This window comes from Myxocyprinus asiaticus, chromosome 7, assembly GCF_019703515.2.
Source record: "Myxocyprinus asiaticus isolate MX2 ecotype Aquarium Trade chromosome 7, UBuf_Myxa_2, whole genome shotgun sequence".
In the NCBI taxonomy this organism is placed as follows: Eukaryota; Metazoa; Chordata; class Actinopteri; order Cypriniformes; family Catostomidae; genus Myxocyprinus; species Myxocyprinus asiaticus.
In genome coordinates this window covers 54,460,949-54,533,037 of record NC_059350.1, presented here as the reverse complement: position 1 = coordinate 54,533,037, position 72,089 = coordinate 54,460,949, and the positions used below count along the sequence as shown (strand labels likewise).

General features: G+C 37.5%; 1 protein-coding gene across 1 annotated transcript; it reads left to right on the top strand.

Annotated features, from left to right (window-relative positions):
* Positions 1–45,951: 45,951 nt before the first annotated feature.
* On the top strand, positions 45,952–67,387 carry LOC127443367 (sodium- and chloride-dependent GABA transporter 2-like). Its single transcript, XM_051701891.1, has 16 exons — positions 45,952–45,996; positions 46,092–46,303; positions 46,665–46,799; positions 50,146–50,286; positions 51,594–51,672; positions 51,768–51,900; positions 53,169–53,303; positions 56,151–56,254; positions 57,405–57,529; positions 58,669–58,781; positions 58,862–58,999; positions 60,366–60,468; positions 60,566–60,666; positions 60,746–60,916; positions 63,443–63,506; positions 67,297–67,387. Coding segments are annotated over exons 1-16 (1,791 nt in total). The 5' UTR covers positions 45,952–45,994; the 3' UTR covers positions 67,332–67,387.
* Positions 67,388–72,089: the final 4,702 nt, after the last annotated feature.

Sequence of the window (72,089 nt, the reverse complement as noted above, 5' to 3'; positions counted from 1 at the left end):
CACCAAACAAGTTCCCAAAACTACCCTGCCTGTCCTTATTTGGCCAAACAGTTAGTCCTGCCCCAAACCCATGCCAGAATTTGACATGTCGGACCGCTCAAATGGAATGTTTTTAATGCGTCAAAGAGTCACAGTCATGGCTTACTTATAGTTAACTTTTAACAATAAACTGGGATATGGGAAAGTATTTAAACATTCCCACTTCACTTTTAATAAATGTGGAAATATAACCGACTGTAAGAAAACAAAAGATGATAAGAGGCCTTCAAGGAGTTGTTCTGGTCTAAAGACCCCATAAAATTGACACAGCAGTTTTGAATAAGGGAGCAAACAAAGACTACATTTACACAACGTTCCCAAGAAAGTGATTTATCAGAGAAACTTCTGCAGCTTATAAAGATCAAACGGTGTTTAGGAGTGTTGGTGTGTTGGTGTTGGCATTGAACCTCAGAGGGTGTGAAGCCTTCAATCATCACAAGAGCAGATTGAGCACATCTGTCCAGAGAAAGAGTTTTGGCACGGGACGACACTCATCCGCTTCACTTCCAGCTAAGGGTCTCTGGGATGGGCAGCTCTTCCTGGGAAGGGTTTGGCAATTGTTCTCCGCTCTAGTCCACCCAGGCGTTTTCCTACAGATTGGCCCTGATGCCAATCTCTGACGTTCTACATTATGAAGAACAGGAAGATGCTGAACTTTAAACTAGTTAATCATTTCCTCTGAAAGTAATATGAATCACTTTATTGAAGTTCCTACGCTGCAAAAATGGCCATTAGAAAATAAGAAATAATGCAGACCAGCTAAAATCAGCTATGAACTTTGGATGGACTATGTAAACACATGTACGTCTCTGAGTACAGTATGTGTTAAAGCGTATACCTTTCAGAAGCTGTCCATACGTCAATATTGTACGTGCCTTATCGACATTTATCCAAACTTACAATATATGTGCTAGAAGTAGCTACACTTCACATACGAATAACTGAAAATACTAAAAAGATCATGTCAATTTTGCTTTTTAGGTATCTTGTTATAAAGATGTTTCGATATTTGTACTGGAGATGTTTTCTGGTTCCGATCTCCATAAGAAGCAAATGTAAAAACTAGAGGTAAACCGATAGTGGATTTCGCCGATATCGATAACTATGGTGGTGTAAAAGGCAGATAACTGATTAATTGGCCAGTTCGTTTTTAAAATCGATTTCATTGAATGTTAAAAAAATGTTCCTAGACTTTCCTAACTGTGATTGGCACAGACCTAGTGGCTGCAAGAGTCCAAATTAATAAAATACCAGATGCGACTTGAACAAGCAAAATTCCAATAATATCCAGAAAAACAGTTTAATGTCTGTGCTTCCAGCTCACACAATCACATAAGGGAAACAAAACATGCACTCCTACAATCATCTATTCTACAATGTATTAGAATCATCAGCGATCACTTATCAATTGTAATATGTGCCCTTTTTAAAACATTTTGCATTATAAAGTGTGATAGTCCATAAACAGTGATGGTGACAGAGTCTTGGCTCCGTTACAATTCTCTAAATGTAAACATTCACCATATTAAGCTTTTTGTAGCTTATGTGTTCACCAGATGAAGGGTTATGGACACTAAAGTTATATAGTTCAAAAAAAGCAATTATACAAACTACCTAAATGAGCGATCTAAAAGGAGAACAGCCACCATTTGATGAACTGGGGGACACCTCTGCGTTCCACGTTGAGCTGTAGCAGTGTGAGAGTTTATATTCTAGCATCTGAATTTTTGACCAGAATGTGGACATTTTTTGGCAGGTTTTCAATAACATTAAATAGGGATGCACCGATGTATTAGCTGCCAATATTTATCGGCAAATTATTGACTAAATTAAAACCATCTGCACACCGGTTATAAGCATGAAAATGCCAATATGAAAAACCAATGGTTTATTTATAATTAATTAGTAACACACTTACTGCAAAATGCAGGGCCAGTATTCACACAGATTTTTATCTTACCTCTAGGAGTTCTCCAAAGAGTTCCTAGCTAGGAGTTTTTGCTTAAAGAGCACCTATTATGGTTTTTCAAATATCACCTTTCATGTAGTGTGTTATATAGCTGTTTGTGAATGTAAAAAAGTCTGCAAAGTTTCAAAAATCAAAGTGCACGACAAATGGAGTTATTGACTCCCAAAAGAACCGATTCTGAACACCTGAAACGAGTCGTTAGTAATTCCAGACTTACTTCCTGTACTAACCTACGTAATTTGGTAACAAAAACCCGCCTCTGGTCTTCATTGGCTGCTCGCGAACAGCTTTATCCCACCCTCAAACACTACACTCAGCGGTAGACCAATCACAACAGACTGGGACATCTGACCAATCAGAGCAGAGTATGCTCTCTGGAAGGAGGAGTTTAGAATGAATCCTTTAGAACGGATCATTGAACGAGTCGTTTTTGACACTGGGGAGAAAAGGTAATGCTGCAATTTAAATTATGAGCAAATTAAAGTGTTTTTTGACCTTGGATGCATGTAAATCTATTGTATCAGACCTTTAAAACAAAATTAGGCACGTTTAAAAACCATAATAGCTGCTCTTTAAAACCGATTCACAAAAGTGCTAAGAGGAAGTTTTAGTGAGGAAATCTTGAGATAAGAGTAAAGCGGAGTTGGCCTCGTTGCAATGGATGATGTCACGTTTTATTAGCATGCTCTTTTAAATCTCACACAGTGATCGGAAGACAGGGAACCGCTATTTGTCAGCTAAGACAGACAACGATATGTATGAATGTATAACAGACAAATATATATATATATATATATACACACACACACACACACACACACACACACACGATAGATCGATATTTTTTTCGGTTGATGAACATTTCTTCATCCTGTGTTTATGTAATGAAACATGTGTGCATCCTGTCAACAGCATCAAAACACCGGGTAGCCCCATGATTGCCGTGATTCCCTGTGAATTCACCCTTTTTTCTTTGCAGCGAGTGCACATCCACATGAAAAATATGCTTTGAATTGTCGGACATATGTGCGGTCTGGAGAAGGCATATATAATTTGATAGATTATTCTGCCGACACATGACAGAAATTCCCAATTCATCTGCGCTACACGGTTATATTTTGATGTGGTCAGGGAGCGCAGAGTTGTCAAAAACTTTATCTCTGGTGTAATTGGGTTGTTTCAGTTTTTGGGAGAGGTAACTGCATCTCTAACAAAGCTTTCAATAATGAAAACACCCTTGAGATTCAGGCGATACCTTCTTTTAAAGGTCAACGTCATCATTATAATATTATTATATTATTAAATTACAGACTCAGTTGTGATTCTGGCAATGCCTTTTTAAACGGTCGAAGTCACAATATTCTAATACAATGTTTTTAATGTGAATTGATGAAAGCAGCCATGCTTCGGATCGTTTGTAAGTAACTCTTAGGGATTTAGAAGTCCTCAAGAGGACTTCTAAGCTGTCGTGGGTTTAGGAGCTACTTTTAGCGAATTACTCTTAGATTAAACTGTGCTAAAATTAGGAGATGCTCCAAAATTTCCGCATTAGGAGCTACTTTTAGCCTTAAGATTTTTGGTGAATACGGGCCCTGAAATAATAATAGACACAATATGTAGAAGGTTTGGCACGCCTAAGAACATGTAGTAATACATTTTTATTCTGTCTCATTCTCACATTAATGCGTGTCTTCCTCCAGTCCCGGGAAGGAAGGAAGAAGAGGGGACCGGATGAACAATCCACGTCAGACATTTAATAAACACTTTTCAGTGTATAACAAGACAAAAACATGAACTGCTTTTCAGCCAGCTACGTTTAAACAAAGACACACACACACACAGGCTTCATGTACCCCTCTCTCTCTCGCTCTCTCTCTCTCGCTCTCGAACTGCAGCTCCACCTTATCCCTCATTCTCCCCCAGCCGTCCCTCATCGCTCGGGTTGCATTGTGCACATACTAGACTTTTCTTTGACCGCCGTGTATGAGAGAGGACAATTAACTTTAATATGAGTACACCCTCTGCAGTCTGTTCAATTCACCTTTCATATGAGACCCAAACACTTCAGGTCCGAGTAACCGCTTGGCATCACACTCAAATTCCTCTTCATTCGCAAGAAAACATCAGTAATGTTGTGAGGCAGTCTGACAACACCTCTCAATCATTAAAACACTCCCTCATTATTAATGCATTTACAGTTGTTCCCGATGATTACTTTCCCATGGGAATGTGTTGTTTTTGAGCGTGTGTGAGGATGGATGAGAATTCACAGCATGAGCTCCTCACAGAATGTTTATAAAGTGTTCAGTCACATGATCTGTCAGCTGACGCTCTTATTGGCTACATGTGGAGAGTTGGGCTGCAGATCCAGACTGTTCGTGTGAGGATTTTCCCGTATTTAAACAGCCATGTAATCAGGAGATCTTGCACTGGAAAAAAAACTATTTAAATGTGGTGTACTGTTTCATGACACAACAATGTAAAATCAACTATGAGAAAATCCAATTGTTTCTGAATATTGTACTCACAAAATATAGTTGAGTGATCACATCTGCTCTATGTGCTATTCCAGCATTATCTCAGTAGTATTGGTATGTATTTAAGCATAAAATGTGCACAAGTTCTGAGAACTCTGTGGGAAAACGATTCACAACAAAAAAGCATTCACGCTGACAGTCTCTGCGCAATTTCACACGTAGTTGCATGCTGAAATGTGAAGTAATGCATTACAAGTCTGTGTTGCATTCTCAGCATTGCCACAAGACATTAACAAGTGGACATTCAAAATTAAATTCATGCAAAATTACTTGAATTCACCTCTATTTTGATGAACATGTTTTACATTTTAAAATTGCTGTGTCAGGGTCTCTCCCATTCATTTCCTATGGTCGGTCAGTTTGGACTGCGAACAGCAATTTTATTTATTTTTTTTTTACAACCACTTAAAGGGATAGTTCACCCAAAAATGTAAATTCTCTCAGAATTTACTCACCCTCATGCCATCCCAGATGTGTATGACTTTCTTTCTTCAACTGAACACATTTGAAGAAAAATAGAAAAATATCTCAGCTCAACAGGTCCTTATACTGGATGAGGAGATACAAGGTTTCGCACAGCCATATTTATTTGAACACGAGTACTCGGACCAGGAGCACAGGGAGATGGAGGAGGCTGGAGCTCAGAAGATGTGGTGGTGCACATGTAGGCAATGCCAGGCAATGCCAACAGAGGTAGAGAGTGTCTGCTGCAACGAATGGAACGTTGCTATGTCATCGCCCTCTCGTGTACGCGCATATTGCTGATTTATTGTTAAAAAGTACTTAAATATTGATCATTTTCAAACCAAAAGCGATCGTATCATTTTAGAAGACATTCATTTAACCACTGGAGTTGTATGGATGACGTTATCAAAAATTGTGTTACCATCCGCATCCATTACAAGGACCTACTGAGCTGAGATATTTTTCTATTTTTCTTCAAATGTGTTCTGTTGAAGAAAGGAAGTCACACACATCTGGGATGGCATGAGGATGAGTAAATGATGAGAGAATTTTCATTTTTGGGTGAACTATCCCTTTAAGGCTCTAAAGCGAAATTCCGTGGCCGAAAATGACATGGATGGATGTTGAGCATGAGTGAAATCAGCAAAAAACTAACTGCCAAGCAGCCTCTTTTTAATGCTGCACTTCTTACTCTGGCAGGGTGAAGTTGAAAAGAAACTTGCCGCTAAAATTATATCTTTGTCCATTGTGAATATTCAGTGTAGCTGTTTACAAAGCACCGCCGACTTAGAGATCACTGACAAACTAAGCAACTTCCTATTGGTCAACAAAAGTTCGCCACAAAGTTCAGCAAACCTGAACTCCACACGAAATACATGAGGGGAAATTCATTGCACGAAATTCACGATTGCGTGGATTCCCATTGAGATGACTGTATTTCGCCAGTGTAATTTTAGTATGTTCAAAATGCAAGTCTAGGAAATGTTACAAGTCTTTTACCGCTCAGATTTTTATAAAAAATACAAATAAAATCTGAAAAATCGGTCAAAAATGACCGGACAGCCCAGGAAGGTAAAAAAAGTTGGCATAAGTAGTTTGCAATACATTTTTGTTATTTCTTAATCTGCAGTGAAACAAGTTTGTTTTAAACTATTATAAAAATTTGAAAAACCTTTGTGCACTAAATAAGTCAGATGTTATAAACATAATAAAAATGGTCAATAAATAAAACCCTTTAGACCCTCATGACTGTGTGTGAAGTTTTTAAAAATATAATGTATTTAGACATTTTAATCAAAAACACATCTTGTCAAATTGATGAACCTTGAGAAAATTTCTTGATATTAATTTCTCAAATTATAGTTGTAAAAATTTTTTTTAACTTAATATTTTGGAAGTTTTTAAAAAAATAAATTATTCATGTGTACACTCATACACCACACACACACACATACATATATATATATATATATATATATATATATATATATATATATATATATATATATATATATATATATATATATAAAATATTTATAGCATTTTAATACGTGTGTGTGTGTATATATATATATATATATATATATATATATAAAAAATATACAAAAGATGTAGTAAAATGCTACAAATATTTTCCAAAAATTTATAAAACCAACATGAACAAATATAAAAAAAAAAAATGTCTCCTTTTCTCCCCAATTTGGAATACCAAATTCCCTCTAAGTCCTCGTGGTGGCGTAGTGACTTGCCTCAATCCGGGTGGCGGAGGACGAATCTCAGTTGCCTCCGCGTCTGAGACCGTCAATCTGTGCATCTTATCATGTGGCTTGTTGAGCCTGTTACCACGGAGACGTAGCGCGTGTGGAGGCTTCACGCTATTCTCCGCAGCATCCACGCACAACTCACCACACGCCCCAACGAGAGCGAGAACCACATTATAGCGACCACGAGGAGGTTACCCCATGTGACTCTACCCTCCCTAGCAACCGGGCCAATTTGGTTGCTTTGGAGACCTGACTGGAGTCACTCAGCACACCCTGGATTCGAACTCGCGACTCCAGGTGTGATAGTCAGTGTCAATACTCACTGAGATACCCAGACCCCCAAATATTACATTTCTGCAAACTTAATACACTTTCTAAAATAGATCTTTTTGTTAAAGATTGCAAATTTTTAGCATCTCAGACAACACGAAGCATGATTCATCAGTGCATTTTATTCCAAAGAAAAACATGTCTGTCTTCGCAATCTTTCAAGGCTACGTCCACATTTTCGCATTTTCCTAAAAGTTGCTCATCCACACTGAAATGTATGAAAACACTTAAATTCTCTTACTACTGTGCATGCGAAAAATCTCCGTTCCAAGTCAGGTCTGAAACGCAATTGTCCTGGGGTTTCATCGCCAGACAGCAATTCCGAGTTAACTTGCCGTTGCCTATGAAGGAATGCAGTATGAAGGTTGTACAAAGTAACATTTATCTTTGACAACTGCATTATATACCGCAGTAATTCTGACCAAAAATGACAGTACTAGATGAATGTGGAATGTAAGGTTATACTTTGACCCTTCTCATACATACATGTACACACAAACGCTCTTAACAAACACCTACCCTATGGTCACCAGTAATGAATCTCTTTGTCTTGATGTATAACGCCTATTATTCCAGACAAGAGCTGGATTCAGCCCAGTGTAAGCAAACAACACGCCAATGAACACAGGAGTGGTGTAAGAGAGGAAGACGCGTGTGTGTTTATGAAGAACACTTGAAGGCCAGAACAGTAGGTCGTGAGTGTGTGTGGCCGTTTCTCAGATCCAAGGGTGAATTTTTAAATCCTAACGTGTGAGGTTTGTCATGGGAATGTGGTGGACGGCCTGCACCAGCCGCTCTTCACCAGGAAAACTCCCTTTCTCTTTTTTCTACTATGTTCTTACGATCTTCAGTCATATGTAGTCTGTAATCGCTGTAATTCTAGTGTGAAGTGCATTCATTTTCACTTCAAGGAATAGTTTACCTAAAACTGAAAATTCTGTCATCATTTACATTTTTCAAAACCCTCATGACTCATCTGTAAAGTCAGACAGTTCTCACTTCTCGTAGTTGATCAGACATCTACGAGATCAAAAGGCAGATATCGTGGGATTCACGTTCATGCGCTGTTGCTGATAAAGTGGATATAATTTAAATTATGTTGCATTAAAATGAAAATAAATATGACGAAAAAGACACTCAATGTACCTGTTATTTAATTTCTCCAATAAGACGTGTCTTTCCATCCATTTATAGTTTAAAGACACGTATTTGAGATTTTTCTGAAATATGATAAAAATCACATATCCCATTCAAAGATCGCACTGTCATAGTGTTGGGAATATTCACAGATAATATATATACATAAAAACATATTACAGATAAAAAAAAATAAAAACATTTTAGAGGATAACGAAACATCACGGTTGTTTAAGCCAATGAGCATTAAACTGTGTCACCAGCAAATTTCCCATCGTGCTTGCAGTTCACATCTCAGAAAAAGCAACTGCGCTGCCTCTCGCTCTCGCGGGATATTTTTATCACAGCAAGTTGGACAGATTTCTAATTGGCATGCACCTGCCGGTGATCACCGGTGATCGGTTTTGCGCAGAACTTGCTCATCTCAAATGAGGGTCATTTCGCCTATTAAGAGTAGAGACAGGAAACAGTATGGAAGAAACTGGGACAAAAAGCAGAATCGAATTCGGGTCGTCCGCACAACAAAAAGCACATGCACGTCATCATTACACCCCACACCACTGCAGCGACACAAGGGATGCAGTTTGTATTCAAATTCTGTGTAAATAGTGCTGTGTGGCAGGTCACTCTGTACAAGTAATTCATACGATACCTTTGTTTGAGAAACAGACCCACAGCTAGATGGTTGCTAGGGAGTTTAGAGTAGTTTCAGGGTGTGTTCACACTTGGCAGGTTTGGTTCGATTAAAACAAACTCTGGTGCGATTGCTCTGTTAGTGCGGTTCATTTGAACAAGTGTGAACGCTGCCATCCGAACCTTGGTGCGTACCAAACAAGCGGACCAAAACCGCCTGAACAGTGGGTCTCGGTATGCTTCCAAATGAACTTGGTTGATATATGAACGCAGCATGGACCAAAGACGTCTAAACGGACCAATAACAGGAAGTAATTTGCCTTTAATACTGACCTCAAGCATACCTGGTTCTTCTCATCATAGGAGCTACGTTGCCCATTACAGTTCGGTACAGGCGTCGGAACCGTCGTCAGCGGTCCTTGCAGCATATCTTCATTTGTGTGCGCACGGAGGAATTCCTGGCGCTGTTTTGACTCCTTTACACATTTTATTAGCCCTTCATTTGTTCTCAGCTGGTAAAAATACCACCATATACATATATAAATCCAGCGAGCGCATTTCGCCCAGCAGCCAGCATTGTTTTGGATGTTCGGCAAGTTCCGTCGCAAAATATACGTCATAAAAGCTGTCTGACTTTTTCCTGATGCCTTTTGTTTTGTATCTTTAGGTTCAGTGTTAAAAATGCCAGTGTGAATGCTAAGCGAACCAGGACTAAATGTATCATTTTCTTTTTTTTTTTTTTTTGGTCTGGACCAAGAGAACCGAACTAAAAGTGTGAACACACCCTTAATGTTGGTATGGTTGGTTGGGTGTTCTGAGGTGTTTTTTTTTCTTCTCATTTGCATGTTGTTAAGCAGTTGCATGGGCGTACCAAGTTGTTCTTTTGTGTGTTGATATGGTTGTTAGAGTTTTCTGTTTTTTATTTTATTTTTTATTTGCATGTTACGAGGTTGTTGCTATGTGGTTGCTAGGGCTTTCCAAGTTGCTTTTAGCATGTTGCTAGGTGGTTGCCAGGGCATTGCTATGCAGTTGCTATATTTTTGTTCTGACAAGGAATGCTTGTAACAGACACAAATGGTCTAATATCTTGTCAGATTAGTAGCATGTGTTTTGGGAGTTTAGAATGGCACCATTAGAGCTGCTGTGGGTTCAGTCACACTTCATCTAGAGCAGCATTTCACACGGATTTTATTACACACACAGACATTTACAAGCTTTTTTCCCCCTCTTCAGAATGCTGAATTGCATTCCTGATGACTGAGCACGCTCACTGAGGATGTCTGAGAATCCTTCTCAAGTCATTTTGACTATATCATCATGCATATAAAATTACCAGTCAGCAAGCAGCTATCAGCCACAATACACAAAGACGTGAGTACAGCACTTCCTCTAGAAGAATAAAAATGATCAGAAAACAAGTAATTCATTTAAAGATTTGGCTCAAACACTAAATAAGCCCAATGCTCTGAAAGTTTTTGGGGGAATGCAACTCTGCAGTCTTATCTTTGTTTAAAAAGCACTTAATGGGAGGCCTGGGTAGCTCAGCGAGTATTGACGCTGACTATCACCCCTGGAGTCACGAGTTCAAATCCAGGACGTGCTGAGTGACTCCAGCCAGGTCTCCTAAGCAACCAAATTGGCCCGGATGCTAGGGAGGGTAGAGTCACATGGGATAACCTCCTTGTGGTCGCGCTTAGTGGTTCTCACTCTCAATGGGGCGCGTGTTGAGTTGCGCGTGGATTGTGGAGAGTAGCATGAGCCTCCACATGCTGTGAGTCTCCGCGGTGTCATGCACAAGGAGTCACTTGATAAGATGTGCGGACTGATGTCTCAGAAGCAGAGGCAACTAAGACTTGTCCTCCACCACCCGGATTGAGGTGAGTAACCGCGCCACCAAGAGGACCTACTAAGTAGTGGGAATTGGGCATTCCAAATTGGGAGAAAAGGGGATAATATATAAATAAATAAATAAAGCACTTAATGCATGAATAACATGATTTGCAATCAGGCTCATGAATATAAACTACTAAACTACTAGCTTTCTACTGCATCTACATCATTAAATGTGTTTAAAGTGTGTTAAGATACTTCTTCGTATCCCAGTCTATCAGAGTCAACTACTGTATAAGTAAGCCCTCAGTTGGTTAACTCTCGTTATTTAGCTATAATTGCTGTAATTCATGAAAGATTTTATTTGCTTGCTAGGTTGCATGCCTAGATGGCTTTAGAAAGGCCTTTCATGGATATCCAAAGAAGTGTCCAAATAACACTTGAGAAGCCAGTGCAATGAACAGAGACAAAGAGCAGACGCTCATGAGTGACAGTGATATCATGTATTAATCTAGGAAGGCAATTATATGTTTCGTCAGTAAATAACAAAATGTGTTCTCAAGACCTTGAGGGTGCAGAATAAAGAGTGCTCAGTGGAACCAGACACTCGAGGAACAAAACAAGGAACCACCCATACAACACAACCTGACCCAACTAACCCTGCAGTCATTTATTGGCAACAACCTGTAATTTCTTTGGGCTTATATGTACCTTGGGTTCCACCTCATTCTTTGTAGTGGATTTTTTAGAAGTCTTCTTAGGTAAGCAATAAACTTCCCCACGAGACAAACAAACAGAAATACATGGGAGTTTTACAGCATTGCAACAAGATAAAATCTTAGATGTTTTAAATCAAAAAATGGTGTTTGAAAGTGTTCGATAAGATCTGAATTTTGGTCCGAATGGAATTGATCTTCGCTTTCAAAAGGAGACAAAGCAAACAATCAAGGTCAAACCTTGAATTTTGACAAAGTTGACCAACTACAAAACACATATGAAATTATATGTGAGCTAACAGACAGCATTGCTCATCCGAAAGGTCTTATTTTTGGATGGGTTTACTTGCACCTGTGCAATTTAATTGTCTTCATTTGATTGTTGAAAATCGGAGAGTGTTGGACGAGATCTCTGGATTCTGGAATGGTAAAATCTGGGGCAGAGAATCACAAACCACCCTAGTGAATGTGGAATGTTTGGAAAATCGTACAACGCATCCCATATCCTTCATGGAGGGTTTCCATTCATTGTGGCATTAATATGCTCTGACAGATAATAAAATTATTTGGATAAATTTGAAATAAGTCAATCCTATAATTCAGTTTCTACAGCCAGGAATTTTTCCATCCCTTCTCCAAATGATAAAGTGTCATTTGGAGAAGGGATGGAAAATTCCTGGCTGTGCAAATTCCAAAACATTATCATCTCAATATTTGGGACACTGAGCTTGTTTTCTTGTTATGGATCAAGACATCTTGACAAAATAAATAAATAAATAAATAAATAAATAATCAGCGAGAACAGTCTGTCCTGTAAAGAGTTGGATAGAGATCTAGTACGAAAAATAAAAAAAAAATCTTTTCATGCTGTTACGTTGGATATCGATACAGATTTCCAGATTTGATTCCGATTCACAAGCTTTCGATTTGATTTCTGTTCATTTGGGTATATTTAGTTTATGATGTTCATTTTGCTTACATATGAAAGCAATTTGACGATTCTCAAACTAGTTAACATTTTGTAGTGGAATTGAAATTGGTATTGAGTAAACATTATTTAAAGCTTAATCATATTCAAATAGTCATGTGTCATATGTTGTTGAAAAGCTCTCAAAGAGTAGAATACAACCAGCCAATTTGTTTTACTCACAGACAAAAATATAGTGAGTAATAGCTAAGTATATGTCTTTAACAATTATGTTTCATGTGAACAGGTGTTGCTTATATGCCGCGTTTACTCTTATAACTTCATGAAAAATAAAGAGAAAATACAATATCACATAGCATTACTTAGATGAGGTGATTATCTTTCAAAGGAGCCCACATACAAGATAATCAGATGCAGAGATCATTAAATAATCCACACAAAGCACAATGTGCACATCTGGCATCTTGCTATCTGGCTGAAAACATGTTAGCTTTCCTGGATCAGAAATGCTGTAGCATCATTTTGGTAGAGAGACATTGGGAACAAAACAAAAGCAGTTTTTCAGAGCCAACTTATTTACATGCAGAGATATAGTATAATGTCAAATAAGAAAAAAAGTACATTTTTGGCTTAATTTTTTTGTGATTTTTCAGCAGTTTCTTAGGCTGAGAGTCTCAGAATGTCTCGATCTATATTATTAAAAAGTTCTTTACAATGATACCAAACACTTGACCCTCCTCGTTTATTTTTTTGTTGAGTTATACACCTTTAATTTTGGGTACGCCACTGATACAGGAAATCTTTAAAAACGCCTTCAGAGCTTAAAGGGTTAATACCTCACCAAGACGCCATTTTCACAGAATTTTGTGGCATAATTTTGATTACCACAAATTTCGACTCGTCCCTCCTTTTCTTTAAAAACGAAACAAAAATGGAGGTGTTTGTTTATCTTTACATTTTTGTCCAGTTTGTTTCCATACATCATGGATGTTGATTTGAGTGCTGGGACAGGAGAAGGGAAACCCAACCTTTTTGTTACTCCTCCCCAACACAATGGGGCCATTTTTTGGAGGTTTAAAAGGCAGAAATGTGAAGCTTATAATTTTATAAAACCACTTGCATTAATATTTGTTAAAACCTGTGTATTATTTGAGCTGTAAAGTTGTTTACATTGTTTTTTTGTGGGATTGCAGGGTTTACGCCGTTACACCGTCAATGTAGTTGTAAAATTGTCTAAATCTTTCCACAGATGCAGTAAGTGATTTTATCACACTATAATCATGTTAACACACATGGTTTACGTCTTGTGTCTATACTTTCGTAATGTTTACAGATTATTGACCCCATTGACTTCCACTGTAAGTGTCTCACTGGAACACACATTTGTGCTTTTTTAAAGAAAAGGAGGAACGAGATGAAATACATTTTTGTGGTAATCAGCATTATGACACAAATGCTGTCGATTGAGCTGAACTTGTATTGAACCCGGAATATTCTTTTAAATTTGAAAATCTATTTTTTTCCCCAGCCATAACTTTTGCGGAGTTGGAGAAGTGTAGGATGTGTTTTAGGTGTTTTTCAGAGCCCTTACATTTGGTGTGTTCTCTGTCTAGACAAACCTGGTTGTTTGTAAACAGACACAGAATTTGCAACAAACTGGTTTGTGTTAAACCAAACCTTCCGAGCGACTCGTGGAGTCAGTGGGACGGCGATTTACTGCCCGTGATCCCCCTCCACAACTTCATCATCTGGAGCAGAATTCCACCACAGTCTGCACTTTATCATCCCAGACAAAGTCAGACATTTTCCTGGAGCGGGCGCGCTTTACTGTGGTTGGCTGTGTGACGAAAAGATCCCATGCTACCATATTTATGAAATGTGTAACAGAGGCGCAACGTCTTCAGTCTGAACTCAGTAAACCGTCGCTGTTTAATGTATAAGAATAATTACATTCATGAGCAAAACCATTGCCGTGTAAAATGCAACTCATGACATTTATATGAAAGTGGTTAGTATACAGTCGCCTTTCAACCATGAAACACAGACACTTAAATGACGGTATGTTACGGTGAAGGAGACTTGGAGTCTTTCTGTGGAAAGTTGGTAGCGTTGCTTCATACTCATGTTTGTAGTGTTTTCCTGTTTGCTTCTTTTTTTGCTGCATTCCTGTCAACTTACTACCTGGAAAAATTGCAAAAGAGTATGACTTGACAATTAAAGGGAATGGTTCACCTACAAATGTAATCATTTACTCACCCCCATGTTGTTCCAAACCCGTATGAGTTTCTTTTTGAAGCTACTCATACTCATTAAAGTAGTTAAACTACAGTCAGTCTGTTCTTTTAAAAACAGTAGATAGCTACACTACAAGTTACTAACAAAAAGTAGCTAATTACATTGTAGCCGTTTAAAGTAAATACTTTCAGATTAATCTAACAATTGGATGATGCAATAAGTTCTGAATTCAGTAATATCACCTGATAGTTATAATTAGGGTAAAATTCCCTTACGAAAATTAACAGTGGCTTTATTACAGTCACCATAGCTTAACCATGGTATTTATAGTAAAACCATGGTTAATTTTCAGAAGGGTTAAACAAATAGGATGACACTATTAATTTTGGGACCCACTTTATATTAAGTGGCCTTAACTACTATGTACTTAACTATGTGATACAATGTACTTATGTAAGCACATGCTGTTGCATTGTAATTACATTTAAAGTACTTGCATTTATTACATTTGTAGTTACACTGTTAACTTTACCCTAAACCCTAACCCTGCCCTTACTCCTAAACCTGCCCGTACCTCAATAGCAGCAAATGTGGGAATTTTTCAGAACAACATGCAGTTACACAGTAAATACATAAACTTATGTATTTAATGTTAGTACATACTAGTTAAGGCCACCTAATATAAAGTGTGACCAACTTTTGTTATATTTTGTTGTCATTGTACAATACAGCTAAATATAAAAGGAATTGTTCATTTACATGCACTGTCCAAAAGAACCGATTCATTTAAATAATTTGGTTTTCCCACAAGAGAGAAAGTAACGTTGAGACCAAATGAGTTCTTGCGCAACAAATGGAACAGAACGTGTTATTTTTAAACTTGACATGACATCTTAAAAGCGTGTCACTTCTGCTTAAGACACTGAATGATCAAAGATGTCCGTCTAGCGCATGTTGACGTAGAAAAACTATTAAAAAACAGTGCAAACTGATGCAAAAACATGTTTAGTGTGAACAGCCCCTTAAACGTGATCATTAGAGAGTTGGGCGATATCACTCCTTTATGGTCGGATGTTGGAAATAAAGTAGAAATATCCCACATCCAGTGTGTTCAGCATATCATGGGCATCTAAACTAGTAGTGCTAGCTGTAATACAGATGTTGTGGAAAAGCTGCTGATGGTGGAATGTATTTTCCATGCCTGTCCAAGGGAAGGGTGTGGGTACAATTACTCCACAAATTACTTGTTATTGCCCTGAAAACTGTAATTACATCTGACAGAGTTTGGCTCAAACGCTTGAACACCGCATGCCAATTTTGTTAGCAATGTTTTTTTTTTCTTCTTTTAATGTAGAGGATAGTGGGTAATCTTGGCATGTGCTGACATTCTTCTGGTGTCTTTGATTGGGATCTTTTGTTAGTAATTCTCACTTTTTACTTAAATTTAATATTTTCTCACTTCCATCTTTTACCTGAAAGAAATGTGTCAGGTGTTGTTTTTGAGTAAGACTTCATGTTTCACTTCTCACTAAGGTTGTCCTTTTAAAAGGCCTCCACAGGTGTTTGAATGAAGAATTCACACTGAGAAAATCAAGGAATCAAGAGGAAACTTGCTTGTGAACAGTGTGAACAACAAGCAACCACTGCACGCACTTCTTAGCACATACTTTTGAGGGAACATTACAGTGACAGTAACTAGAAGTGGTGTTATGTGTTGCAGTGTTATTTTCTGGGTGGTAGCTAGGGCATTACTACAGTACACAGATGATAGGATGTTCTTGATGGTTGCTGGTTGCTAGGGCATTGATGTGGTTGCTAGGGTGTTCTGGGTAGTTGCTAGGGCATGGCTAGGGGTTTGCTAGGATGCTTTACAAGTTGGTGCTTAGGAATTGATATACAGTTGCTAGGGTGTTCTTGGTGGTTGCTAATGTAACCGGTCCTGCTCGACCCGCTCCGAGCGGGATTCGAACTGGCATCTCTGGCCTGGGAGGCAGGCATGCTAATGAGGAGGCTAAAGGCTACAGCCTCTAGCATCAGTTGCTAGTGCACTGCTTGAGGCCAGTGGAGTTAGGTTTACATACTGCTCAGCTACCTGCCAGCTGGCTACTGTTAGACTAATGCATTGACAAAAGGTTCTGCTTGGTTGATAGGGGATTGATATACGGTTGCTAGAGTGTTCTAGGTAGTTGCTAGGGTGTTACTAGGGAGGGTTTTGTGGTTGTGAGGGTGTTCTGGGTGGTTGCTAAAGTGTTTTGGGTGATGGTGCGGGTGTTTTATGGTTGCTAGGGTGTTTTGTGTGGTTTCTAGGGCATTGCTAAGGGTGTTTTGTGTGGTTGCTAAACTGTTGTGTGTGATTGTGAGGGCATTTTTACGTAGTTGTTAGGGTTTATTGGGTGGTTGCTAGGGTGTTCTTGGTGATTGTGAGGGTGTTGTTATGTGGTTTCTTGGATGTTCTGAGTAGTTGCTAGGGCATTGATATAGGGTTGCTAGGATGTTCTGGATGGTTGCTAGGGCATTGATATAGGGTTGCTAGGATGTTCGGGATGGTTGCTAGGGCAATGTAATATGGTTACTAGGGTATTTGGGGTTGTTGCTTGGGCATTCCAAGGATAATGTTCTGGGAGGTTGTTAAGATGTTCAGAATGGCTGCTAGGGCATTGCTATATGTTTGCTAGGGGATTGCTAGCATGTTCTGTGTGGTTACAGGGGCATTGATATGTGGTTGCTAGGGTGTTCTGGGTGGTTTCCAGGGTGTTATAGGTGGTTGATAGGGCATTGATAGACGGCTGCTGGAGCATTCTGGGTAATTGCTAGGGCATTTATATTCAGTTGCTAGGATGTTATGCATGGTTGCTAGGGCATTGATATATGGTTACTAGGGTGTTCTGTGTGGTTGCTAGGATTTTCCTGGTGGATGCTATGGCATTGCTATACAGTTGCTAGAGTGTTGTGGGTGGTTGCTAGGGTATTGATATATGGTTGCTGGTGTGTTCTGGGTAGTTGCTAGGATGTACTGGGTGGTTGCTAGGGCATTTATATATGGTTATTAGGGTGTTCTGTGTGGTTGCTAGGGCATAAATATAGTTGCTAAGTAGGTGCTAGGTGGTTGTTAGAATGTTCTGAGTGTGTGCTAGAGCATTGATATATGGTTGCTAGGGTATTTTGGGTTGTTGCTTGGGCATTACAAGGATGATGCTAGGGAGTTCTGGATTGTGCCTAGGGCATTAATATATGGTTGAATTAAATGTTCTGGATGGTTGCTGGTTGCAAGTGCATTTATATATGGTTGCTCGAGTGTTCTGGGTGGTTGCTAGGGCATTGATATATGGTTACTAGGGTGTTCTGTGTGGTTGCTAGGATTTTCCTGGTGGATGCTATGGCATTGCTATACAGTTGCTAGAGTGTTGTGGGTGGTTGCTAGGGTATTGATATATGGTTGCTGGTGTGTTCTGGGTAGTTGCTAGGATGTACTGGGTGGTTGCTAGGGCATTTATATATGGTTATTAGGGTGTTCTGTGTGGTTGCTAGGGCATAAATATAGTTGCTAAGTAGGTGCTAGGTGGTTGTTAGAATGTTCTGAGTGTGTGCTAGAGCATTGATATATGGTTGCTAGGGTATTTTGGGTTGTTGCTTGGGCATTACAAGGATGATGCTAGGGAGTTCTGGATTGTGCCTAGGGCATTAATATATGGTTGAATTAAATGTTCTGGATGGTTGCTGGTTGCAAGTGCATTTATATATGGTTGCTCGAGTGTTCTGGGTGGTTGCTAGGGCATTAATATATGTGACTTCAAAATTTTGTCCAACCTACGGGACATCCCAGCTAATACTGGAGAGTTGACAACCCTATTAAAGAACCCTAACCATTAGTATGAGCAACAGTTGTAGTGGATATAAGTTTACCACTCATCCTGCTGTAAACTCTGATACAGTAACACCATCTAACTAATATGGCCATGTAAATTTCACTGTCTTTGACAAAGTTTTGTGCTATTCACATGCTAGTTTAATGGCTAGAGTTTCTGCTGGGATGTTAGTAGTGTTTCATTCCATGATTAATAGTGCAGACTGACCGTGTTGAAAGAGCCCTGTGTGTAATTGCTGCAGATCGTAGAGAATACACACGGGGGTGTCCTCCACAGGCTACAGGGCTTTCCTGGAAAATCTGCTCAAGTGAGACAGATAGAAGACTAATTGGCCTTTACCCCCTTCAGTTTCACTGCGCCTGCCTGCAGAGTCTTGCAGGAGAGCCTGAATAACTCAAGCATGGGAAACTGTCTGGACGGACTTTAGTTGTGTCTGTGTGTACATCTGAAGCCAGAAAAGGAATACAGTTATTACGTGAATTCTGTAGAGCTGAAGTGCACAATGATTACAAGGATTCCATTTACTGAGTTTAAAAGATGAAAAGAAATTAAGTCATTGTTTGTAGGTAAATAATAGTTTGCTCATGAACGTTCCTACATTGACTACTACTTACTGTACATTCACGTATATATAGGGTGTATTGGGTGGTTGCTAGGGTGTTTTGTGTGGTTTTTAGGATGTTCTTAGTGCTTGTGTGGGTTTTGTTATGTCATTGCTAGGGTGGTTTTTGTGGTTGCTATAGTGTTTCTTTTTAGATTCTAAGGGCATTATGTGGTTGCTAGGGTATTCTGGGTGGTTGCTATGGCATTCCTATGGTTGTTGCGTGGTTGCTAGGGCATTGCTAGGGTGGTGTGTGTTTGTTAAAGTTTTATGGGTGATTTTGAGGGCATTGTTATGTGGTTGCTAGGGTGTATTTGGTGTTTACCAGGGTGTTTTGTGAGGTTTTTTTTAAGGAGTTCTTGGTGCTTGTCAGGGCGGTGTTGTGTGTTTGCTAGGGGGTTCTGGGTGGTTGCTAGAGTGTTTTGTGAGATTGCGAGAGCATTGTTATATTGTTGCTAGGGTATTCTGGGTGGTTGCTATGGCGTTGCTAGGGTATTCTGGGTGGTTGCTAAAGTGTTCTGTGTAATTGCTAGTGTGTTAGGTGGTTGCTGTGTGTTATTAGGGTGTTGTGTGGTTGCTAATATTTTCTGGGTGATTGGGAGTGCTGTTATGTGGTCACTAGGCTGTTGCTACAGTGTCCTGTTTCATTGCTAGGGTGTTCAATGCACATTGATAGATGGGTACAGGATCTTTGATCAAGAGATGCTTGACTTATCAAACTCAACTATTCATTTCCCGTCTCTGGGTCTATCATACACTCACGCACAGACACGTTGTCTTCTTTACCTTTCTTTTGTTGTTAATCGTTACTCTAAACATGTTTGTCCTTCATCGTCATGTGGTGTGATTTCTCACAGCTGTAATCATCATTATGACAGTTTGCTTTGAAGTTTTCAGTCATCAAATGACAGGTCTCACTTGCTGAGATCAAGTTTTAGCATGACATCTAACAGAAAAAAATATTTCCATGCTAAAAATCACACTTTCTTTGTTGCATTTTAAGGCTGTTTTGGATTTGCTCAGTGAATCAATATTTACTAGCTGAGGTCATTTTGATGTAATCCCACAACACCCTAGTAACCAGATAGCAGTGTGCTTAAAAATATTGTACTTGTAACACTGTACATTTCTGTCAACAAAACCTGTTGTTGTTCAAGGTTAAAGGTCAAGATGTTGAGTAGATTTAAAATGCAGCGAATCTAGCGTGACTGAGGAGCTAAGAGTGTTTTGTTTGAAATAAAACTGAATAATTCTCTTTTTGACAGTCTGTCTCTGGCTGAATCTGGCACAGAAGAGACACTTGTGTTGACGTGCCAGATTCAGTCAGTCTCTCTGCCAGCGTCACATCTATCAAAGCAAATCAACAGGCATGAACTCGAGCGGCAGTTTGAAACTGATGAAAGAGATGAATGCTGAACTCAATGAGGCCGTTGTGTGAAATACGCTGTTTTCATGCAGCGATGCAGGTCATTATTAAACACCAGATCTAAAGACGGGGAAAACATCTCTCTGTTTGGTTTGGGAGTGATGTCATGACAATGCTATGAGGAGATTCCGTGTTTTTCATTCCGATTCCATCATACAAACTTTCTGCTTGTTTTTCAATTTGATTTATAAAAGTTATAAATGGATAGTATAGCCGAAATGAACATTCTGTCACCATTTACTCACCATTATGTCGTGCCAAACCTGTATGACTTCTGTAAAAAAGGAGAAATATTACAGACAATACTGCAGAAATATTGTCCTTTTTTGTACATTAAACGCACCATTAAATATCATAAGAGTAGTCTATATGACACAACTACTAAATTCCAAGTCTTATGTTATACGGTAGCTTTGTTTGACTACAATTTATGCAGAGACTGAAGACTGTCAGTGAATAATAAGTTACATTTTAGTTTGTTTCTTTCACAAAACTATTGTGTGACTTTATTGTTTTTTTGCCCTATTTGGAGCTTGACAGCATGGGTAAAAACTATTGATTTTACGATGAATTACGATCTTCATTTGAACTATCCTTATATCGTTTTTTTTAAATCTACAATGCCAGTAAATCTCTTGTATATGCAACCAAATTTCACGCTAATTAGTTAGCAGCAAGAACCTTTCACTGTGTGTTGAGAGTAAAATTTTGGTTTGACTCCTTCCGTTTAATGTGTCCAAAGACGAGATCCACACAATCCATGTGTCATTTGAATAATGTCTCTTTTAATATCCTTTCTATTGTTTATAGTCAATTATTGATCAATGTTTTATTCTTATCACACATAGCACGGCTGTTATGCGTGTATAGAACTTCAATATATAAAATCGCAAACCAAAAAAAAATGTACGAACCATATCGTGGCAAAACTCAATATTTTGAAATTTGCAGCATTGTTTCCTGTCCATGTGATCATAAATGAAAATCACCTGTCAAATGTAATCTGTCGCTTGATTTGACCCCGACTTTATTTTTCTACGCTGTTTACAGAGTTCACACAATGTCCTTGAAGTGCATGAATTTTGCTTTAAGAAAAGTACTAGGATACCTGGAAAATCACCTTGTTTTGATGAAAAGTGCTTGAGATTTAAACAGATCGTTTCCTCCGTGTAATGTGTGTCCATCAAAGATGAGGCGACTCCACTTTCATTGAATGTGTCTTTAATATCTTTTCTGTTCTTTATAGTCAGATAAAACAAAAAAAATATTAATTTTAATGACAAATAGCACAGATGCGCTAAAAAAACATGAGAATTCCCTCATTAATAACCGGAACACCGACGCACGTTGAACTCTTAAAGTGACAGTAACCTTTTCAGCACTTCTTTAGTAAACTCAGTGTTATTACTTGTAAATTGTACACATTATTTCAAACAGTGATGGCTCATTTTATTATTATACACAATTTCATGATTTAATATTAAATTATAGAATGTAGAATTTTTATAATTAAAAATAAAATGTGACAATAATAATAATGACAAACAAATTATTAAAATATATACACTTTCGCATACTTTTTTCAGGACAGGTTCTGTTCAGTTCTATTGCTTGTTCTGCACCTGATCAGCCTGAAAATGTAGCCCACTATTTTTGAAAGCTTATTTGTTTGTGATCTTTTCTTATAGAGTAACTATTTAAAATTTGAGAATTTATACTGTGTTTTAAAATAACTATTTTGATGAGAAATCATAAAGAGCATTTGACAAATTTTTTTTTATTTTTTTAAATAAACCATTTTCTGTCATACTATGTCATTTAAGTGTTTTTATATCGAATCGAGATTATATCGAATCGTGAACCTCATATCGTATATTGAACTGAATCATGAGATAACCATATCGTCCCATCCTTACATCATGCAATCAAGACTTTATAATTAAGACTAATTATATTTATTGATGGAATCCATGAATTTTTAAATTTTTAAAAATCTAACATGACAGATGAAAAACTATTGATAATATAAAACTTGCAAAATTAATATTTTCGTGATGTAATTTATAATTATAATTTAATTAATTATAATTAATTATAATTAATAATTAATAATAATAATTTTCTTTATTTATCACACATTATACATTTGCACATATACAGTGAAATTCTTCTTTTTCACATATCCCAGCTAGGCTGGGGTCAGAGTGCAGGGTCAGCCATGATACGGCGCCCCTGGAGCAGATAGGGTCAAGGGCCTTGCTCAAGGGCCCAACAGTGGCATCTTGGCAGTGCTGGGGCTTGAACCCCCGACCTTCTGATCAGTAACCCAGAGCCTTAACCGCTGAGCTACCACTGCCCCCCTAGTACTGTACTACTGTACCACTGTACCTAGTTAGAATGTCTCCTGTATAATTAACAGCATTAGCTGAGAGAGAATTACTTTCATATGTAAGCAAAATTAACATTATGACTGAAATACCTAACCCTAACTTTACCTTACATGGATTTACTACAGTAACCATAGTATCACCATGGTATTTTGTAGCAAAATTATAATTATAAACAAAACTAAACATGGTTACTAAATTAACAATATTACTGTAGTAACACCATTGTTAATTGCATCAAATGCACGGTTTCCACCAAAAAACATTGTTACTATAATATTAAAACTATAGTAAAAGTACCTCTAAGCTCAGCGAGTATTGACGCTGACTATCACCACTGGAGTCACGAGTTTGAATCCAGGGTGTGCTGAGTGACTCCAGCCAGGTCTCCTAAGAAACCAAATTGGCCCGGTTGTTAGGGAGGGTAGAGTCACATGGGGTAACCTCCTCGTGGTTGCGATTAGTGGTTCTCGCTCTCAATGGGGCGTGTGGTGAGTTGTGTGTGGATCGTGGAGAGTAGCATGAGCCTCCACATGCTGTGAGTCTCCGGCGGTGTCATGCACAACGAGTCACGTGATAAGATGCGCGGATTGACGATCTTAGAAGCGGAGGCAACTGAGACTTGTCCTCCATCACCCGGATTGAGGCGAGTAACCGCGCCACCAAGAGGACCTACTAAGTAGTGGGAATTGGGCATTCCAAATTGGGAGAAAAGGGGATTAAAAAAAATAAATAAAAATAACAAACTACCTTTATATTCATTTTTATTTATCATTATTATTATAAGTAGTATTAAAGAAAATATTAAGAGTGGAGGCAGGAAACAGAATGAAAAAAAAAAAGAAAAAAAAAAAGTGTACAACCAATGCAGAATCGAACCCAGGTTGAAAAGATACAGACGCACCGGTGTTACACCCCACGCCACAACAGCGACACCTTTTATTGCAATTTGACGTACATTTCTATGTTTCCAATAGATTATTAGAGTGCAAATAGCTGTGCGGCAGATTTTTTTCTGGGCAAGAACAGCAAACTTAGACCAAAAGAGACCATCTGACTGACATGTAAAGCTACCAACCACAGTTTATTTTGTTTTTACTCGCCATTCATACACTATTAAATGTATACATTGCCATATTCAAATCAGATCAAGTAGAAATAGATCATTAAGGGAACAACCGCATGTTTCCACTTTTTACAGTCTCTACTATAACATTAAAAAGCACCAAAAGTCTCATAAAAGGGTTTCAGTTCTTCATATAATATCAGCATTGCCAGTGCTGTTTTTCTAAAGTAGATCTCATTGGCTGTTGTGTTGCATTGTGTGTCATTAAATCATTTGGCGTTGTGTGTTTGCATTCTGTGTGAATGATGTAATGGCTGTTGGGATGGTGAATTTAACAGAGATCATGATACAGTTTGAATATGGATCCAGAATCAAACACCTGCTCATTCTGGGACAGACACAGTACCACACACACACACACACACACACACACACACACACACACACGAGTCACATGAACTGACCAGAAGAAACATTCATACCCTCATAACTGTGCAGATGTACCGTTTAAATGTCTTCAGTTTGGGCAAGACCAATTACAATTCAGTATGCAAATATATGTTAGAAAGAAGTCCAATCACAATTCTGTTTTGCTAATATTACAATGCCGTCATCGCTGTCCGTTACATTTCGAATGATCATTTTGAAACAATGAAGTCAATTGGATATTTTCAAAGTCGAATCTAACATTTCTTGAAATGAAAGTTGTTCCAGAGGTGGAACGAGTTATGTTTGACTACGAAGACAAACCCTTTACAATAACACGTACTGATGAATGGTCCACAATAAGACCAGGAACATGTATTAAGAAAGTACATAAAGTAAATTAAGATTTCATCTCGTCTACCACAACGAATTTGTTATTCTTTAGTTCTTAAGTATACCAAATCCCTGTTGTCTTTGTTAGTCTTCTTATTATTACTGTGCAAAAATCATCTTAGTATTAGTGTCTTATCTTCTGGTAAAAATATCTAAAAAAAAATTTTAAACAAGAAAAAATGAGAAGCAGAATGACATTATTGGTCTTGTTTTCTGAGAAATCTAACAAAATTTGGTGGGCTTTATGCTTAAAACAAGAAAAAACTATTTGCAAATGGGTTAAGAAAAATAAGCGTGTTTTCCCTTTAAATCAAGTTTTTTTTTCTTACCCCATTGGGATCTTATTTCTTGTAATAAGCATAAACATTAACAAATTTTGTTATGTCTTGTCATTTTGCTTCTCAAGTAAATATCTTGTTTTAAGAATGTTTAGACACTTTTACTGGAAAATAAGACAAATACCCTGTAAGAACATTATTGTTATGCTTCTGGCTGAAAGTATTCGGCACCCCATTCGTAAAACTGTAAATAGAAAAGTAGTAAAATTTGGCACACTCATTGATGAGGGTCTAATCATTAATCTGCCCAACTTTGGGGTCTCCAACTCAAACCCTCTAGCGCCACCATCAGTTCAAAAATGTGACTTATTTGTATTTTTTTTTTTTTATCTCCTTTTCTCCCCAATTTTGGAATGCCCAATTCCCACTACTTAGTAGGTCCTCGTGGTGGCGCGGTTACTCACCTCAATCCGGGTGGCGGAGGAAAGCCTCAGTTGCCTCCGCTTCGGAGACCGTCAATCTGTGCGTCTTATCATGTGGCTCATTGTGCATGACACTGCGGAGACTCGGAGCATGTGGAGGCTCATGCTACTCTCCGCGATCTTCGCATAACTTACCACACGCCCCATTGAGAGAGAGAACCACTAATCACGACCACGAGGAGGTTACCCCTTGTGACTCTACCCTCCCTAGCAACCGGGCCAATTTGGTTGCTTAGGAGACCTAGCTGGAGTCACTCAGCATGCCCTGGATTCGAACTCGTGACTCCAGGGGTGATAGTCAGCGTCAATACTCGCTGAGCTACACAGGCCCCCCACAAATGTGAATTTTTAACAACTAATGACTTTTGGATTGTGTGGCCTACACACATAAATCATATCTTTGATTTGTCTGCTCATGAACTTTCCAATGGATCCACCCCCTTTACTCCCCACCCTCGACTTTGGCCGACATCTTCAAATTTGACAGAAATGTACTTTTGGCCAAATGGCCTGTTCGCCATTTTGAAATTGGTCAAAAAAAGCTGCATCTTTTCAATGATGTGGCGTATCAAGTTGAAATTGGGTATACATTACGAGCACCATGCCCTGAACTAACTGGAGCAATATGGGTACAGCGCCACCTAGTGTTAAAAATAAAAACAAAGTCCTTTCAACTTTAGAAATCCTTGGCCAGACGAAAGTTATCTAATGGAAGCTGTATATTAATTATATATTGCAACAGCAGTATCTTAGCAATGCTTTTGTGTGCTGACTCTCATATTTGTATACATGTTTTGCAATGAGACATCAGTGTGTCTGGTGTGGTGCAGAGTGTTTGCGCACTGAATTGTAATCAGAATCCTGTCTTGAACAGGATCATTAATGCTTTTGTTGTTCTTGACTAGGCTGATCTCATGACCCAGTAATCCAACAGATGATTTATGTTAAAGACAGATTGCAACTGCATAATCTTATCTTTGGATATCTCTTTGGCATTTTTTAGCTATGTGTCAAGTACACCTCAATTACATATTTATGATTCCCTTAAAACGAAACAGACTATAAATCAAGCTTTTCTGCATAATGTGGTAAAGACAGGTTGCACAGTATTTTGAGTGTTGTCAGTGATGTCCAGTGAAATGTTTCCAGTTGTTGAAAGCACTTATGCAATGTGAGGGTGGAGGGGCCAAAATCAATTCCAAATGTATCACTTTGTCATCACATTCTTCGTGCACTGACAACACCAAACAACCCGTCCACGAAAACAACCCTAAAAACCACTGATAGAACAGTTTATGAGAATGTTGTGATTGACCTGCAAGCCGACCCTGCTCCATTAAGAGTTTGACAGTAATACGACTCGTTGAAGCTTAAATGTGGTTAAAATCGCACTGGAGTATTGTGGTCTTGGATGGTAGAGTAAGACATAATATTTATTACATGCCAAAAGTAAAGAAAGGCCATTCATGCTGTGATTATATGCATCTTTTGGTATGTAAAAAAACCTTTGACTCCCTATCTCCCCTTCTGCGTTTTAAAAACACCTTTAGATTCCACATCAATTAAAATGACTGAAAATCAAGAGATAACCCCATTAAGAGATCTTTGTATAGTTTTGAGGGGAAGGATTGTGTGTGAAAAAAAAAAGTTTTTCCTTCATGTGTAAATCTGTCGGCTTGACTTCTGTAGTGTGATGTAGATGGACACTTGAGGGTGGAGTTTGCGTTGCTTGACTGACAACACTTGAAAAACTGCCAAACCACATTAGTTCACATTTAACTACTTAAACTATCTGTGCACACTGAGGAAATAAAAGTACATCAGGTGAGCTCTAGGTTTTGAAGTAAATAAAAAATTTATAAAACAGAGGGAAAGCCATGATGTTGACATATGCTGCAAGATTTGCCAACACAAAATGACTTACATAAATTTGCCCATTTTAAAGTAAGTGATAATAGTAAACTTTACAGGATCAACCTCTCAGCGGCTCTTATCTGTTTCACGAGGCTTTTACTGAAACACGATCTGAACTTAAAAGCCAAGCACGACTCAGTCTTTAGAATACCAGCACTTAAAACCAAACACACATCAACTGAACCTACAGTTTAAGAACTGAATACATCAGAACTCAAAATGTTGTTGGCATGAGGGATTTTAGATGGTTGATGCTACAGTATATTATGATATAGAAAATTTCAAAAGCACAATTTTTTTAGCTTCTGTACAATGCAGTGTAATGTGACGTGTTTGGTTGTTTCATTTGAGTTCTTTTGTAATTATGGGCCAAGTATCAAAGGTGCGTTGGAGCCTACTGTATCTGTTGGTTTTCTTTACATTATTATAAGTTGTTTATGGAAGCCCATAGAACCATTAAGGAAAATTATGAAATTTGGTACACTAATAGAGAACAGTCTAAACTTCTAACATAACATGAGGTCTCTATCTCAAACCCTCTAGCGCCACCAACACCTCAAATTTGCACTTCGCTAATAACATTTATGCTAATAACCTTTGAACCATAAGGCCTAGAAGATTATTTTTTTCTCCGATTGCTTGGTTCATTCCAAGTCAGTTGCTTACCATCATGGTCAATATTTACGCTAGATTTTCCCCCATTTTGAATTTTCCCCCAAAAAATACATTTTAAACTCCTCCTAGGCCATATGTCCAATTTGCACAAAATTTGGCATGTATCATCCAGGTACGCTCATAATAAAAAGTGGTCAAAAGCTTTTTGATAGACCAAACCGTTCTCCTGTAACGCATCTACGAATTTCGACAACAAGCACGCCAAAGAGATCATTATGCCCTAAGGGTATATGAGCAGTTTTGGCACAGCACCACCTACTGGTCAAGAAAATTGAAAAATGACTATATCCTTGAGGCATAAAGATACCTGGTGGTCCTGTGTCGGCCATTTTTAATTTTGTCATAAAATGCTGCATTTTAAAAACCCATTGGCATAACGTTACAAAACTTGGTGTGTGTTGTGGGCACCATGCCCTGAAGGTACCTGAGAGGTTTGGGGCAAGCACCACCTAGTGGTCACAAGATATAACAAATTGCTTTTAAAATTAGACTCATTGTAATAAGACTGGTCTCTTGGCATTCCTTGGGTCATGCAGAGTACCCGAGATGTAAAACATCATAAAAAAAAAAAAAAAGACAAACATTATGAAGCATAAAATCAGGCACAATATTATTTTGGTCATTTTAGCTTTTATGATTTCTCTTGGAAGATTTTATAGAATTCTGCCATGAAAGTTCATGATATCAGAGCTTTGAAATGTGCTTTAATTCATTTTAAACATGTTAAACTCTTCAGTTTGTCTGATGTCCCTGGAAACATGGAACAAAACATGCAGATGTTTGTGTTAATGAAGGGTCGTGACTTCACTGTATAAGTACAAAACAGCGAGTCAGCATTTATGCTTCTATGATGCATGACATCTTATAGTATGCAGAGGAAATCTGAGGCTCTCCTGAATTTATGTTTCCTGTACGATTGCTTAAGTCTGAAATTACAGTACAGCTTTTAATGAATCCAGACTCACCTGATGTCTTAAATCATAAGTCTTTGAAATTGAAGTCTCCTTAATGTCAACAAGAAAATGACTTGATTTACTTTCTTAATATAAAAAGTAATAACTTGCTCCGCCTCTGAAATGACTTAACCCTTCAGATGATATCACCTAAAACTGCACAGAGGATATTGGTGAAAGTTAGCTAGTGGTCGAATAGCTACAGTATTTCTCGAGGGTGAACTTGACCTTCAGGTGCCGGCAGAGTTTCAGGAGGGCATATAGACATTAAAGTAATTTTCACATCTCTTGCATCCTACAAACGTGTCTTTTCTCTGTCAGTGGATTCCACATGGCGAGTTCCATTTTCATTTACATTGTGCATGTCGTGTGGTCATTTGCCTTGTGTGGGTTGCCATACGATGATGTAATCTTCACTTGAGCACATGTGTTTCATCTGCGGCCGGGTTTACAGATGCATGGTACCAAAAGAACCACTGTTTGTTCTGTAGATGTTAAACCTCAATGCTTTGGTTTCTATACAGAATGCTGATGCAGCTTCTTGGTTTTGGTACGCTGATGGCCGTAGGCTGAAGGGTTTTTCCTCTTCACTTTGTTTTGAAGTAGCGTTGTGAGTGCTAATGTTTAAAGTGTTTATGTTTGGGATCAAGAGTAACAGTACTTTTGGGTAACAGTACAGTTCCAGCAGAAGAATATTACTACATGGTACAATTGTTAATAAAATAGATTTAATAGACACTTGATAGAACTTCAAATATTTAACAAGTTAGTATCAAGAACAAGGCACAAAAACACATAGAAGATACTTACAATAGATTTTTTTCTCTAAAAAAAAACAAAACAAAAAACTCTGGCTGAACTTGATTTAATTGTGGACAGTGGTTCCATGTGTTTTAAATGAATTTTCTTAACTTAAAATGACAACATAATCTCAACACAAAGACTTTGTGTAGAAAGAACATAGTTGAATTGAGTAAACCCAACAAAATTAGACATGGATAGAATGCAATGAAATCAAGTTGTGACAATGTTCTAAAATTGTGTTGTTTTAGTTGAATTTAATTAAGTAAATTGAACAAGCAGCAAAAATCTTTTTTTTTTATTATTATAAAAACAACTTAAAAATGCATCATGACACCAATGTTAAGTTCTACTAGTTGCGCTGAGTCTACCTAACAAACACAGAACGCTCCCCTAAGCAAGTGGTTCCCATTTGATTATTTTTTTTTGGGAACCAATTCCTAACATTTCAGAAACTTTCTTATTAGGTTTACATTTTTATAACCATAAACTAACATTCGCAGAATATTGCTGGAAGGTATTTGTGTGACAACCTAATAAGAACGTTACACAGAATGTTCTCGACTGATTATTTTTAGATTTTATAAGCATAAACTAACCTACCCAAAACATTGAAGGGAGGTTATTACAACCTAATAAGAACCTATACAGAACATTCTCTAAAGGTTATTTATTGCCAAGGGTTTGGCTTATTGATGACAAAGAGAAGCAGAGATGTCTCCTCAAAACGGTCTGAATCTTTTGTTATCCTAGTTAAGGTTATTTAAATATTTTTATTGTTATTTTTAATGTATCGACTGTGTTGAAGTCATTGGTTAGTTGGAATATTTTACTTCAATACATGCAGATTAATATCCAGTGCTGGACAGCACTATTGGGTTAAGATCTGGGCTATGACTGGGACATTCCAAAAGGGGGAATTTTCTTTTTTTTGAGGCCATTCTGTAGTGGATTATTTCCATGTTTAGGGTCCTGCTGCTTCAACCCTTACTTCACCGTTGGGATGATGTTTTAATGTTGGTATGCGGTGCCCTTTTTATGCCGTACGTAGTGCTGCGTGTTCTTCCCAAACAATTCAACCTTAGTTTTATCAGTCCACAAGAAATTTTCCCAGTAGCGCTGTGGAGTGTCAAGCTGGTCTTTGGCAAAATTCAGGAGTGCAGCAATGTTTTTGTTGGAAAGCAGCGGCTTCCTTCATGGTGTCCTGCCATGGACACTATGCCTGTTTAATGTTTTCTGTATAGTAGACTCATGAACAGAGATGTTAACCAGTTCCAATGATTCCTTCAAGTCTTTAGCTGTCACTCTAGGGTTCTTTTTTACCTCATTGAGCATTCTGCGGTGTTCCCTTTGAGTCATCTTGGCTGGACGGCTCAACACCATCATCCCAGCTACACTCCAGACTAAATTACACCAACTCTCTGTTCCCACATCTATCTGTCAGTGGATTACCAGCTTTCTGATGGACAGGCAGCAGCTAGTGAGGCAGGGGAAATTCACTTCTAGCACATATACAATCAGCACTGGTGCCCCCCAAGGTTGTGTGCTCTCCCCACTTCTCTTCTCCCTGTATATAAATGACTCCATTGCCAAGGTTTGCAGACGACACTACTGTCATCGGCCTCATCCAAGATGACGATGAGTCTGCATACAGAAGGCAGGCTGAACAGCTGGCTGTCTGGTGCAGTCAAAACAACCTGGAGCTGAACACCCTCAAAACGGTGAAGATGATTGTAGACTTTAGGAGGAACACCCCAACACTGACCCCCCTCACCATTCTAAACAGCACTGTGGCAGCAGTGGAGTCATTCAGGTTCCTGGGCACTACCATCTCACAGGGCCTGAAGTGGGAGACCCACATTGACCCACATTGTGAAAAAGGCCCAGTAGAGGTTGTACATAATTCGCCAGTTGAGGAAGTTCAACCTGCCACAGGCGCTGCTGATACAGTTCTACTCAGCAGTCATTGAGTCTGTCCTCTGCACTTCAATAACTGTCTGGTTTGGTTCAGCTACGAAATCAGATATCAGAAGACTATAAAAGGACAGTTCGGACTGCCGAGAGGATTATTGGTTGCCCCCTGCCCCCCTTCAAGAACTATACATTTCCAGAGTGAGGAAAAAGGCTAAAACAAAAAAAATCACTCTGGACCCCACTCACCCTGCCCACTACCTTTTTAAACTGTTGCCTTCTGGCTGACGCTTCAGAGCTCTGAGCACCAGAACCGTCAGGCACAGGAACAGTTTTTTCCCTCAGGCTATCCATCTCATGAACAATTAAAACTGCCCCATTGAGCAATAATTAATGTGCAATACACAGCTTAGTCTATTTATATTTATCCAACACACACACACACATATATAGAATGTTAGTCTTATTCTGTATTTCTATATACACACTTGCATTTTCTATTCACTTTTTATTTTTATTCTGTTTTTTTTTTTTATTATTATTATCTGTCTTGTTTTTGTATTGTTTGTGCACTGGAAACTTCTGTCACCAAGGCAAATTCCTTGTATGTGTAAGCATATTTGGCAATAAAGCTGATTCTAGAGAGAGTACCCACAGTGCTAAATCATCTCCATTTATAGACAATTTGTCTAACTGTGGACAGATGAATATCTAAGCTCTTCGAGATAACTCTGTAACCCTTTCCAGCTTTATGCAAAGCAACAATTCTTGATTGTAGGTCTTTTGAAATCTCTTTTTTGTGAGGCATGGTCCACATCAGCAGATGCTTCTTGTGAATAGCAAACTCAAAATGTTTGAGTGCTTTTTATAAGTAGCTCTAACCCACACCTTCAATCTCATTTCATTAATTGGATGCCAGGTTTGCCAACTCCTGACTCTAATTAGCTTTTGTTGATGTCATTAGCCTAGGGGTTCACTTTTCCCACAGCACTGTGAATGTTTAATGGGATGTGTTCAATAAAGACATGACAGATTATAATTGTTTGTGTGTTGTTAGCTTAAGCACATTATGTTTGTCTATACTTGTGACTTTGATGAAGATGAGATCACATTTTATGCAGAAAACCAAATAATTCCACACACTTTTCTTGCCACTGCACATGATGATGTGTGTATCTTATTGTAATATTTAATTAAACAATGGATCATGGATTGTAGATTATTGACATACAGCAGGGTTGCAGAAAGGATACTGGTACATAAAGTTTAGGGGAATGTTAGGAATTGTAAAAAAAAAAAATAATTCCTGGCTAACCAAAATACAACGTTTGGATGTCTGTTCTGGAACCAAAAACCAACGTTTCTGGAATGTTCTGGGAACTAAAAACAATATGAAAAACGTTTTCAAAAGTCTCCTTTTTCGGTGGAGGAAAGCCCATTCTTGTATGCATGAGAGGCATAAATATATCAAGATCAAACTAAACACATTAGTCTGGATGTGGCCAAAACCTGACAGCCAGTTCAGAATATTTGAAAAGTTGCCATGTATTGGGACAGTGTGAACCAGCATGTAGGGCATTTACATGCTTGTGAAAGCTCTGAGTTTTTGACGACAGGAATGTGTAGAGCCGGGGCAGTTTAAGTCAAGCAGGAATATAATAAAATTTCCGCAAGCACAACTGGACTGACTGACCTCTCTCTCTCTCTCTCTCTCTCTCTCTCTCTCTCTCTCTCTCTCTCTCTCTCTCTCTCTCTCTCTCTCTCTCTCTCTCTCTCTCTCTCTCTCTCTCTCTCTCTCTCTCTCTCTCACACACAGGTATATTACAAGTTTCAGTTTATAAATGTACTTGAAATTAACAATAAAATTAAAACAAATGACCAGTACTTGTGTGTGCAACCGATTTCACTCTATTATCATAATTAAATATTTTATTACCACAGTGGTTTTTGTCACAGTGTTGAAAATCCTTGCTTAATTGAACAATGACAAACTTCTGTTTTATTGCATTGCCTTCAGTCACAGTGACAAATAAATCATGGCAGTCGTCTAGAAAGTGCACTTCTCACCATTAAGCGGGATTGTTTGTCCGGTGTGACTAGCAGTCATAAGAGCAGTTTTTTTGTTTTTTTTTAAACCAGTCTGGCTCTGATTAGCATTAACTCAAACCGTCTGACCTGCTGACTTCATGTTAGCGGCCATTACACTGTGAAAAATCCAACTTCTATTTGGTCAGACAAACTCTATTTTAAAAGTTGACTGAATTAATGTAGAAAAAGTTTAGATTACTTTATAAAAAAAAATATATTTTTTTAAATCGATAAGGTTCTCTTTTCATCATACTGTATTTTTAATATTGCTGCATCTGTCACTGAGCTTGCTTGAATTTATTTGTGTGTGTCTGGTCAAAACATGGCGACATATGAGGACATGCAACTAATTGTTGTTTAGAATTAATAGATGGTTTTTGCTTTTTAGTGTTTTAAATGATGTTTTGCTGTAAAAAGTTGTTTTTGGTTTGCTTTGGTCAAGTTTCTTCAGATTTAAGTTGACTAAACTCTTTGAATGTTTTAACAGTGAGCACATACACTGCTTTTTAAGTTAGCCCAACTAGGTGTTATTCTGGTGTGGCTAACACATGACCTTTAGTGGATATTGGAAGTCTGCTTAAAGAATATCTTGTTCCAAACACTGAACTAGGAAATCACTATATTTATAAGAGGCCGACCGATAGTGGATTTTGCCGATACGATAACTAAGGTAGTGGAAAAGGCAGATAACCGATTAATCGGCTGATAGTTTTAAAAATAGGATTTAAAGAATGTTACAGCATTTTCTTAGTTGGCACAGACATAGAGGCCAAAGGCCAAAATGAATAAAATCCCAAATATGGTTTATTTAATCAACCAAAATCCCAATAAAAACAGAAAAAGAGAAGATTTGATGCATAAAGTGGGACTTTTAACATTAAACAAGCCTGAAACCGACACACCAGGGACTCTTATTTTCAAATGGCGGAAACTTGGCCGTTACAAAGCTCTATATTTAATATTTACCAAATTAAGCTTTTTATAGCCTATATATTCCCTTACGAAAATCGAGAGGACATGGCAAATCTGCTGCAATTTCGCCACTGATAATTTTCAAATGCAAATGAGCTTTGCGGCAAACTTGCAGCAAACTGTCTATTGTTGCCAAAGGTTTGCTGGAGGTTCACCACTACCGGCAAAGAGCTGCAAACTTCTGTCAAACATTTGCAGCGAATCAAAAGCTAATTTGCATGTGAAAATAACGAGTGGCAAATTTGCGGCAAGTTTGGATTTTTTGTAAGGGTTATTATTATTATTTACTATATATGAATTTGGAGACACGATGCATGTGCTGATGAGGGATGTTTCCATATAGTCGCATTTTTCTTTGCATGCCCTCACTTCAATTTAAACGTAATTATCAGAGGAACTCGTAGCAATAAAAAAAAACTATTGGCGTAGAATTTTGCCGATAACTGATAGTTCTAAAAAAATCAACTATCGGCACTGATTAATCAGTAAAGTCGATATATCAGTCCACCTCTAATATTTATTCTCAGCTAAACTTAAAAATGCAAGCTTGTTGCACTTGGGTATACGTGTAGAAATCACAGTTATTTGAGTATGTCGGACTTAATTTAACTAGTTTGACCATTTGTAGAAAAACTTCAAAAAGCCCTGAAGGTGGTTGACTTTATTTTTAGTTTTCTCAAATTTTTTACTGTACACTAAAAAAATTACTCAAATTGAATTAAGTACTATTTCCATTTCGTATGGACGACAGAGACCGTCCCCGCTGGGGCAAGTCTATCATCATATCGATATTCAAAAAGGAAGAAAGAAGATCCTGTGAAAACCATAGGGGGATCAGTCTAACCCATCATCACTAGAATATTGGCATAGTTATTGCTCCGTTGTCTCACGGTGTAACAAATTGGGCTTACACTTATCAATAAACTCAATAGTTACCTCAAAGGTTCGGAGAATCTGGGGTAGTGCAAACCTTTCCAAATTGTTTAAACCTAGTAAACACAACACATGAGGTGGCACATAAGAATGAACAAACATGTATTACGATGCTGCAACAAAACTACAAATACACAGCACCATAAACCAAAGCAAGTGTTTATATTTATAAATATCCCATAGAGTGAGTGAGTCCAATTGAGTAATAAATTATTAAATCCCTAAGTCCAACAAAAATCTCAGTTCTTCTCAAATTGCAAAAACCACTTCAACAAGGTCCAAATGCAAATGTGTTGGCCAACAACAAAAATAAGAAAATGGAAAAAATACAGTCTCACCAAAAATGGTCTTCTCTTGGAAATAGGGTCTGCTTCAAGTATTCCACAAAGCTTTATCCACAAGTCAATTCCAAGAAAGAGAAACTGGCTGGTTTCTTTTGACTTTCCCCTCAAAATGGCTACCCCATGTCCTGATAAGCCATGAGGCTGTTTCAAAATAAGAGTCCTTCCTGTTCTTAACAGGAAGCAAAAACAGTTTGAATAAAAGTCCCACAAATAAACTCAAACTTTTAAGTAAATTATTTAAATGAAGTCCAAATCAGTTTATTTCCAGTAAAACATTTTTGGTTGTGAACAGATTAGGACATAAATTAACAGTTTGAACTTACATACAGCAACAACTTGAACATGTATTTACACTTTTCTCTCATTGATTGTAGCAAACACTTGTGTGTGCATGTAAGTAAATAGACCTAATGTGGCAGTGTCATTGAGTCCAGCCAGAGGCTACTTAGGAAGACTTCCAAAGAAGGGTTTCAAATTTACTATGTTCACTGTATCTTCCTTGCCCTCAGAATTAATCCATCTGACTCGGTAGTTTAGCTTCTTCACAATGGTTAAGCCGTCCCATTTTGGGGTGAGTTTTGATGAAAAGTAGTCAGAAGCTTTTGATAGAAGATGTGCCCGGACCCAGACCAGATCTCCCACTTGAAATTGCGCATGATTCCTGTGGGCATAGTAATATCTTGCTTGTCTCAGTTGAGCATTCCTCACAGATTTCTGTACTTCTTCATTGAGTTGGTGTTGTCTTTCCATTACTGAGTAAGATGGTTGATTGGGGTTTGGAGAGTGGAGTATCAGTATTTCTAGGGGTCCCTTCAGTTGTCTGTCTTGTTGGATTTCCCACTTTATTCAGTCTTCCTTGTCATCCCTAGTTCCAACTTTTCCCATCACCTCCATCACATTAACATCCTTGCTCTGGGCTAAAGCTATTTCAGCCAGTGTAGAAGGCAGATCAAAATTCCATGTGGTGGATTTTTCTGCTATGCATATGACTATGATGGCTTCATCCTGGATAGCTTTTGATAGGGTGTCTGGCACCACATTCATTCATCCCTTCAAATACTGAACATGGAAATGAAACCGCAGCAACCTCAAAGTCCACCTGGTGAGCCGTGATGTAGCTTTCGGAGAATTGAAGACCCATGACAGTGCAGCATGGTCAGTGAACACCACAAAGATAATGGTGCCACTTCTCAACAGCCCATATGACTGCAAGACACTCCTCCTCCAATGTAGAGTAGTTTAGCTCAGCTCCTCTTAAGCTCCTTGAAGCATAAGAAATTACGCTCTCATCACCATCAATGTTCAAAGTGAGCACAGCTCCAAGTCCAACTGCACTAGCATCAGTTTGGACTTAAAATTGCTGGGTAAGGTTGGGTTGTGCTAATGCAGGCGCTTGTTTCAGTGCTTCTTTGAGTTTGTCCAGGTTTTGTGGTATTCACTGGTCCATTTCCACTCAACTCCTTTCCGCTTCAGATGGTTCAGTGGAGCAGCAAGTTCAGAAAAGGGAGGGATGAATTTATGGTACCACCCCACCAAGCCTAGGAAACTCTATAGTGATAGGAGACCTTGGGGAGTGGGATAATCAGTGATGGCAACCTTCTCTGAATGCACCTCCACCCATTCCTTGAAATGACATGTCCCTAGAATTTGAGCTCTGTCTTGAGAAAATGTAATTTCTTCAAATTCAAGGTCAGGTTGGAGTTCTTGAGATTGCAGAAAACTGCCTTGAGATCTTCCAGGTGTTGCTATTTGGTAGTTGAATACTCAATAATGTTGTTGATGTACACAAAGAAAATGTGTCCTCGCAGTTCTCCCAGTGCTCTCTCCATTAGTCTTTGGAAGGTGGCTCCAGCATTTTTAAGACTGAAGGGCATGGTCAAAAAATGATAGAGACCAAAGGGGGTAATGAAGACGGTCTTTTTTCTACTGCTCCTCTCCATTTACACCTGCCAGTAACCTGACTTCAGGTCAAGAGTACTGAAGTATTTTGCACCATGTAATGATTCTAGTATGTCGTGTATTATGGGCATTGGGTATGCATTCTGTGGGATTTTGTAATGCAGGTGGTGGTAGTCAACACAGAATCATAGACTGCCATCAGACTTTGGGACTAGGACCACTGGAGATGCCCAAGAAGACTGTGATGGTTCAATAATGCCCTCCTGGGGGCCTGGGTAGCTCAGCTAGTATTGACACTGATTAACACCCCTGGAGTCTTGAGTTCAAATCCAGGGCGTGCTGAGTGACTCCAGCCAGGTCTCCTAAGAAACCAAATTGGCCTGGTTGCTAGGGAAGGTAGAGTCACATGGGGTAACCTCCTCGTGGTCACGATTAGTGGTTCTCGCTCTCAATGGGGCGCGTGGTAAGTTGTGCGTGGATCGTAGAGAGTAACATGAGCCTCCTCATGTTGCAAGTCTCCGCAGTGTCATGCACAGTGAGACACGTGATAAGATGCACGGATTGACTGTCTCAGAAGTGGAGGCAACTGGAACTTGTCCTCCGCCACCTGGATTGAGGTGAGTAACCGCGCCACCACGAGGACCTACTAAGTAGTGGGAATTGGGCATTCCAAAGTGGGGAGAAAAGGGGATAAAAAAATAAATAAAAATAAAATAATGCCCTCCTGGAGCATCCTTTCAATCTCCACTCTAATAACATCTTTTTTCAGGGGTGAGACTCGATACACTTTACTCCTGATTGGGACATCATCAGGGGTTATGATGTGGTGTGTCGTATAGTTTGTTCTTCCCATTTTGTCGGAACAGACAGTTGACCATGCATGCAAGATATGTTGTACCTCTGTAGGATGGCTCATTATCATGTCGCTATGTGTTGTGGCTGATGTTAGGGCCTCAGGTTTTTCAGGTTTCTTTAGAGGTAAAGCCATATACAGGGAGGTTGCATGTTCCTATTGCTGGATCCAGCACTGTCCCCACAGTGGCTGTTGGAGGAAAGGGAAGACATTAGTTTTTCCTCTAATCATAAGTTCTGCCATGTTCAGCTTCACGTCTGTTCAACTTAGGAAGACTAGATCAAGGATGAGAGGAAAAGCTAGCTGTTTATCAGACATGACGTATGTGTCCACTGTACATACAAGTCCGTGCCATTCGTACGATATAGAGACTTTGCATTCTGATGTGTGTGCCTTTCTATCCACTACTACAGAAGTCCCGTTTGAACTCTTCTGGAGGTTCTCAATAGGCTTCGCCAGGGTTTCCAACAGTTGCTTTTGCATTAAGGTGTAGGTGGAACCTGTGTCAACAATGGCTTCCTCTTGGAATCCACAAACTCCAATGGCAACCTTGAGCAGTGGAGGAGTAGTAGACTGTATTAGGGACACATGGTGAGTTTGAGTACCAGGGGTTTTAGTGGTACTGTTATGGCTAGCTGGGGTACTCCTTCTCCCTCTTTCGTGGGCTTTGAATTGGTCGACTTTGGCCCAGTAGTCTCTCTTTGTTTACAGGTCTCTTTCGACCATGGATCCAACCTTTACCAGCTATTCTACAGTATGCACTGCACCCCTCAGACTGCCTGCAAGGGAAGGGTTACAACTGTTCAAGATTCACCTCACTACTTCCACTTCTGGGAGGTCGGCCTGACACTTCAAACACATTGCTCTGTAGTCATAGGCAAAGTCCTGGATGCATTGGTCTGGGCCCTGAACCATGGCTTTAAGTTGGTCTTCTACCTCAGTGAGGTAGTCAGTAGGGAGGAAAGCTGCCATAAATGACCTTTTAATCTCGAATGAATCTTCTTCTTTTCAGTCGTTCACCAACTTCTAGCAGACCCCGTGAAAACAGCATTCTGTATCTGATAGGTATCTCAATGTCAGAAAATTTTCACATTTCTCAATAAACTCCAGCACATCACATGTTTCTCTCTTTTCTCTAAAAGTGGGGAATTCCAAGTTAATTGGAGGTTTGGGGTAAGATGCAGATGGAATGGATACATTTTGGCAGTGTCAGAAAGGGTGTGACCAAAATTGAATTGTGAAACTAGGGTACTGATTTTTCTGATGCGGTCAATTTCCTTTTTTCAATTCTCATCCCTTCTCTGGAGACAGCTTATGACTTCTTGTTCTAGATGAGCGAAATATCTTTGCACTGATGTTTCAAGATCTGTAAATTGCTGTTCAATGGAATCTCTGAGTTCAGCTTCTCTATTTACAGAACTTTCATTGGATGATACGAAGTCAGTTTTTTATGGAATTTACCTCAGTCTGCAGCGTTTGGACAGTTTGAGTGAGTCTTGATACTTCTGATCCAAGTTTTTCAATCATACTTCCAACAGGGTTCTGGACAGGAGGCTGATTTCAGTCACTGGAACTGGATTTCTGGAACTGGACTCTACACCACCCACCATATCAGGAAGAGTATCAGAGTATCATTCACAGAATTAATGTGTTGACATTCTTCCCAGGGACAAGGTAATGGATCCCGACTATGCTGATGATAATGTTTTGCTGTTCAGCAGTTTCTATGAGGCGCAAGTAATACTTGATAGTATTTCTAGCTTGGCTCAGTTTTTCGGCATGCGCTTTGCACCTTCAAAATGTAAAGTGCTGCTCCATGACTGCATTAATACTATTAGCCTAAGACCTGATAATGAAATATTAAAGGTAGTTGACGAGTTTGTGTACATTCGAAGCTGTATCAGTAATGGCGGAAGTGTAGGTACTGAGATAGGCCTTCGTATTGCAAAGGCTAGAGCTGTCTTCAGCAACATGGGTCACCTATGGGATCAAACTAGCATATCAATCAAGCTGAAAGGGCGTGTCTAAAAAAACACTCAGAGTCTTACTCTATGGCTGCGAAACCTGGCCGCTCAGAGTGGAGGATTTGAGGCATCATCAGGTCTTCAACAACTGATGCTTGCATTCGATCGCACAAATCGGACAGCAGCAGAGGGTAAGCAACGATGAAGTCAGAAGGTGGATTTTAGGTTCCGAGAATCAAGATAGTTCACTCTCACAAGCCATCGGGACGCACAGACTTAGATGGTTAAGTCATGTACTTTGACTGCCTAACCACCGTTTACCACGCTGCACGCTCTACAATCAGCCGCCAGCTGATTGGCGTAAGGTTTGTGGTGGTCAAAAATGACTTGGCAATGAGAAATAAAGGCTACCACTAAGACTTTAGGTATGGTAGGTCATGTTCTTCTTCCGGGTTGGGGACCCAGGGACGCGGCCAATAGATGGTTAGAGACTTTAGCAGAAATGGAGGGTAACCGGACTCAGTAGCATCAATGTTGTCATTTTTTTGGCTGAGGTACAGTGCCCATGAGGTAAAGATTATTATGATGCTCGGGCAGTGGAGCCACAAGGAAGCTGTCTGGCTGATGCTGCCTTGCTGTCATATGGTACCCAGCGATTGGGTTGTATGTTGCTCACAAGGTGCAGCTAGCTTGCCTTTTGAATGTTTGGACACGGACTTCTAGGGACTTCGTAACCTAGGTCATCTAGGATAGTTGATGGATAGCTTCTACTGCTCAACTAATATACCTGTGGATTTAAAGATGACATGGATAGTAGAGTGGATTACTCATTGAATTTTTGTGAAATATAGAGGAAGATTGTTTTTGTGCATTTGCTTTATTGGAACCCGTTATGACTAAACTTTAAATGACAAATACACGAGGAAGTTAGTTTTAGCACATTGTATTTTATTTCTTTTCAGCATAATTTCTGTGCAAATGAGGCTTATTGTTTAGTATCCACTCCACTTAACCCACAACTCAGTTTGTATTCTTTGGTCAATATGTGAACCTTAAGTTTAAGCAATGTGATATTTGGTGGGGTTTTCCTTATTAGAAATAAAGCAGCTGTCCAGATAGACGGAGATATTGTGTCAGAATTGTTGCGATATGATTACATAACCTGTCTGTTAAAAAGATCTTGTCTGGCTTACGGTTGTTCACAGCTGTTTGAAATATGTCATGATTGTTAAATTCATTGCATAGCTACACTTGATGTCTCACAGACAATGTGTGATGCTGAAAAGTGATGTCACATTTATTACATTGTTTATCTAGAACATATTGTCATGTGTTTATGGGGTGGTGGGGTCAGTGAGGTCACGCCCTAGAGTGTGTCAGTTGATGGTTCAGAATGAATGGAAAAAATCCAGTCCACTCTGGCTAAGTCAACATCTCTTACTGGGTTGTGAAGCAGCAGTAATTTTATTAGTTGTGTTAAACACTGACCTACTTAACCACTGCTGACCTGTTCTTCAACATTGATCAGTCTGAGTGAAAAGGAAAATCTAGGGGGGCAAAACCCCTAACCTAACCCTAACCATTACCCTAACCCGCAAATAGTGTCGTCATGATACCAACATTTCAGTAGTCGCTACAGATACCAGTGAATTTATGTTAAGGCTTCAAAACACACACATTGAAAATTAGTGCCCTCTAGAGTAAATGGGGTAGAAATATTTGTATGAAAATAAAAGTCATTCACATAACGGAAATGTTTTCAAATGAAAGCTCTCAATCTCAGGAATGTGCCTGTATAGTTTATTTTGTTGCACTAATACCACAGTTTGAAAGATTTTCAAAAGAATCACAAAGTGAAATATGATTTCTGTAAGTCATCAAATACAAACATCTCTTTTATTCTCCAATCACTGCTGCTGTAAGCCCCAAATAGCCAAAAATTTTACATCTGCTTTTACATTCTCTAAAAAATTAGTAATTTTTTACTTGTCTGTGAGCTTGCTTGTGTGAATAATCCAATGTTATATCTTATTGTAACGTTGGGTGTCTAGGAGTGGAAGAGAGGAGATGCAGGAGTAGATTATTTTAATAATAATCGCTGGAGAGGAAACAAATGATCACGCTCAACATGTTAACGTAACACAATAACTCACCATAACACTTCAAGGATGGGCAAATGATGAAGAAAACTAAAGGGTATTTATACACAAGAAACTAATGAGGGAATGGAAGACAGGTGCGGATGATGAACAAATGGAAGTGATTAGGGCAGTGAACTATGGGAGATGTAGTGCTGGGGAAAACTTCAAAATAAGAGTCCTTGAAGAAAATGAGGGAGACAGACTGTGACATTATCCCCCCTTTAAAGGGCGACTCCTGGTGCCCAACGACGGATGAGGAGGGTATGATGACGCAGAATATGAAGGATCCATGGAGGATGATCAGGAGGCCTGGGAGGTGGCAACAGGACAAGGACTGGGTCAGGAGGACTGTTTTAAAAAATATATATATATTTTTTTATATATCTCATACAACGCAAATGATTCTCAATGTCAGTGGAGTTCCCAGTGTATGAGCAGTCTGCTTCACACGCAGGGTTGGGGAGTAACGGAATACATGTAACAGGATTACGTATTTAAAATACAAAATATAAGTAACTGTATTCCACTACAGTTACAATTTAAATCATTGGTAATTAGAATACAGTTACATTCAAAAAGTATTTTGATTACTGAAGAGATTACATAGCATTTTATTGTCATTTGTTTCATTTAACATTTCGTCCTTTCAGATGGAAAACATTTATACATATAAATGATGCGATCTAAAGTGCATTTGAACAGCAGTGAAACACTTTCTTATGATGTGTTTCATTCATACGAGCAGACAGAGAAGTAAGTTCAAGTTAGTACATGTTACCAGCACGATCATATTTTTATATCAAGAAAATTCACGTTGGATCATAATTTCTTTTTTTCTAGTAAGACCTTTGATATTAAGGCAAAAATCGTATTCTTGATAATAATTTTTATATTGTTTTCCTGTAAAAATATCTAAAAATCCTTAAAACCAGATCAATTTGATTGATCTTGTTTTAGAAACAACACTGCATAAGATATTTCGGTTTTTCAGAGAATGTATTTTTAACATGTGTATTTTGTCTTACTGTACTGGCAGAGTTTTAATAGTGAAAACAAGTGAAAAAATCTACCAATGCTGAAGAAGTAATCCAAAGTATTTAGATTACATTACTGACCTTGAGTAATCTACGGAATATGTTACAAATTACATTTTACAGCATGTATTCTGTAATCTGAACCCAAACATTTCAAAAGTAACCCTACCAACCCAGTTCACACGTTCATTTAAAGCTCATGCAGCTCGAATACAGACTAAGATTGCAGCATTTTGCAGTTTAATAATCACACTAGGACATATCATGATTTTAATTTGATTAATTGTGTATTTCAGTGTAAAAGGATTAACAGAGCACTTAAAAGTAGCCGTGTGTCAGTCAGACAGCGCACTCGGACCGAATTAAGTCGGTGTTCAGTATTACCAGTACTGCACAAACACTGGTATCTTGAAATCTTTTTTATTTTAGTACCGACTTGGTACCGAAGTACCAGTACTTTTTTCAACACTACCCCCAAAATAGTCTTAATAGTTCATCTAAACCAAAAAATTTAAATTTTAACATTGTCCCAAACTTTCTTTCTTCCTTGGAGTGCAAAAGGTGATATTTTTTTGCAAAATGTCCTGGCTGCTCTTTTCCAAATAATGAAAATGTAACCATTTTCTTTATATTTTATTGGTTTTATTTCACTTTGTTACACTTGTTGTGTTCCCGGTCAAAAATGACCGGCCATTGGAAATGAATGGATTAGACTGCAAAATACAGAAATATTAAGTGTTCTGGAGTCATCGGACATGTGTACACACATAACACACACACAATGTGTGTTGAGCGCCCTTTTGTGCATTGTCTTTCCATGTACACTCTTTGAGGAATATTTCAAGATCTACTCCTCATATTATGTTGTGTTTGGGCTCGTTTGAATTGGGATAGCCTGCTGTAAGTTATGATATATCATTCTCTATGTTATATGTATGTTTCAGGAAGTAATAAGGAAAAACGTGACAAAAGACACTCCTGTTTATTATATGTATGTGTGCCGGTGAAAATTTCATACACTAAAACTCACAGCAGTTTGACCTCTGAGTGAAACAAATTTACTCACTGCATTTGACTAATTGAGACCTTTCCAACGATATATAACACATGACTATCTCATCTTTTTTACCAACTCTTAATATAATTGTTGTGAAACAAATGTGCAAATGATGAGAACAAAATTGTTCTTATTTGTCAGCCAATAAAAAAGCTTTGTTTAAGAATTGCTTGGATCAGCTATATGCATTGTAAAGCTTTAAAATGACACCTATTTTGTTCAGATTAAGCAAGTGGTTATTAATTTATTATGTAATTATTTTATATGTTTTTGTTTTCCACAGGGAGTGACCCCCACTAGCCCAGTATGAGCTCAGTTCAATAAAATCCTTCTATCAAAAAAAAAAAAAAAAAAAAAAAAAAAAAAATATATATATATATATATATTTTTTTTTTTTTAAAAATTAAAAAAAAGGAGAACAAAACCTGTCATAGTTACTAAAAAAGTTGATCAAAAGATCTAATGCAATATCTTGGGATAATATATGCAATAATAGAGATTTATAAACATTATATTAATGGGCCGGTCATTTCTGACCGGGAACACAAGGGTTAATTGTATGAAAAAGAGCAGCATGAACTTTCTGTCTAACACGAAGACAAACAGGTTTAGAACAGCATTAAATTTAAGTAAATGATATATGCAGACACATGTGCATGGAGTTATAGCCCATGTATAGAACTGTTTATTTTTATAAAATATTATTAAAAAAATGAATGTAAGAATAATAGAATTATAGTCAAAAATCAACCATTTCTTCAAGTCATGCAGAGATATTAACTTACATGAGAACAGCCACTCCTGCTGAGCGTGCTGCTCACATTGGACCCTATTTAGGGACACTCCTCCCACAAAATATTAGATAACATACACATACACATGAGCTCGGGCTGATAAGTGTGCACCGAATGGCAGACAGACTGTAAATGACAGCAACACACTGTTGTGATGTAAGTTTATGCATAATGTGTGTATGTGTTTCTCAGTGTCTCTCATTCAGCTCATTATGACATCATGTTTTTTCTTTTTCCACCTGTGTTGTGAGGGGTGTGCTGCGAGCTGTCATGTCTTCACAAGTGTGTGTTGAGCAGGTGGATGTGCTGCTGGGGGTCAGAGGTCAGCCGCTGCAGGGTTGTGACCTGCAGGAGCGTGGTCAGTGGGCCAGTAAAGCTGAATTTCTATTGGCCGTTGCTGGACAGATTATCGGTTTGGGAAATGTGTGGCGTTTTCCATATCTGTGTTACAAGAATGGAGGAGGTGAAACATTCAACATTCATTCATACATTTATATGCTTCATTTAGATTCAGTGGCCCCAAAAGTGTTAACGTGCTTTGATATTCAGATATGTTTTTTTTAAATGTGACTAAAGTGTGCAAATGTGTAGTTGACATGAAAAACTTCTGAGATGTTGTCATGTCCTGTGGTGTGACATGCTACGCTGCATTTTAAACCGATCTTTATAATTCTTTTTATAACTATTATGCATGCAGTTTTATAAGCTCATATTAATTGCATTATATTAACCCCATTTGTATTTTTTGTGCTATTGTGTCTTTTGTATTCACTCTCATTTCAAACATTGTAATCATCCTCTTGTTCTCTCCATCTTCGAGACAGGTGTGTTCTTTGTGCCGTACATGTTATTCCTGTTCCTGTGTGGGATTCCTCTCTTCCTGTTGGAAACGGCTCTGGGTCAGTTCACCAGTCTCGCAGGAGTCAGTGCCTGGAAGAGAATCTGTCCTCTGTTTGCAGGTCACACCATTTAATCATTTAAAGGAGATGTTTAGCAGAATGTTCACACTGCTCTTTTCCATACAATGAAAGTGGACAGTGATTTATACTATACTATACTAAGTTCAAACAAGTGAGAAAAGCACCATAAAAGTATCGGATAAGTAGTTTGTACATTTTGTTTGCTATGTGTGGGCACTTGCAAAATGATGCATCATGCTGTCTTTGTATATATGTTTATACATTTGAACTGGTCGGGTACAATGGGGCTAAAGCCCCCATGGTTTAAAAAAGTTGGCCTTTTACCCCACTCTTGGGTTATAGTGATATTGTGCAGACTTTGTCCACTTACTCAAATACTGTGAGCCCACTTTGAGCATTCTTCATAATAAATCTAATCACCCCACTGAAGAAAAACAATGTGTTTTATGGGGGGCCTTTAGCCCCTATTGCCCCAAATACTATCCTTTCACATACTGAAGTTATTGAAAAACTTTTGATAATTTCAGAGATTCTCATTAGCTACATAAATTTGCAACATTTGAAAATCTATTAAATATTAGATCAAACCTCAAAATCAATCTTTAGACATTGCAAGTGATGACCTCATTTATCAGAGTCATTTTGCAGCTCATATGGACAAACTGTGTTTAGGAAAGTGCTGTGCTAGTTTTTGTTGCTATTTAGTGTTTTGGTCAGAAAATCAAATCAAATGTGCCTTTAACCCTCCTTTTGCATTCAGGTCATTTTTGACCCGGTAGAGGTAGATAATAATTTTTAGTGCGGGAACCAAACTTTGTGACATTGTCAAGACTATCAACATACCCATAATACACCCTTTAATAAAAATTTTTTTCGAGTGATGTGGGCAGGTGGGCTTCATTACACTTATCTATGATTGGGAAGGTTAATGATATTAAAATGAACTGTATTCCAAAATTCAACTACCTGCTATAATCTCTCCCTGTAGATGTCCCCCTCTCTTATTTCAAGCAATTTGATAGTATAGCGAAGTCCTTCATTTGGAATGGTAAACGTCCCAGATTATATTTCAATAAGTTGCATAGGCCAAAGGTGGGATAGGCCTACCCAAGATTTTGTTTTATTATTATGCATTCGGTCTCAGTCATTTGGCTCATTGGTCACTTCTACCTGAGAGAGCCCCTCCCTGGTTTTGTATTGAACAGGAACTTCTTGCCCCTATTTCGCCATTGCAAAGCCTTTCGATTAAACTAACCGGAGAAGTTAAGTTACACCCCATTATCTCACATTTGCACTCGGTATGGACAAAAGTGTCCAGAGTGTTTAATTCGGACATTTATTTAAATGTTGCCTCGAGCTTATGGCTGAACCCAAAATTATGTATCAACAAGTCCCCTTTCTGCTGGTCAGAGTGGATTGTGAGGGGGGTTACTACACTCGGTGACCTATATAAGAATGGAGATCCTTTGAAAACATGGTTCAACATTTTAGGATTCCCAGATCTCAGTTTTTTAGGTATTTACAACTGCGTCACCTGCTCTGTACTATTTTTGGGAGTAGCATACACCCCCCTAAAGCAGCAGATACTCTGCGAGAGGTGATTACTGCTTTTGGAAAAGGTCATGAGGCATCAGTGTATTACTCCCTGTTAATTCAGAGTCTGGGGGACGGAGCTTCAACTTCTCTCAAGAGATTATGGGAGAAAGATTTAAACTTGGTATTGGAGGAGGGAGTGTGGGCTAGGATTCTAAAAGACATCAAATCTGCATCTAGAGATGCAAGGGTGCGCCTTATGCAATTCAAGATTTTGCATCAGTTCTATTGGACCCCCTCTAGATTGTATAGGCTTGGTCTTAAAGCCACACCCACCTGCTGGTGATGCCAATCAGAAGACCGGGACACATCCCATGTTTTTTGGGGATGTGTTGGGATCCAGGAGTTTTGGTTGAGGCTTCAGAGCTTCGTGTGTGAAGTGGTTGACACTCGGTTTTCGTTTTGCCCCAGACTGTTTGTTTTGGGGGATGGGGCGGTCTTGAATGTGGGTGATAAATATATGGAGAGCTGGGTCCTGACCGGCATGATGATTGGCAGGCGGTTAATCCTCAGGGGATGGAGGTCGTCTGGTGTGCCCTCATTTTGTGAGTGGTGCGTCGAGTTGGGCAGGGTGGCGGCGTTTGAGGAGATGGTGTATAGAAGGCTGGGCAACATGAGTATCTACATCAGGAAGTGGGGCGGCTATCTGGCCTTTTTGGAGGGCTCTCGGGGAGGGGCAGCGGAGAGGGACTTTTTTTTTTTTTACATTTATTTATTTATTTATTAAAATAAACTAAACGAAAGGTACTATTGTCTAAAGGGGGTGTGACGACATCAAAAGTTCAGGTACACATTAATCTAAATAGGGCTTGAAAGAGGAAATTGTTCATATTTTACTCTGCAGAAATCTGATGCCGAACCAGCTTACAGCAAACTACATCAACATTCAACAGTTCATGAGAGTTAAGAGATTTATCTTAAAAACATAGTAAAGAAGTATTAATGTTGTACACTTGAGTTGTAAAGTTGTTTTAAATGATGTTTAGTTGAAAAATAATATGTTGGTTTCATCACTTTTGACCAACAAGTTGTATTGAGCAGTTATGAGTAACAGGAAATCCATTTAAATGACTCTTAATTCTCACATTAGATGTTCATATAAATTGTATATTATGTTATATTTAAATACAATCTCACAGAAATGTTGCTAAAAATTATGTCTTCACATGTATCACAGTGGTTTTGCTTTAGTTAATGTATATCGTATATTTTGAAATTTCTACATTTTATTATTTCTAAAAATTTGCATATTAATTAATAACTTTCATATTTGTCAGTTAACATCCAAAAAATATCAATCTTTTCACATGTAAAAACAGTTAAGAACTTGCAATAATAGTTTGACTTACAATATAGTTTTAAATTAAAAAAAAACTGAAAAAAAAAAAAAAAAAACGATCGGGTTATGAATGATTTATAAGCTCAAATTCCACCGGGTCAAAATTGACCCGCGAATGAAAAAGGTGTATGCGGATTCTGAACGCATTAGGAGGGTTAATCCTGGGGGCCTTTAGACCCATTGTACCCTACTAGTTTTAATGTTGTGATCTGGATAGTGGTACAATCCTCTAATTCATTCATTTTTCAATAAGTGCTTATACCTCAGTAGGACAGTATGAGTCAGAGCTGGTATCTCTGTAAGATCATTATGAAACACTTATGGCATTATATTACAGATGTCAGAAATATTTCACTTCTAATAGTATACAATAAAAACAGAGAGAGCGAGAGAGAGTTTAGATTCTGATGCTTCCAGAGAGAATATAATATAAAATATGTTATGTTATTGCAGGTCTGGGTTATGCCAGTCAGGTGATGATCTTACACAGCTGTGTGTATTACATCATAATTCTGGCGTGGGCGCTTTTCTACCTGGGGAGCAGTTTTCAGTCACAGCTCCCCTGGTCACACTGTAATAACACCTGGAACACAGGTAACATGATTGACACTACACGCACTTCACATTTATAATCAATATGCCCTGATGCTAGTGTGAGCAAGAGCAAACATAATTTCTAGGCTGTGTCCTCTGTGTCTCAAATCGCTCTCATCATCTGTGTGGTAATGTGAGGGGACTGCAAAATGTTCAGTGAGGTAATATAAGAACCCTAGAGTGACAGATAAAGACTTGAAGGAATCATTGAAACTGGTTAACATCTCTGTTCATGAGTCTACTTTACAGAAAACATTAAACAGGCATGATGTTCATGGCAGGACACCATGAAGGAAGCCGCTGCTTTCCAACAAAAACATTGATGCATGCCTGAAGTTTGCCAAAGACCAACTTGACACTCCACAACGCTACTGGGAAAATGTTTTGTGGACTGATAAAACTAAGGCCGAATTGTTTGGGAAGAACACACAGCACTACGTATGGCATAAAAAGGGCACCGCATACCAACATGAACACATCATCCCAACGGTGAAGTATGGTGGAGGAAGCATCATGATTTGGGGCTGCTTTGCTGCTTAGGGGCCTGGACTGCTTTCCATCAGAGGGAAAAATGAATTCCCAAGTTTATCAAGATATCCTACAGGATAATGTCAGGGTGGCTGTGTGCCAGCTGAAGCTCAGTAGAAGTTTGGTGATGCAGCAGGACAATGACCCTAAACATCGAAGTAAATCCACTACAGAATGACTTCAAATAAAGAAAATCCACCTTTTGGAGTGTCCCAGTCAGAGTCCAGACCTTAACCCAATAGAGATGCTGTGGAATCCATTCACACCAGACATCCTAAAAATATGGCTGAGCTGAAGCAGTTCTGTAAGGAAGAATGATCCAAAAATTCTTCTGAACGTTGTGCAGGTCGAATCCGCAGCTACAGGAAACGCTTGGTTGAGGTTACTGCTGCCAAACGAGGATCGACCAGTTATTAAATCAAAGGGTTCACTTACTTTTTCCACAGCACTGTGAATGTTTAATGGGATGTGTTCGATAAAGACATGAAAGATTATAACTGTTTGTGTGTTGTTAGCTTAAGCACATTGTGTTTGTCTATACTTGTGACTTTGATGAAGATGAGATCACATTTTATGACCAATTCATGCGGAAAACCAGCTAATTCCAAAGGGTTCACATACTTTTTCTTGCCACTGTATAATCCACTTTGTCAGCAGGGGTGTATATACATTTTTGTCCAATCAAATGCTCTCTAGAATGAGAATGCTATAAGAACTGACTATGATGGAATCATTTAGTTCTGTAGTGGAAATATGTTTTCTTATATTCTCTCCTCTAGATACCTGTGTGGGGTTTGAGCGACACAACGTCAGTAATATCACTGAGAACGCCACGTCCCCCGTCATTGAGTTTTGGGAGTGAGTGTCTGGGTATGCCAATGTGTAAGAGGGATTTGATCACGTGTGTGTACTGTATGTATGTAAGTACTGATGGTTTGTGTTTGTCTCTCCAGGCGTGAAGTGCTGAAGCTCTCTGATATTGTAGATGAACTGGGATCGGTTAACTGGCATCTGGCCGTGTGTTTGCTGCTGGTTTGGGTCATGTGCTATTTTTGTGTTTGGAAAGGAGTCAAGTCAACAGGCAAGGTGAACACTACACACATGCATACTAGTTTTAGTAGATTGAAAAAATAAAGATGATTAATCTCATGATTTTATGATTAAGCTAATTTAAATTTGCTAAACTTTGCCTCTAAGTACATATATTGTAGTGCATTCAGTTTTAATGCTTTCATCTAAGGAAATTAATGTTAGTTAGCCTATTTTGCGTGTTGATGTGTCAGTCTGTGTTAAAGACCTCATGAAATCTTATAGTTATATATATATATATATAGTTATAATTGTTTTTTAGTTCATGTCTTTTATCTTTGAGGTCATGAATATGTAGTACTGTATATATATATATATATATATATATATATATATATATATATATATATATACTTATAATACTGCATATGTTCTCTTCCTGGAAAATAGTTGCACTACAAAGGTTTTTGTCCAATCAAATGCTCTCTAGAATGAGAATGACCTAAAACCCTCTGAAACTGACTAGTGCATCAGTCTGATTCTGGAAGTAAAAATCCCAATCGTTTTCTCCATAGGCGAAATGATTATTAACGATAACTTATAAACCTTTAAAGACAGATCTACCATGAGCTCTGAGGTTGTTAATCGATGGTATATGCTTCTGTTAAAGACATCAGTCCACGTTATTTCAACTTAATTTTTAAAAAATCGTGTTTAATTGCAGAATTTCTGGTGAAGAACTACACTACCCATAATCCTCATGAGAAATCCACCAATCAGAGAATCACATTAAAAGAGCTCCGCCCACTGATGCACTGTGAATGATACAATCGAGTCGCTCTCAAACTCCTTATATATTTGTATATATGAATATTTCACAAGAAAATGTAAATATATTGTTTCTATACTTGTAATCAACACCTTTAAATCAAAAGTTTTATATTTTCCCATCATTTTTAATTCGATTACATCATTCGCAATGCTTCATGGGATTGTAGTTCATTCCCTCATTAAAGACGTTAAGTGCACAGTCTTGTATCTTTGTCTTTCTGTCTGATTTTCAAACACTTTTTAGCTTCAAATCAAAGTTTGTAATGTTGTGATTCACCTCGGAGCTGGTTGGTTTGGTTCATGGCTTAAAACTCTTTTATGAAGGATTTTATGAAATTCCTATGGAGAGAAATGAATGGGAAAACACTTCCGGAACAAAGTGGGCGGACACTGTTGCGCTCTATAGTAAATAGCAAATGATTGTGTGTATGTGTGTGTGTGTGTGTGTGTGTATGTGTGTGTGTGTGTGTGTGTGTGTGTGTGTGTGTGTGTAGGTTGTCTATCTCACTGCCACATTCCCATATGTGATGCTGTTGATTTTGTTGATTCGTGGGGTGACTCTACCCGGCGCTGTGGACGGGATCGTTTACTACCTGAAACCAGATCACACGCGCCTGACGGACCCACAGGTACCACAGAGTCACATGATCACCTTCATGAACACACACAGAGTGAAAAACATGAATGAAAACTCCAGTGCAGTTGAACTAGTAACAGCTAGTGAAACTTACATTTTTGTTGGCCAGATCTATTCATTTATAAAAATATACATTTATTAAAATACATTTCATATAGTGAGTGCGTAAAGCGCAGCGCTATGACCGTGTGCAACATCTAATCCAATATTCGTGCCAGCGCAAAGTGCATGTGGGCATGGGTGAGAGTGTTTGCGCTACTGTGGGTGTATTGTATGTAAATGAAATGCAAACACAATTTGCTATTTTCCTGATAAATATGTCATTGCGCTAAGACGTTTCAATACCACATCTAATCTCAGCGCAAAGTCTAAACTCAGTTTGGAGATTTCACCAGCAGGTGGTGATAAAGTTCATGTCCAAACTCTGAATATACAGTGCAATTTATTATTCTAATTATTATTATTATTATGTTTATATGTATTATTATTATTGTATATTTACAGCAGTATTTATGATCTACAGTCATTTGTACTGGTAAGTCACTGCAAAAGATGGAAGAAGTTGGACAGAGTAAAACATTTGGATTTGGTGTGATTTTTTTTTTTTACCATTCGTTATTTTGATTATATTTTAATTTAGTTTGAAGTGTAATTTGAGTTTAGAAATATTTTTGGTTTAATTTGTTCAGTGTTTCAATAATTGAATTTATTTATTGCACTCTCTTTATTGCCCTTATAGTCAAAGATTTTCAGATGGTGTAACCAGCCTAAATTATAATTATAATTCACTTTTTAGCAAATAAAACGCAGAAATGAGTCAAAGTTCCAAAACTTCATGATATTCGTTATTATTCAAAAATCCATGATATTTGTAAACATCCATTTACATTGAGAAATATGTTTGAAAACTTTTGGAAATAACGATTAAATGTACATTCACAGAAATTTTTTAAGGCATTAAATGATCGTTTTTAAGGCATTAAATGAAGTCTTTTGTTGAAAATGGTATATTAGAGGTTGACCGAAAGTGGATTTTGCCGATACCAATAACTAAGGTGGAAGAATCGGCAGATAACCGATTAATCGGCAGATCGTTTTTCACTGATTCTTGAGATAAGGGACAAAACATGTTTAAAATCGGAGTTTTTATTTTGTAATACTAAATTAATTTGAAATGGATATATTTGTAGACAAAGGTCTCAGCTAACGAACGATGTAAGGGAACAGGTTTTTATAAAAACGCTTTTTTTTTTCTTCTGAAAATTGACATTTATTCACTTCATAACTTGCATCTTCCTGTCATTGGTGTCAACTCCGTCAGACACACCAAAACGCATGATATTTTAATTTGATTCATCCAACAAGTGTAAAGTCATTAATTATCTAATAATATTGTTCAGTAAAGCAGTTAAGTGATAAAATACATTCAGTATATATTTTATTTTTTTCTGTTTTCATACTATTCTGAAAATTCTGACTAGGTTGACAAAATGTCATATATACATAAACTTAAATGCCAAAATTGATCCCACAATTTTAACAGAAATTATAATCATGAGAATGACAGAGTTGACAAGTTGAAGCTGTGACCGCAGAGACTTATACATTGTTTGCTTAAAATATGAAAATTATCAAACATACCAGACCACGTGTCCTACTGTTGCATCACACCATGAGCAGGAAGCGTGAAAGGAGTACTCGGAGTTAAAGATGATCAGGACATTTCCTGATTTATTCAGGATTAAATAAAAATCTGACGGAGTTGATGCAAAGTGAGGACACAACTTTGATAGGCAGTTTTTTTATGGAAAATATCATTTAAAGTTTTCTTAATGTATTGTTTGATATCTTAGAGATCCCTACCTTTCATTTGATATTTATATTTATGAATTTGATGCATTTTTAAACAGTTTGTTTAGCAGTTGCTGAAGACAGGTTAAGTTACATGTGCTTCCAAGTATTGAGCATGCATTTAAAAATATTCTAATGAAATTATGTTAAAATATAAGTAAAAAATGCCCTGAGTATACACATTTCCTTTAGATTTAACTTTTCCAGTATTTTTATTGTTATGAATTTCTTGATTTTTAATATAAAGATGACTTTTGTATGTAAGACATGTTTTGTCCCTTATCTCAAGAATCAGTATTTAAAAAAAAAAAGATTTATTAAATATTTATTAGCCTTTCCTTACTAGAGTCCAAAATGAATAAAATCCCAAATGCAGTTTATTGTGAAACAAATATCCCGATAATACGCAAACAAATTAGATTTAAAGCATAACACGGGACTATGAACAAGCCCAAAATACACGTACTTATTTTGGGACTTTTATTTTGAAATGACAGAGACTTGTTCTATATTTAAGTATTTACCAAATTCAAGTTCCAAATTAATTACTGTTTGTTCCAAAAAGCAACTATTGGCACTGATTATTGGATATATGGGTTTACCTTTAGTAAAAAATGGATAAAAACCAACATGAATGCAAAGAGGACATGTCTAAGATCTTGGCATATGTGTTTGAAACTATTTTTTGTATTTAAAGATGTCCACTTTTCATCCTCTCAGACATTATTTGTCAATAATTCATTCATGAAGGTCTGCTTTGATCCATTTTTAGTCTTCAGACAAAACATTTTTGAGGATTTCTGTAAATAGTTGTGACAAGTTTATATTTTAAGCAGCTTGTAAACGTCTGAGATAATGTTTATAGTGAAATCTTTACTAATACGCTCAACATGGAGTCCAAACAATAAAATCCAGAAGTTGGGGAAATGTTTTTTCTAGTATAATCTCTCTCTCTCTCTCTCTCTCTCTCTCTCTCTCTCTCGTGCAGGTCTGGATGGATGCCGGGACTCAGGTCTTCTTCTCCTATGGGATTTGTCTGGGAAGTCTGACCGCTCTGGGCAGCTACAATAAATTCAACAATGACTGTTACAAGTGAGTTCACATTTAAACACAAACTAAACACAAGAATGGTCTTACTAGAGCGCAACAGTGCCCGCCCACCTTTTCATCCATCTTGGTTCCGGAAGTATTTTTCCCATTTATTTTCCATAGGGATTTCATCAATCCTTCATAAAAGAGTTAGGCTGCCTTCACGTGTTATGGGAATTTTCGTAAATATGAGTTTCCTTATAGGAAGTTTCTCACATGAACTTCCCCTCCAGTCGAGATAATTTTGATACCTGATTTTCGAGTTGGGATGAGACGTAAACCTTCAACATGCCAGAGGAAAATTCGGATTTTGTGTTGAATGATTTTTGGTTTTGAATTAACAGTTTAATTAATTGTTTTAAATGCAGATACCTTGTTATCGCTTGTCGTTTTGGTCATACTCCATATACATTAAAGTATATTAGTAACCATTTGATGGATATTGTACTCTTTTTTTTTACAAAGAGAAAATAGTGAACCAAACCAACCATCTCCAAGGTGAACGTTACGAATTTTATAAACGTTACAAAAAGACAAAGATGCGAGTCTTTCATGAGGGAATGAACTACAATCCCATGAAGCATTGCGAACTGCATAATCGAATTATAAATGTGGGAAAAAATACAAATATTGATTTGAAGTTGTTTATTATAAGTATAGAAACAACCTATTTTAAAATATTCATATATATATATACAAATATATAAGTAGTTTGAGACTGTAGAGAGCGACTCGATTGCATCATTCACAGTAGACGCATCATTCTCTGATTGGTGGATTTGTCTTGAGGATTATGGGTAGTGTAGTTCTTCACCAGGACTTCCACTATTGAAGTTGAAATAACGTGGACTGATGTCTTCAACAGAAGCATATACCATCGATGAACAACCTCAGAGCTCAAGGTAGATCTGTCTTTAAAGGTTTATAAGTTATCGTTAATAATCAATTCCCCTATGGAGAAAATGAATGGGATTTTTACTTTCAGAACCCGACTGATGCACTTTATTGACTAAAATCTCTACTGGAGTTACTATACAGATATTTTAGTTCTTTATGTTTTTTAAGGACCTTGCAAAGATAATGACTGCTCACATCAATTGCATTTAAATAATGACCAGAGGAATGCCTCGAAGTTTAATGTGTTGTGTTTCAGGGATTGCTTCAAACTGTGTCTGCTCAATAGTGGCACCAGTTTCATCGCTGGATTCGCTATCTTCTCGGTGCTCGGCTTCATGGCGCAGGAGCAGCACGTCAATATCTCAGAGGTCGCACAGTCAGGTGAAAGTCCATTAGAAACAAGCAGTGTTGGGGAGTCGTTCACTAAAACTAGTAGCAATGTAGCGCTGGGACAACTGAATCATTTAAGTGAATCAGCTCTTTCAGACAGTTCATTTACATTGTAAATGAACCGATTACAATAAACGATTCCCTTATATTTAGCGTTGGGAACTCTGATTCATTTTAGTGAGTCGGTTATTTTGGATGATTCATGTAAATGAACTAGTTCACATAAATGATTCACTGATTCACTTGAGCCCCGTGCAGCCTTAAAGGGACTTTGCCTTCTTTTTTGAAGCAACATGTTTAGTTAATTGCTACTGTTTAATGCTGTGAACCAATCTGTTTAACCCTTATGAAAATTAACCATAATTTGACTATAGTAATATTGTAGTAACCATTGTTAATTTTGTGGTTACTATTGTTTTACTACAAATACCATTGTTAAACTATGGCTACTGTAGAAAAACCTTGGTTAATTTTTGTAAGGGAATGTCATCCTAATTAACTGTCAGGTGATATTATTGAATTGCGCAATCAGAATTGTTCGCAGAATTAATTTATATAAATATATGGGTTGTTGACAAATAAGGTTGTACGAGGTGATAAAAATAAAAACAATTACAAACCGTAATCTTTTCTACAAAAAAAAAAAAAAAAAAACATGTCAAGTGGTGTAACCATCAAGTCAAAGATATTAAAATACTTTCCTTGCACCTTGAAAACATGAGTGTACATAACTTCATTAATTTAAACAAAATTAATATTTTGTAAAAAAATATTAAATGATTTTTTGAGTCACGAATTTTTAGGGTTACTCCATTTGACCTGAATAAAATAAGCCTTTTCATAAAAATGTCAAAATATCATATAACTTTACACACCATTATTTCTTTTGTCAGCTTTTAATGAGACTTTTATAAATAAATTATTTATTTATGTATTTATATGTCTCTGGATGGTTACACCACTTAAACATTTAAATAGCTTCAATGTAGTTAGCTACTTTTTGTTAGTAACTTATGAGTAGCTTGTAGCTTGAGAAGATACAATATCAAAGTAAATACATTTTCAGGTGTAGTTTCTCTACTACAACATTTTTGTCCCTCGATTCTGTATAATCTCATGTCTCGCTGTAGGTCCTGGTCTGGCGTTCATCGTCTATCCGCGAGCAGTATCGATGATGCCTCTGTCGCAGCTGTGGTCCGTGTGTTTCTTCCTCATGATCATAATGTTGGGCCTCGACACACAGGTGTGACACAACACCTCAGCAGACTACCAGACGGTTTAGTTGTGGTTTCTAGCAGCACTAATCACTGTGTGTTTGTTCAGTTTGTGAGTCTGGAGGCTTTGATGACATCAGTAACGGATCTTTACCCTTCACTCCTCCTCAGAGGTCACCGTCGCGAGCTGCTGCTGCTGATCATGTGTGCAGTTTGTTTTCTGCTCGGACTTTTGATGCTCACACCAGTGAGTTATGTACAATTAGAATAACTTCCTTTAAAACAGTCATAATCTGCACTCAGGATTTGTTTGAAAAATTGGCTTTGGTGAGCAAATGTTACTGGCCAGTTGGACATGAAAGAACACAATCTATTTTCATTCAAAAAAAGTTTTCAGATAAATAGTATTTTTTTTACATGCATCATTTTTTTGAGTCACAAATTCGTAGGGTTGCTCCATTTGACCTGAACAAAATGTGGCTTTTCATAAAAATGTCAAAAATTTTTAATGGTATTTTAAAAAAATAATTTTTTTTTATTTTTATGGAATTCTGAAAAATACAGCTTCAGTGCTGGTAAAAATAAATAAATAATAATAATGACGTAGGGTTGCTCCATTTGACCTGAACAAAATGTGGCTTTTCATAAAAATTTCAAAATATCTGATTTATTTATTTATTTATTTATTTATTTTATTTCACACAGTCATGAGGGTCTAAAATGTTTTTTTTAATTTATTTATTTTTTTTTTTTTGTCACATGACAGAATGACATGACTTTGAATTAGTAGAAAAAACTTTTATACAACTATACATTGCATATATAATTTAGCTTTTCTTTCACTATCCACTACAGCTCACACACTGAAACTTTTTTTTGGTTTAAATGTTAGTTTTAGAGAAATATAAATTCAGTGTGTCCAAACTTTTGTAGTGGTTGTGTAACTACGGTTGTGTAATTCTGCAAAATTCAGCTTCATTGATGGTAAGAAATATTTAAATAGCAAGTAAGGATGTCCGAGGTGACAAAAATGAGAAATCTTAAAAAATCTAAATAGAATAAAATAAATAAAAAACCTACCAAAAAATGTCTAAAAAAACCCAAACAATAACAAAAGTAGCGACATTAAAATGTCAAGTGGTAAAACCATCTAGTAAAAGGTATAAAAATACCTTCCTTGTACCTTGAATGCACGTGAGTGTTCACGACTTAATTTTAAAAAAAGTTTTCAGAGTAAAAAGTATTTTTTTTTTTAAACGTTTGATTTCGAGTTACTCCGTTTGACCTGAACAAAATACACTTTTCCTAAAAAAAATAACAAAAATCTATCTTTATCTGATATTTCACAGTCATGAGGGTCTAAAGGGTTTTTTATGTCACGTGACAACAGAATGACAGAATTTTCGCTTTTTAAATGAGACTTTTATTTATTTATTTATACTGTCTCTGGTCGGTTACACCACATGACATTTTTAATTTTAAGCCCCTGATAAATATCAAAATGACCTCGAACATACTTCTGTTTTCACACTTTTCTTAACCATGCTTTCAGTTTGTTGCCCAGACAAAAACAGTATTATATATCTTTGTCTTCTCTCTGCGTTTGTGTTTAGGGAGGTCTGTATGTGTTTCAGATATACGATCATTTCTCCTGCAGTGGGGTGAGTCTACTGCTGCTGTCCATCTGTCAGTCTGTCGCTATAGGCTGGATTTATGGTCAGAACACACACAAACACACTTCTTCATATCAGTGCAAAAAGCAGCTTTAAATGGTTTCATGATATGTTCAGTCATGTCTTTGTGTTGTTCTCAGGTCCAGAGCGCTTCAGTAACGATATTAAGCGTATGATCGGTTACCATCCGCTCGGCTTCTTCAAACTGTGCTGGAGATACCTGACACCAGCCGTCTGCACTGTGAGTCACATTTACTGTGACATCTGACCTCTGACTGTCCATTAACATCTTCTCAGAACATCTCTGTGTGTGTCTGCAGGGCACGTTTATATTCTCGCTGGTGTGCTGGACGCCGTTGACCCTCGGGAAGGGTGTGGTGACCACTCGCTGGGCAACAGCGATGGGTTGGCTGCTCACGCTGTCTTCTGTGTCTCTTCTGCCACTCTGGGCAATCTACGCCCTCATGAACACACCAGGAACCATGGAAAAGGTGAATAACAGCAAGGTTTTTCGTTATGTATATATACACCAAAGCCTCCCTGCAACATTCTGGTAACTTTAGTTTATGGTTAAAAAAAGAGAATGTTTCTAGAACATTAGGAACTGGCAATTCACTTGACAATGACATGAATATACCTCTACTATGATGAACAATCTGAGTTACAAGACATTTTGATATTTTTTCTGGTGCTTAAATTAAAAAATATCTAAGTGGTGTAACTGACCAGAGACAGAAAAAAAATCTAAGTTTTGTTAAAAGCTAAAATACTTGAAAAAAGAAACGTTGCTTTAAAATATGAATATTTGCAAAACTTTTGTCCACCAAATAAAAGTCAGGTGGTGCAACCAACATGTGGGTAACTTTTTGAAATTATTAAAAAAATTTGGTACACTCACGTGTTTTACATTTTGTAAGTCATTTGTTTTTATTTTATTTTGTTATAAGAAAAGTTGGCATGAGTAGTGCAGAGTAATATTTTAAAAAATTATTATTTAAAAAAATAAGCAATGAAAAAAACATTGCTTTAAAATATAAATATTTGTAAAACTTTTGTCCACCAAATCAAAGTCAGGTGGTGCAACCAACATTTGGGTAACCAGTTTGTTGTCTTTTTTGACAGAACTTTTTAAAAATATCAGATATTTTTAATTCTTTTGAAAAAGGCACATTTTGTTCAGGTCATTTGGTGTAACCCTAAGAAAACTTCTTAAAATTTGTGACTTAAAAATTCATGAATATTTTTTGTTTTGTTTTGTTTTTCTCCCCAATTTGGAATGCCCAATTCCCAGTGCACTCTAAGTCCTCGTGGTGGTGTAGTGACTCGCCTCAATCCGGGTGGTGGAGGATGAATCTCAGTTGCCTCCGCGTGTGAGACCGTCAATCCGCGCATCTTATCACGTGACTTGTTCAGCGTGTTACCGTGGAGACATAGCACGTGTGGAGGCTTCACGCTATTCTCCGCGGCATCCACGCACAACTCACCACGCGCCCCACCGAGAGCGAGAACCACATTATAGCGACCACGAGGAGGTTACCCCATGTGACTCTACCCTCCCTAGCAACCGGGCCAATTTGGTTGCTTAGGAGACCTGGATGGAGTCACTCAGCACGCCCTGGATTCGAACTCAAGACTCCATGTGTGGTAGTTAGCGTCTTTACTCGCTGAGATACCCAGACCCCAAAAACTCATGATATTTGTGAAAAAATAATAATAAAAAAATACAATTATATATATTTTTTTACTTTAAAAAGTATGTTTGAAAACTTTTTGAAATTATTAAAAAAGTTTGGTACACTCACCTGTTTTTAAGGTGCAATGAACGTATTTTAATACAATTTAACTGATGGTTACACCACATGACATTTGTTTTTATTTTATTTTATTTTAAGATAAGTTGGCATGAGTAGTGCAAAATAATCTTTTATAATTTTTTATTTAAAAAAAATAATAAGCACTGAAAAAAGATTGCTTTAAAGTATAAATATTTGTAAAACTTTTGGATGTGGATACAATTTTGTTGTCTTTTTTGACAGAAGTTTTTCAAAATATCAGATTTTTAAAATTATTATTATTATTTTTTTAAGGGCACATTTTGTTCAGGTCATGTGGTGTAACCTTAAGAAAACTTCTTAAAATTTGTGACTTAAAAAATCATGATATTTGTAAAATAAAAAAAAAAAAAAAAAAAAACGTTTTACTTTAAAAAAATATGTTTGAAAACTTAAATAAGTTGGGTACACTCGCGTGTTTTTACTTGATAATTACACCACATGACATTTTTAAGTCATTCTTCTTCTTATTATTTTATGAATACTATAAATATTTTTAAAACATTTATAAAAACCAATTACATTATATGAACTTGGCACATGTGTTTAAAACTAGATTATAATTCGATGTATAATTTGGATGTCCCTATTTGTCAACAACCCATATTCTGTTTGTTTCTGAGTTTTATCTGTAAAATAAGCTGTACTTAATATTTTGGATAGACAGAAATTTTGACCACAGAGTCTATACACATTTTACTATATATTTTTTTTTTTTGGTGTTTCTATAAAACTATTTGCAGATACTGCTGCATCAGTAATTGAAATTGTTTTTTTGTTTTTTTCCATCCAAATAAACCCGCCCCTAAATGGCATGTAAAAACAAAAATGAACTGTGATTGGTCACGTTACTCAATTTTGCATGCAATAAGATGTTGTGTTGACTGTTTATTGTCGATAAAATTTGTAGTGCCTAGTTTTTCTTTCATCTCATACAATTTCCATGCTACAGAGTAGCTAAAATATATAATTTATCAGTGCAGGAAACTGTTTTATAGCATCCTGCAGGTTATTTAGCAGTGTGAAAGCAGAGAGTGACTACCTCTCTAGTCTTCTAAGCGGTTTCATTGTAAAGAGAAAGACAATTGTTTATGTAAGTGGCAAATAAAAGTCCTTCGGCAGACAGCGAGTCTACAGTCTCATTCTCAGTCTCAGCGGCTCATTCATGTTTCTCTTATGTTCCAGCGTATCCTCCTGCTGTGTCGCCCAGTGGAGAGCTCAACTGCGACCCACAAGCACCTTTCTAATGGTACTCATTTAACCTTTGACCTAACCACCTAGAAGCCAAAAGAGACAATTAAAAACATCATGTAATTGAGGCAAACTCATGGAGAAGACTGAACAGATCTGTTCTTAAGATTAAAAAATTGCAATAACATCATTTGTTAGTTCGTTTATTTTTCTCAATTTGTACGTTTTCGTACGAGCAAACTTGTACGCATGCAGCATGTTCAGTTTACTTAATTAAAATGAACGAATGCAAAACAATTATAGAACATTTTGTCACAACTTCATTTCATTGTGTTCTATGCATTTAAAAAAAATTTAAATGAAAGTTTACTTAATCCATTTAATGTAGCATTGATGAAATGGGACTGTATGGGACTCAATTTTTATTTTATGCATTTTTGAGCAAGATGAGAATGGGAGGAGATCTGTACATGTTTAATGTTCTGTTATATTGGTATTTAAAAAGAGTGCCTGTTATGCTGGAGTTTTGGGGGTTATTATTGTGGTGAAGAATGGCACTTGTGATCCGGTAGAGGATGGACTTTCTTTTTCTATTGATCCTTGATTTAGGTGCTATTAAATGGACAGTACAACAGTTTCACTGTCCTTACATTTGCTCACCTGACATATACTAATGATTTATAAGATAAATTAAGTTGGTAAACTCGTTCCCTCAAATGAACTGAGTACTGGCGTCTCAAAAACGTGTGTAATTAAGTTCAATTAACTTGGTGTTCATATAGAATGAACTTAACTATTTAATTAAGTTAACTAAATGCAGATTTGCTATTTAAATATTGTTGTTTCTACTGTTGTTAATCATTTTAATTGAATTTGGTTCAATTTAACATCAAACAATAGCACAACTCAAATAAAGATCACAACTGATTCTAGGTCAGTCATCAAATAAACTTAATTCTCCAAAGCAATGAATATATACCTCCTCTTTAACTATTTGCAACAAAACAACGTGAATAAAAAGACCCTGGTTGATAGAGCGTTCTGTTTTCTCTCACGGGGGTGCAGCTTTTCTGTATCAGAGACACGGAGGTTTTATCATGCAAGCCTTATTTATAAATATATATTCTATAAGCCTCATTTCTAATCTTCCTTTGTTTTTAACAATCCACACACACCAAGTAGATTTTAATGCATGTGGCTGTCATCTTGTTCGGTTGTTCGGGTTTAGTCGGTAGTCGATACGTGGGAATAAATCATGTTTATTGCAATGGAATTCCCTCAAACGCATCTCAAAATAGCAGCACAGTGAGATATAAGCATAAATAGCACAATAACTGTCTTAAAATGATAAAATCTCACATTAAAGTCAAACAAAAATGACTGCCTGTAGATGCGCTCTGCCCGTGCTGGTTCACATTTCCATGTCATGAGCGTGGAGTTAAATAGCCTCTTTGGGGTGCCTTGATTTTTAAATGGTTTAAAATCAAATGACATCGAACTTGTCTAATTATTGTACTTAAGTCTGCACACCAGAGCAAAAGGTAAAAAACACTGTCTTACCGTTTATCAAGCGTTGAAACTTTGCTTTGTAAAAAAACAACCTGGAATCATAAAACCCAACGCAGATGCGGTTTTATGATTCCAGTGGACACTCAGAAGCCTGCCATGGCTCCTCCCACGACGCCTGCCACGGCTCCTCCCACGACGCCTGCCACGGCTCCTCCCAGTGCCTGTAGCCTCGACCATCCCAGAGCCAGTGCCTGTAGCCTCGACCGTCCCAGTGCCGACGCCTGTAGCCTTGACTGCCCCTGATCCAGCTCTCGCCAAGTTAGTAGACCTGGACTTGCTCCCCACCCTGGTTACCACCCTGACTACCCTTCCTCCTCCGCTGGCTCCACTCAAGACACCTCCTCCTCCTCCTCCTCCTCCTCCTCCTGGTCAGTTGGTACTAAGATTCCCAGTTCCGCCCCTCGAGCCTCTCACGGCTCCACCTTCCATGGCTCCGTCCCTCGAGCCTCTCACAGCTCCGTCTTCCATGACTCCGCCCCTCGAGCCTCTCATGGCTCTGCCTTCCCTGTCTCCGCCTCCCACGGCTCCGCCCTCAGAGTCTTCCACGGCTCCGCCCTCTTCCCCAGAGTCTCCTCCTCTAGCGGTTCCGCCTCTGGATCCATTCCCAGCCCTGAAGCTGCCCCCCCAGGCCCCCGGATCCATTCCCAGCCCTGAAGCCACCCCCCAGGCCCCCGGATCCATTCTCAGCCCTGAAGCCACCCCCCAGGCCCCCTGATCATCCTCCTTGGATCCTTCTTCACCTTCTGCGTCACCCTACCCTCTTAATCCATCTTTGGGCACCAGCAGTCACCCTTTGAAGGGGGGGGTAATGTCACAGTCTGTCTCCCTCATGTTTCACAAGGACTCTCATTTTGAAGTTTCCCCTGGACTACATTTCTTGTAGTGCACTGCCCTCATCACTTCCATCTGTTTCCAATCATCCTCACCTGTCCTCCATTTCATCATCTGCCTTTGTTTGTATAAATACCCTCCTGTTTTGTTCATTCCCTGTCAGTTCTTGTATTGCAATGTTGTGTAGTTTTGTTGTATTCATTCCTTGTTTTGTTATCTTCCACTCCAGCATCATTTATTAAATATTAAGAAATTTAATTTATTCAGGAGAAAGAACCAGACAGATTCGAGCAGTCCCACTCTGCGTTGTTGTTGGGTTTCCTTTCTAAACAATACTATAACTGAGGGGATGTTACTACATACAATATCTTGATATGGACTTATATAATTCACAGCAGTTCCAGTTGTTTTCCAGTTGTTTTTCGCTTCACTTGTGTGTGAGCCTATAACTCGCGCCTCCCTTGAAAGGTGCCCACATGTTGAAAACTCCTGTACTTATGCACACCTCATTCATGAACAGAAGGCTCGCAAAAACTTCCCACAAATTCAGCTCGGTTGTATAGCTTTGATACTTTATACTTTATAGCTTTGATAGTTTATAGGTTGATCCGTTTATTGTGCGCCTGACGTTTGCTCATATAAAGTTCTGAACAGATGTCAGTGTTGTGCTTAATATAATTATTATTTGATGGGTAGGGTGGAAGGATTCTTCTTATTTTTATATTATAATATGGCCTGCGGGCTAAGCCCCGGATGACACTGAAGTCTAGCGACGCCCCTGATACTTGGCTTAATTAAGACAACTCAGCAGTAATGACAACTTTAGGGTTTACAGTGTATGACTCGGCATGAGACCGGGTTAATTTGATCATACGGTTGTTTCTTTTAAAGATTGAGGGTTGAATTCACAGAGAACGAATGTACAGTGTAACAGTCGAAACTTTGCAAAACTTTCATATCCATCACATGTTTTGTTAGTGATGGACAGTTTGTGGCATGGTTGTTGCTTTGACAGTTTAACACTTCAGATGCTTCTGGCAAACATTTGCAGCCAATCACAAGCTCATTTGCATGTGAAAATAATAAGTGGAAAATTTGCTGCAAGTTTGTCTGAACTATCGTTTTTTGTAAGGGCAATCAAGACTGTAAAAAGTGTTGCAAATGAAAGTTTTGCTGTTGCACAAGGTTCTTAACCATCATCTTTCATGTAAGAAGCTAGAACATGTTTTGTATTTGTTTATTTGTCTGAAGAATGTGGACTTCCTGTGCTGTTTATTTTCTGCATAACTGCATGTCTTAACACTTAACTCTAACTTGAAATCACTCGATTGTTTATATTGCAGCATCATGAACGAACATTTTTGTATATTTAAGTAGCAGTTTTGTACTTTTAGTTCCAATAAAATAGCACTGAATTAATCATCTTTTCTCATTTTTACTTGATGCAGGTTTAACAGGGAAAGCTTGTGTGGAAGTTTACTGAGCTTCATGGACAGAAGATAGTCACATCTCCAAACCTCCCTTTGGTGATGTCAAAAGTAAACATTTACTTTTTTTTTTAAATAAATTAAGTTTTGTATACACTGTAATTAATTAGGAACACACTTTGTAAAAAATGTAATTCAAATGCACAATCAAGAAATAAGAAATGTCACAATGTACTAAGAGTTGGCACTCCTAAGTACATGTAATAATTCATTTTTACTCTTTCTCGTTCTCTCGTAATGCTGAAAATGCCATAAATGGACGTGACAGTTGTGAAAGTGGCACTTCTCTCATGGTTTGTCTCTAGGCTGAGAGAGAAACCATGAGAGAAACCATCCAAAGTTTGACTTCTGAGGTATCGGAAATTATATATATTAGAAATTATTTATTGTTAGAACAGTAAAAAAGCTTTTGTACCTCTTTATACATTTTTTAAACATTCCTAAGTAAAACAGTGATCTCATGACAAATTAAGGTAAGTTGCAAAATATCGGTATCAGCCTATTTTTTTTTTTGTTGTTGATAAAATTGGTATCGTCCTTACATTTTTAAAGCATTCCTAAGTACAACAGTGATCGTATGACAAAATAAGGTAAGTTGCAAAATATCGGTGTCGGCCTATTTTTTGTGTGTGTTAAAATCGGTATCGGTTGTACATTTTTTTAAGCATTCCTAAGTAAAACAGTGACCTTATGACAAAATAAGGTAAGTTGCAAAATATCGGTATCGGCCTATTTTTTTATGAGTTAAAATCGGTATCGGTCATAATGTTTTTTAAGCATTCCTAAATAAAACAGTGATCTTATGACAAAATAAGGTAAGTTGCAAAATATCGGTATCGGCCTATTTTTTTATGAGTTAAAATCGGTATCGGTCATCATTTTTTTTAAGCATTCCTAAATAAAACAGTGATCTTATGACAAAATAAGGTAAGTTGCAAAATATCGGTATCGGCCTATGGTTTTTGTGTGTAAAAATTGGTATCGGTCGTAAAAAAATTTAAGCATTCCTAAGTAAAACGGTGATCTATTGACAAAATAAGGTAAGGTGCAAAATATCAGTATCGGCATATAGCTTTTTGTAAAATCGGTATCATCTGTACATTTTTTAAGAATTCCTAAGTAAAACAGTGATCTTATGACAAATTAAGGTAAGTTGCAAAATATTAATATCGGGCAATTTTTTTGTGTTAAAATTGGTATCGGTCATAAAAAACTTAAGCATTCCTAAGTAAAATGGTGATCTGATGGCAAAATATCAGTATCGGCATATAGCTTTTTGTTAAAATCGGTATCATTTGTACATTTTTAAAGCATTCCTAAGTAAAACAGTGATCTGATGACAAAATAAGGCAAGTTGCAAAATATCGGTATCGGCCTATGTTTTTTGTATGTTAAAATCGGTATTGATCGTACATTTTTTAAACATTCCTAAGTAAAACAATGATCTGATGACAAAATAAGGTAAGGTGCAAAATATCAGTATCGGCATATAGCTTTTTGTTAAAATCAGTATCGTCTGTACATTTTTTAAACATTCCTAAATGAAACAGTGATCTGATGACAAAATAAGGTAAGGTGCAAAATATCAGTATCGGCATATAGCTTTTTGTTAAAATCAGTATCGTCTGTACATTTTTTAAACATTCCTAAGTAAAACAGTGATCTGATGACAAAATAAGGCAAGTTGCAAAATATTGGTATCGGCCTATGGTTTTTGTGTGTTAAAATCGGTATCGGCATATAGCTTTTTGTTAAACTCAGTACCGGCCAAAAATTTTCAGATCAGTGCACCCCTAGTTTTATATTGTATTATTTTTGCATTTTTAATTAATTACATTTATTTATTTGTATATCTCCTCTTACATTTCATTGTTTATATAATTATTTATGAGCGACTATGCAGGTTTATTTTTGTATTTATGAATTCTTTTTGAAGGTTTTGTTCTCCATATGTTGGGAAATAGTTAACTAAAAGTAGCAATGCTAATAACTTAACTACATGTTTCAGTAGCATCACAGTAGTTCAGTTATTTTCACAATTATGTAACTTTTCCAGTAACCATCTTAATTTTCCAGTGAGTAGTGCTGTAACGTCACAAAACATTTGTCACATTATATTGTGAACACAGTAAAGGAGTTGAGTGAGTAATCAAACACACTCATCTAAACCGTCCTCTCTCTGTCATGTAGTGCTGGGAAAACTGAATCATTTAAGTGAATCAGTTCATCCAGACAGTTCATATAAATGAACCATTACAATAAACGATTCCCTTATATTTAGCATTGGGATTTCCCATTCATTTTAGTGAGTTGGTTGTTTCAGTGCAGTTAGCTGCTTCTTGTTATTAGTTTGTAGTGTAGCTACTAATTGTACTACTAGTAGCTTGACTGTAGTTTAAATACTTTAAGTTATAAGTAGCTTGTAGCTTGAGATGATACAGTTTCAAAGTAGCTTTCTCAACACTGTTGGATAACATTGAAATATGAAAAATGTTCACACATTATCAACATTGTCAAAAGTATTTCTCTTTTAAAAGAGTGCAAAATGACTTTTTCATTCTTCAAAGCCTTTCAAGTGCAACTGAAGCCTCTTTAGTACTGTATTATGAATGAGTGATGCTGAAACAGACCGGAACAGACAGTGTGCGATCTACAACTGCCTCTTAATGCTCTTCATTTATAAATGGATTTGTTTAGTGCTGTCGGCTGTGCATGTGTGTGCTGTTGATGCACATGTCTGTGCACGCATGTCCATATGCACGTTTTCATAATGTGTGTTCTACATTTAAAATAAGGATAGACTTATTCTAATGGACTAGCGGGTGTGTTGTTGTTGTGTTTAACGGATGGATTGAGATTATATTTGACCCTCTAATGTTTGCTTGTGTCTGACACTGTAAAGCAGAAAAGCTGTGGCATGTTGAACCATCTGTGCTAGCGCATGCCCATGTTTGTGTGTGTGTACATGTTTTGGATAGTGTATTATTGAGTGTTTTTACACAATTTGTAGCAATTTGTTTGTAAAATCTCTTCCCTTTTGATGTAGGGCAGATCACAAGAGCAAAAGAGAGCAGTCACAGGATTAATCAAATGTTATAAGCAATTTAACAGCAAATTTCGTAATGAAACACCAATGTGTTTGTAATATACAGCAATTTAAGACAAAATTCAAAATGGCCGACACTCAATATGGCCAACAAAGGAAAATTGGGCATCATTTCACTCGGTATGCCCCAAGGAATCTAACGAGACCAGTCTAATGATTTTAGGCCAAACTATTCAAAAGTAAAAAGCAAAAAAAGCTATTTTTTATATCTCCTGACCACTACATGACACTGTGCTGAAACTGTGCAGGTACCCTCAGGTCAGGCTTGTGATGACATATACCAAGGCTCGTGTCAATACGCCGAAGGGTTGCGAAGATTCAGCCTCACGTCCATTTTGGCGAGCTCACAGTCGAATTTGTTGATGCAGTATACGAGAATGGTTTGGGCTATCATCATGAATTTCATAACTTTCTGTCACGAGTGTGTCTAGATGATACATGCAAAAGTTCGTGCAAATCGAGGAGTTCGAAAAAGTAGTTTTTTTGGAAAATTCGAAATGGCGGAAAATCTAGTCAGAAAAATAGATTTTGATTCTAGGCCTTACGGTTCAAAAGTTTTAAGCATAAGTGCAAATTTGAACTATTGGTGGTGCTAGAGGGTTTGAGTTACAGACCCCAAATTTGTGTCAGTTACAGTTCAGCATGTCTTCTATCAGTGTGCCAAATTTCAGCATTTTCCTGCTTACAGTTCTATGGGCGGCCATAGACTTCAGTTGTGGAATTATAAGAAGTAGAAGAAGAACGCTAACCGAACACTTCGGTGCTTGGCCACTAATAATGAACAATTTAGGCCTATAAATTTAAAAAATCTGAAATAATTTATTTTAATGTTAAATGGCTAAAATCACAAAAAAATAAACAAATAAATTAATTAAATAGAGGTAGCGGTATTGTATCGATATAGGCGCTATTGGCTTTCTTGATTGTAGGTCTTCTGAGATCTCTTTTTTTGCAAGGCATGGTCCACGTCAGCAGATGCTTCTTGTGAATAGTAAACTCAAAATGTTTGAGTGCTTTTTATAAGTCAAAGTAGCTCTAACCCACACCTTCAATCTTGTTTCATTAATTGGATGCCAGGTTTGCCAACTCCTGACTCTAATTAGCTTTTGTTTACGTCATTAGCCTAGGGGTTTGAATGATGTTTTCAATATGTACAAGAACAATACAATAATTTGTTTGTTATTAGTTAAAACAGATTGTGTTTGTTCATTATTTAAACTTAGATGAAAATCAAACCAGATTTTAAGACAAATTTATTTATACATATATGCTTGTAATTCCAAAGGGTTCACATACTTTTTTGGACTTATTCAAGAGAGACAAATGGACATGTTTTCAACCTTTGTAAACAGCTCGGCATGCTTTCTGAAAACATTTTTAACAGGAAAACTGTCTGACTGTATCCACCCACAGAATTCCCTCAACTGCAAAACATGTCAGGAAAGTGTTTGAAAAATTGCCCAAACCTCATTTTAATCTCCTGCATTTGTTGGCAGGTCAATACCCAAGTTAAAGATGATCTTTAGGTTAGAGCGATATCTTTTAAAGATCCCAAAGCATTCATCACCCAAAACACACGCGCCTGCCTGGCCCATGCGACCACCCTGCGGTTTTCTCACATGGCATTAACCTGAGCAAACATCCGCAG

Bases quoted from the DNA above. Each gene is read 5' to 3' on its own strand.
- LOC127443367 (XM_051701891.1), top strand. The intron at 58,782-58,861 runs GTGTGACACAAC...GTGTTTGTTCAG, and splicing joins TGTTGGGCCTCGACACACAG to TTTGTGAGTCTGGAGGCTTT. The intron at 60,667-60,745 runs GTGAGTCACATT...GTGTGTCTGCAG, and splicing joins TGACACCAGCCGTCTGCACT to GGCACGTTTATATTCTCGCT.